The 71,301-nt window shown below is 51.6% G+C and overlaps 1 protein-coding gene across 2 annotated transcripts; it reads left to right on the top strand.

Moving 5' to 3' along the window:
• The first annotated feature begins 30,345 nt into the window (after positions 1–30,345).
• Positions 30,346–48,934, top strand: LOC112207714 (ATP-sensitive inward rectifier potassium channel 12). 2 transcript variants are annotated; one of them, XM_063799683.1, is made up of 3 exons: positions 30,346–31,899; positions 40,397–40,524; positions 47,141–48,934. In XM_063799683.1, the coding sequence occupies exon 3, from the start codon at positions 47,197–47,199 to the stop codon at positions 48,496–48,498; it is 1,302 nt and encodes a 433-aa protein (XP_063655753.1). In that variant the 5' UTR covers positions 30,346–31,899; positions 40,397–40,524; positions 47,141–47,196; the 3' UTR covers positions 48,499–48,934. The 2 variants fall into 2 exon arrangements, with proteins under 2 accessions (XP_063655753.1, XP_024209490.1); XM_024353722.3 differs by lacking the exons at positions 30,346–31,899; positions 40,397–40,524 and adding an exon at positions 43,184–44,594.
• Positions 48,935–71,301: the final 22,367 nt, after the last annotated feature.

The following is a 71,301-nucleotide window of genomic DNA, read 5'->3' as shown; positions in this document are numbered from 1 at the left end:
ATCCCTCATTAGATCCTAAGCTCCATGGAGGCAAGGAGTATACTATGTTCATTATTGTGTCCTCCATGCCAAGTTAAGTTCCTGGAACACAGTACACTCTCAATAATTTGTTGTTAAATGAATGACTGAATCTGTATTTCTTAGTATGGAAAGATGTTTGAAATATGCAATTAAGAGAAGGAGCAGATCATAAAACAGCATGCATACTGTAGTACACACTGCTAATTCCCTCCTTTCTTGATCTTCTTTGGGTGACCACATGTGCACTCTCAGTCAATAAATTATGATTGATCCAAAGTCAATCATGACAATGCTATTCTTTACTGCTAGGGATGGTCATGAGATCAGGTTCTGGCCAATCTAAACACAGATTTCCAGACCTAAAGAGAAATCCTCTGGGGGTCACCTCTGAAGTTCCTGCTTTTCTAATAAGATTACAGAAGTGACTGCTTTTGCTGGCCTTGTAAACTCATGTAGTGGTTGGAGCTGCAGTAGCCGTCTTACAGCCATGAGCTAAATTCCAATAGACTCACAAAGATGCTGGGCCTAACACTGTTGAACCAGTGAACCATAGCCAGGAACCATAGATACCCTAACTATGTAAGAAAAATGAACGTGTCTTTGTTTAAGTGACTGAACTTTCAGATTAATGCACTCCCAACAGATACAGAGCATGATCCCATATATACCTGTATGTGCAAATATGAATAGAAAAATAAAGTGATTATCTCTGTGTGGTAGGATTCTCCTTTTTTTATTTTATAAAGTTTTCCCAAAGGGCATGTAAATAATAATCAGACAAATATTTCTGTACATTCAGAAAATAAACAATGGTACTAATTTTATTTTTAAAAAATAAACAAAATATTGAGGCCCCAGAAGGTAGTTCACTACCATATGATAAGTTAATTAGCCACGACCGAGATGAACACTTGTGGGTATCCTGGAGGACAGGTTCTGCAGCAGTGAGAGGTCCCCTCCAGAACAGTATGTGGTTCCAAACTCCTGAGGGAGGCGGGGCAGACCCCAAGGAAGTAGATGAGAACCTGAGTGAGGCTCTGTGGGGAGAGAGGATGTTCCTCAGTCCTCACAAGGACATGTCAGTTTCACTTGAGATTAGGCCCCGGCCTTGGCTGGGCAGCCTGCCAGGCAGGTTCTCAGCAGCATGGGGTGATAACAGGAGGAGGGGAAGCCTGGCAAGCTGGGGCAGCTCTGGGGTTTTCAGGTGGGGCTGTCTCGGGCAGCAACTGTGTTGGCTGTAAACACAGATTTCCAGGAAGCAGAGTGTTGCAATCTCTCCCATCACAAACCTGGACCATCAGGGATGTTTCCATAGCAGCATCCATGCCAGTGAGAAATCTGGACATGATCTGTGATCCCCACTCCCACTTTTCCTTTTCTCTTAGAATGGGACAGAGCAGCCTGGAGCAGCTAGTGTCCTGTAGTGACTCCAGTTTGCTGCTCTCTTCCTTATCTTCTTCCTCCTGCCCTCTGTCTCCTCTGCATCCTTCACCTTCTACATCAGGAAGCTCAAGTCACCGGGCTGAGCCTGGGCTTCTCATCTAAATCACGGAGTGCCCATCAATGCCTCCCTTCCTCTTCCCAGGGAGCAACTTCAATCTTCCCTGCCTGCCATGGGGAGCTAGACCCTGCTCCTTATTCCCTGTGGGACCATCCACAGCCTGTATCCTCACCCCTGTAATGGGACTGCAGTCCTCCCTGCCCACCTGACAGTGCTAATTCCAGGCCAGGGGAGCTCCTGGGAAAATCACCAGTGTGGGTGACATGGTGGGTGTTTGTGTGTGTGGAGGGGTGGGGCTGCCACCTGGCCATTTACAGACCCCATCCTTCCTCTCTCCCTGTACTTGTCGCATGTCAGGAATCCCTCTCCTTTGTGCCATGAAACATAAGGCATTTTCAGATCCATCATCTCATTGAGCCTTGCATCTCCTTGGTGAAGTTGGAGTTATCGTCACCATTTTACTGATGAGTAAAATGAGGCTCAGAAACGGGAAAGTCGTTGCCAGAGTTCCGCTGTGGACTTAAAGCGGAGCTGGGATTAGGATGAGGGTTCTGTATTCCTGGCAGGGTCCTGGCCCATCTGCAGCTAAGGCCTGTCTTTCTGCTCCCATGAGGTCCCTTTTCCATTCCTTTCCTCCCCATGACAGCCACTGTCACCACCACCCAGGGTCTGTGCTCACTGTCACATCACCCCTCGCTGACCCCTGTGTCTGGGCTGGAACCCGCCGTGTCCATCAGACGGATTTTCCTCAATGGTGGTTGGACTCCAAATCCACTCTCCCCAGACTGACACAAATTGCATTACAGGGGGCCGCAACTGTAGGCGTTTCTGGTCTAGAGAGAGATGGTCCCATAGAAATGTCAACATCACTTGGTGAAGAGGAGAGTGGAAACACAGGAGAAAGTTCAGGGAGTGACGTCAGGAGGAGGTGGCCCTTGAGTTGGGTCTTGAGGGATGTGTAAGAGTTACCAAGCAAGGAACGCTGGGAAGGGCATTCCAGGAGGAAAGAGCAGCATTCTCCAAGGCTCAGACTGGTCTGGTGACTACAGGGTAGAGCTGGGTGACCTGGACCCCTTGAGACAGTGCTCCGTTTTCAGGAGGAAATCTGCAGTTCCCATACTTTGGGCTGTCTCAGAGTCCCCCAGAGATCTTGGGAAATTCCTGGGTCCAGTTCCCAGGGATTCTGGTCCGGGAAGAGGAATCTGCACTTCTCACAGGCAGGGGCTGTGACCTCACCCCACAGTTCTGATGCAGTTGGTCTCCAGATCACTCTTGGAGAAATACAAGCAGGACTGAGAGGCTTTGACCTGTGCTCCTCACCTATTCTGGGCCCTTTTCCCAACTTGACTTTGGGTAGTGGGTGAATATAGGCCCCAGGTAAACACTAGGCCCCAGGTGGACATCAGGGCTCAAGTGGACATGCAGGCTCCAGGTGTATATCAGGCCCCAGGTATATACCATTTTCCTGGTACTTATTAGTAACCAAGGGGACACTGGACTCCAGGTGTACATCAGGCTCACAGGTAGACACCCAGGCCCCATATGGACACCAGCCTACAGGTGAGCATCAGGCTGCAGGAGGATACCCAGGCCTTAGGTAGATATCAGACCCTGTAAGGACACCAGGCCTCAGGTGGACATCAGGGCCCAATTGGGGACTCAGGTTCTAGGAAGACACCCAGGCCTCAAGTAGCATCAAGGCCAAGGCGGATACTAGACTCCAGGTGGACATCAGGCCCTAGTTGGACACTAGGCCCTAGGTGGACACCTGGGACCCTGGTGACCATCAGGCCCCAGATTAACTGCAGGCCTTAGGTGAACATCTGATCCCAGTTGGATATCAGGCCCCAGGAGAACATCAGTCCCCAGGTGGATATCAGCTTCCAAGTTGACATCAGGCCACAAGTGGACACTGGACTTGAGGTGTACATCGGATCTCAGATGGACACCCAGGCCCCAGGTGTACACCAGGCTCAGGTGGAAATCAAGGCACAGGTAACACCATGCCCTAGGTGGTTACCTAGGCTTCAGGTAGACATCAGACCCCAGGTGGACACCTGGGTCTCAGGTGGTCATCAGGCCCTAGGTGGAAACTCAGGCCCAGGTGCACATCACGCTCCAAGTGGACACCCAGGCCCCATGGTGATACCCAGGTTCCAGGTGGGCACTGGGCCCCAGATGAACACCAGGCTCCGGGTGGATACCAGAACCTGGGTGGACACCCAGCTCTGAGGTGGATATCGGGCTCCAGGTGGACATCAAGCCTCGGGTAGATATCTAGTCCCCAGGTGGACATAAGGCCCCCGTTCGACACCAGACCCTGGGTGGATACCTAGGTCTCGGGTGGATGCATCTCCAGCTGAACATCAGGCTCCAGGTGGACACCCAGGCCCTAGGTGAACACCAGGTTTTAGGTGGACATTAGGCCCCAAGTGGACAACCAGGTCCCAGGTGGACACCCAGCCTTAACATGGACATCAGGCCCTAGGTAGACAGCAGGTTCAAGGTGCATATGAGGCTCCCGATAAACACCGGTCCCCAAGGAGACCCTTGTCCCCAGGTGAACACCAGCACCCAGGAAGACATCCACCTCCACCTGCACATCATTCCCCAGGTGTATACCTAGGCCCTGTGGGAGCACCAGGCCCCAAGTGAGTACATAGATCCCTGGTGGCCATTAGGCACCAGGTTGACACCCAGGGCTTAAGTGGACATGAGGCCCCAGATGAATGCTAGCCCCCAGGTGGATAAATAGGCCCCAGGCATACATCAGGTCTGAGGTCTATACTCAGTCTTCGGGTGGACACTAGGCCCCACGCAGACGCCAGACCCCAGGTGGATACCAGGCCCTATGCAGACACCAGTCTGCAGGTGGACAGCAGGCCCCAAGAAGACATTATGCCCTGGGTTGACACCTAGGCTTCAGGGCAACACTAGGCCACAAGTCCCCAGGTGGACATCAAGCCTTAGTGGAATTCCCAGTCGCCAACTGAACATCAGGCCACAGGTGGATGCCCAGGCTCTAGCTGAATACCAGGTCTCACGTGGACATTAGGTCCCAGGTGAACATCAAGCCCCAAGTGAATACCTAGGTTCCTGGTGAACATCAGGACCCAGGTGGCACTCAGGCCCTACACTCAGGCCAAAAGCAGAAATCAGAACATATGTGGACACTCAGGGCCCAGGTGGCTATCAGGCCCCAGGTTTATATCACTTTCCTGGTAGACATCAGTACCCAGGTAGATACTGGACTTCAGGTTTACATCAGGTTCCTAGGTGGACACCCAGGCCCCAGGTGGACACCAGCCTACAAGTGGACATCAGACCATAGGAGGACACCTAGGCCCCAGATAGATATCAGACTCCAGAGGAACACCCAGGCCTCAGGTGGACATCAGGTCCCAGGTTAATTCCAGGCCCCAGATGGAACTCAGGCCCCACCTGGACACAAGTCCCTAGGTAGATACACAAGCCCTGTAGGCCCTGGGGAACATCAGGCCTTAGGTGAAGTTCTAGGCTACAGGTGGACATCTTGCTCCAGTTGGACATCTGGTCCCAAGTGGACATCAGTCTCCAGGTGGACACAAAGTCCCAAGTTGGACATCCGCCACCAGGAGGACTTTAGTCCTCTGGTGAACACCAGCTCCCAGGTTGACATCAGGCTACAAGTTGACACCTAGGGCCCAGATGGACATGTAGCCCCATATGAACACTAGTCCCCAGTCAGCTGGGGCCTGGGTCCACCTGGGGCCTGATGCTTAGCTAGAGACTGGATATCCACCTGAGGCCTAGGTATCTACCCAGGGACTGGTGTCAAAGTGGGACCTGATATCCACCTGGGGACTAGGTATCCACCTGGGGCTTGATGTCCACCTCGAGCCAGATGACCTTCTGAAGTCTGATGTCCACCACAGGCCTGGGTGTCCATCTGGGGCCTGGTGTTGATTTGGATTCCAGTGTCTACCTGGAACCTGGAGCCATGTTGTCCACTTGGAGCCTGGAGTTTTCACCTGGGGCCTGGTAGACATCTGGCCCCAGTAAACATCAGCCTGGGGCCTGGTTGTCCACTTAGAGCCTGGAGTTTTCACCTAGGGCCTGAAGATCACCTGGGACCCAGGTGTCCACCTGGGACATCAGGCTCCATATGTACACCCAGGCTCCAGGGGGAAACAGGCCCCAAGAAAACTCCAGACCATATTAAACATCAAGTCTCAGGTGGATGCCCAGGCCCCATGTGTACACCAGGCCCCAGGTAGACAGTGGACGCCAGCTGAACATCAGCCCCAAGGTTGACACCCATACTACAGGTGGATATCAGGCCCCAGGTGAATACCTATGCTTCAGGTGTGCATCGGTCCCCAGGTGAACATAAGCCACAGATAGACAGCAGGCCTCAGGTGCACATCTGGCTCCAGGTAAACATCAGGCCTTAGGTGGATACCCAGTCCCCAGGTGGACATCATAGACCAGGTTGACACAAAAAAATCCCAGTGGGTATCATGTCCCAGTGGACGTCCAGGCTCCAGGTAAACACCCCAGCCCCACTGTAACCATAACCACTGTAACGAGAAATGGTAGGTCTAAGTACCAACCATCATGCTCCTTGCTCACAAAAGGATGCTTAGATATTTTATTCAAAATACAACGCCATTCATCACTCTGAGCAGCGATGTATAGAAAGGAAAAGAAAAATAAACCAGGCCTCAAGGAATCCATCCAAAATGAGGTAGATATTATAAGGGACAGAAATCCCCAAATGAAATGTCATAGTTGACATAGAATAGTCTTTAAAACCCATTAATTTTCTCGCACATTTGATACAAAGCATTATTTCCAGAGACTGAACCTAGAAAGAATTGCTTAAGACTAGGAGTCTTGTTCTGGCCTGGATCCCACACTGTTGAACATCTATACTTAGTACACCACATTATACATAGCACTGACATGACCTGTGTGCATTTGATTTTCTAATACTTGTTCATCTCTGGCATACTTTATATATATATATAACATATGTAACATACATACATACAAGTACACACACAAAAAGTATATAAGGGTAGGATAGTAAAATTGTGCAGTAACGTTTCTTGTGAAAGTGGTGGAAAGTGGATTGCGTTGGCGACATGCTGGAATGTGCTTCCATTGGCAGAAGTAAGGCTTTCAAAACTAGTCGTTTTCATTTTTCTCTAGCAACTGGGAATATTAATAATCGAAGATGTGTTGGTATAAAAATAATCATAATAATCACAATGAAGTGGTGTTAATAATTATATCACAAGATATAATAGACATTATAGATATTATAAGATGTCAAAAGAAAGAAGATGCCATAAAATCTTTGAGATGATTTATACGTTAAATGCGGCCTCCTGTGCCGCCCTGGGGCGCCACTCTCGCTGGGTTCTTGGCGGTGCTCACCCTACTCCACCTGCTCAGCCCAGGCTCCTGCGTCACCGGAGTCACGCCATGGGAGCGAGGACCTTGCTGCGGCCCTAGACAAGGACAATGAGGAGGGGGTGCACGTGGAGTCCCCGCGGATAGGCTGGACGCCGGGCAGGAGCCTTTGCGGGGGTGCACAGCCTCCTCTGGAAGCCCTGGTTGCTGCCCGGTGCCTGCTGCGCCCTGCGAGCTCCGCGGTTGTGGAGCCAGGCCTGCACTGCCTGCTCTCGGCCCCGCCTGCGGACCCACTGCCCTTTGTCTTGCCCGTGGGGCCCAGGGCCTCAGCTGGCCCGGGGTTCCTGAAGTTAGCTGACGATGGGCTGGCCTCTGGGACTGGGTCGTGGGCCTTGTGCACTGGCCGCCACGTCACCAGCGCCAGGCCTCCCCGCGGTGCTGCTGGAGATGCGGGATGCCCGGGCTCGGGCTCTGCTGGGTCCCCTGGCGCTGCGAACCCCGTCACCTTCCATCGCGGCCACCATGCTGCCCGCTGGTCAGCCCTGGTCTGCAGACTTCCTGGGACCCCTCCGGCACCAAGGAGGCATCACTCACAGCCGCTTGCGACACCGGGGCCGCCTGAACCTCCGCCAGGGCTGCGCCGCGCGAGTGGCTCCAGCCAGCCAGCCCTGGCCCATGAGCCGGACTTTCGGCTCCCCGAGATGATCGCCCTCGGCAGGGATACACGGCTATGGAGGAGGCAGCGGATACCTTCCAAAGTTTGTGGACACTCTTCTGCCACACCAAAAGTTTCACCATCAGCTGCGATGTCGACTCGGGCGCAGAGACCACTCCGGGATGTGGACCAGGCAGTGCCTTTGCTGGGCATCCGCAGTGCTGACCACCCCAAGTGCAGATCCCCACTTCGTGTTCCTCCTACTCCACATTCCACATCCAAAGTTCTCTCACCATTTCTAAGCAGGAGAAATCAAAAGAAACTGAAATCAGAAAGAGAGAGAGAGAGAGAGAGAGAGAAAGCTATGCGCAAAAAAAAAAAAAAAAAAAAAAAAGAGCAAAACCTTTTGGAAAGCATAAAACGCCCCAAAGCCAAAAACTAATTCTTATCTCTTTTAAACCTTCTGCACCTCTCCAATGATGAATGTTTTTTTTTTTAACCACTGGAAATTCATAATTATTAACTTCTCTGGCATTAATGAATAGAAATTGAATCACATGTGGAAGTATAATTTGTATTATACGAAAGCTTTTCATATTTTAAAAAATAGTTGTCCAGTTTTTCTCCATAGATTAACAATGGGAAATTTTCAACATTGCTGTGTTAATGTCTCCTGAGATAATTAGATGTGAATAATCTTTTATAAACAGAATTTCCTGGGTGGAATTTCTCATCTTCAGGAGCTCCGTAAATAACCATGTCCCAAGAGAACTGTGAATTTGGGAACTGCAAGAACTGAGTCCAAACTCGTCCAGCCTGGAAGCTTTTGGGTGATCGCTCTTGCAGGTGACTTCACTGCCTTCTGTTGAAGGGCCAGTGAGAGCCTGGGGGTTTCAACCTGCAAGAGCCTTACCATTTTAGGGTTAGCATTAACAATGAGGAAAAGGCATACTTTTTTGATATTCTCCGTATGTAATAAAATAGTTACCAAAACAAAGCAAAGTGTGAGTGGTGACTATTGAGAGGACCCTTTCTATCTTTGCTGGATTCCCAGAGATTTCTGGGTTTCTTTTCGAGTCAATAGTATTTCCATGTTAATTCTGAGCTCTTAAAACCCACAATATGAGTTGCAGCCAGTGACTAGAGTTGCAGCCAGTGACTAGAGTTGCAGCCAGTGACTAGTGTTGCAGCTTGTTAAACTGATCACTGGTGGTAGAGCCTTTTCGTTCTGCTCATTTCTTAAAAGGTCAGCTTGGTCAGAGATTAGTGCTACCCTGCCAGAAATAAGCAGTTAGGAATCAAGTAAAGGAGACAGCTAAAAGCGTAATTACTAAGTAGTGAGGTCATGGCTAGATGGTTGTTGATCTCATTTTCTCTCTGCTGCTGATTTCAAGGCTTTATACCACGTTTTGATGTAACATAGAATGTATACTCTGAAGGACAAATAGTCTGTTAGCTTCTTGGAGCTATACTCCGTTACCGGAGCAGGGGACAACAATTTGAAGGACATTACTACTTAGACAGTTTAATCTGCCTTTGGCTAGAATAAACTTCAAGTTCCAAGGGCTGGGTTCAGTTGTTATGCAAATTTAGATTGTTGCGGTAAAATTTCCAAAAAAAAAGGATAGGACTCTTTAGATGAAATAAGAATTTAACTGTATTTGAACCCTGTTGAAGGCCAGAGAAGTTTAGGCAAAATCCCACGACTGAATACTCTGTGATGAGTCCCTTTAAATTCCAACGTATAATCTATGTTGGTAAATATGATACGTGCGCTGGAAAAGGATGTGTATTCAGTAGTCATTGAGTGTCGCGTTCTGTATATGTCAGTTTATGTCAAGTTTGTTCATTGTGTTCATCAAATCTCCCTTTCTCTTATGGATTTTTTTCTGTTGGTTCCATCGGTAATTGAAAGGTATGTTAAAATCTATATTGTAGATTAGTCCATTTTTCTTTTAGTTATATCAGTTTCTGTAGTAAATAATTTGAAGGGATATTTTATATTTATACATATTTAAAATTGGCATACTTTTCTAGTGACTGACATTGTAAAATCTTTTTTATCTTAGCAATATTTCTTTGCTTAAGTCTAAACTGTCAATAATAACATAGCAACATGAGCTTTGTGCTGATTAGTGTTTGCAGGCATGTTTTCCATTGTTTTACTTCCAAATGTCTGGAGTCTTGTATTCAGATAAATTAATTAAAACATAAAAAATAAATATAATATAAAACATTAAAAAGTAAATATTCTAAAAATCCAGCCAGAGATGTTTCACTTCTAATTGAAGTGTTTAGAACCACGGCTCTCACACTGTGTGCTAAGGTGCCCTGAGATGCCGTTTAACTGACGGGGGCACCAGCAGATAGCATGTGAGTCTGTGTGTGTGTGTGTATATTCGAGATGGGGGTCTCACTCTGTCCCCCAGACTGGAGTGGAGTGTGAGGTCTAGTCTCACTGCAGCCTCTGCCTCCCTGAGTAGCTGGGACAACAGGCATGCACCACCATGCCTGGCTAAGTTTTGTAATTTTAGTAGAGACGGGGTTTTGCCATGTTGCCCAGGCTGTATATTTTCGAGGGAAACAAAGCAACATTTGCTGGAGACCTTAAGAACTACTAGCTGAGGCAGTTTATAGTTTCAAAAGTAGTTAGTTAGAAGTGCATTTCTTTACCTTTAAGGTGGGTGTTGTTAATTACCGCAAAGAAAGCAAGTATTGTGCTAAAGTCAGTGTGGAAGAGGAATAAGGTCCAGTGGTTGAGATCCAGTCTGATTTTAAGATTTGAAAAGTTGTGCTGTGTGCCAACAGGCACACACATCCCATTAGTAAGTAAATTGTGCTTTTTTAAGAAAGAAACAAAAAAACTGTTTCTACTTCCATTGTGTGTTATTTATTATATGTACTTGCAAATCCATCACCAAAATAAAAATAATGAACATATCCAGCACTCATAAAAGTTTCCCCTTGCCCTTTTATAATCCCAAACTTTCTGTATCTTCCTACCTTACCACTCTCCCTGGCAATCACCAATCTGTCACTATAAAATAGTTTGCCTTGTCTAGACATTTATATAAATGAAGTGTAGTACGGACCCTTTTTTGGAGGTGTCTGGCATCTTTCACACAGCATAATTATTTTGAGATTCAGCTATATTGCAGGCATCAAGAGGTCATTAATTTTATTACTGAGGAGTATTCTATTGTGCAGATCGATCACAACTTAATATATCCATTTGCCTGTTGATGGGTTTTTGCATTGCTTCCGGTTTTGGACTTATACAAATACATTTGCAATGAACATTCATGTACATAAGTTCTTCTAACTTTGAGTAAATATTAGGAGTGTAATAGCTAATAGGTTTAGGTTTAGTTTTAAGAGACTGTCAAAATGTTTGCCAAAATGGTTGTACCATTTTATATTTTTATCAGCAGTATATAAGAATTCCACACTCTTGCCAACACTTTGTATGGGCTTTCTTTTAAAATTTTAGACATTTTCATGTGTGTACAATATATTTTATTGTGGTTCCATAATGCCTAATAATATGTAGTATCTCTTTATATACTTACATGCCATCTGTATATATTTGGTAAAGTGTATGTTCACATTTTTTTTTGCTTCTCCCTTTTTTGTTTTTTTCTTTGCTTATTTTCTCATTATTAAATTTTAATAGTTTCTTTATATACTCTGGATTCAAATCCCTTATTAGATATGAGATTTGCCAGTATTTTCCCCTTGAGTTTTCTTTTTTGTTCTCATAACATTATCTTTCAAATAGCAGATGCTCTTAATTTTGATGGGGTCCAATTTATTAATTGTTCTTGTGCATTTGGTTTTTGGGGCTTCATCAAAGACTTTTTGATTAATTGAATATTACAAAGATTTTTTTTCTGTATTTTCATCTAAAACTTCATAGCTTTTAATACTTTATTTTATATTTAAGTCAATGATCCTATAAGTGACAGAGCTTTAACCCAAGTCGCTGTCATGCATAGCTGGACCCAGGGGCTTATATAAAATCATCAAGAAATGTTCTCCTTCTTTCTCTTGACACTTTTCCTTTTGTTTTAGCCTCACTTTTTCCTTCTGAAGATGACTCTCTTCTCTCTCTGTAGCAAGAGATAGTGCTACAAATAACCCACTTTACTTTTTCCTCACAGACCACAGTGGTAGAAAAAGCAAGAGTCCTTCCTGATGATTCCAAAAAAAAAAGTACTGAAACAGTTGCTATGATCCAAGGGTAGAGTCTTTTGCCAGAGCTGGGCATCATGATCACCTCTAGGGCTGGGGCTGGTAGGTTGGGTCAGGCCCAGTTGGTGCTCATTGAAATGGTCCCCGAAGAAAAGGGGGGCTCTCAAGAGGAGAGGTGCTGAACACTCCACCAAAAAATAGCCACTGTGTACATACCTACAATTCCTTGCCATTTTATAAGCAACTGGTTGGGTGAACAATGACTGGAAATTCAGTTGTCATTAACTTTCCTTTATAATGTCAGTAGAATGAGCCATATATTTCACATGTTGTGGGTTATGTCCATGATAGTCATTTCTGTATATTAGGTATCAATTTGGAGTATCATCTGAAGAAATATACTATTTTGTGATGTTATCCTTAAATTAATATTTTTAGGATAAAGAATTATAGGATGAAAGAAAAGTCTAGGCTAGAAATAAAAGAATAGAGAAAATGGGAGCATGGATAGCAGAAAATGGCCAAACAGGAAAAGTACTTGTGAGAGGTATTGAAGTACATAATTGATGTCACATAGACCTCCAGGAAATTACAACTACTGGCATAAGAACAAACTATCTGAATAGTCTTTGCTAATACTGAGTCTTTTCTGCTTGCGAAAGAAGTAAGAATGGTAAGGAATTGGGACACTGTTCAGACAGGCCTCAATGCATTTATTCATTTATCTGTTGAGGGGGTTTGGGGGTATTAATGAAGGATGTTAATAAATAATAATGGGCATGTTAGGTAATCATAACTGATTTGTCCATTTGGTCTGAAGAACATTTTGCCTACCTTCTTTTTTGTCGAGGGATTCATTTTTAATGTCATGTTGGATTCTATGGCTTACTAAATGTGTCATTGCCTATTTATGGATTCTGAAGAATTTTATAAAATGTATTTGCCAAACTTTTTGAAAGCTTAGAACTTCTCCAAGGAAGAAGTTCTTTAGTGCTTTAGTGCTGCCCTGACAAATATGGTAGCCACAGCCATGTGAATATTGAACATTTGAAATGTGGCTAGGCTGGACCGAGATGTGCTGTCAGGGTAAAACACACACCAGATTTTGAAGACTTAGTAGGAAATAAAATTAAACATATCTAATTAATAACTTTTATATTGGTTAGACATTGAAATAATATTTTTTATGTATTTTACATATAAAATACATTCATGTGCATGCATAATTAATATCTTCATATGAAATACTTATCAATTACAATTGGAAGAATGATGACTTTGCAGTGGAGAAATCTGGCACAAACTTGATCATGTGCCTCCTGCTGTGATGTCCTAGGAAGACCACAGCATTATTTCTGTGGTTTTCTTGTGAAAGATACATGACCTAAGTCTGGATGTGGAAACACATCAGATGGAAAAAGGTGAACACATCCTTCTTAAATGCTTATGCTCTTTAAAACTCAAAAGTTTATGAAAAATAGGGCAAAACAGAGGAACTGTTTGAAGTTGAAGGAGCTTAAGAGACATGACAATTAATGCAATGGGAAATCCTGGATTGGATCCTGGATTACAAAGTTCAAAAAAAATGTATTTAGGGCACACCTGAGAAAATTTGGATGAGATTATAGCATCTGTTGATTGGACAGTAGTGTTGGGCGAATGCTGATATCCTGATGTGGATGATTATATTCTGGTTATGAGAACTTTTCCCAGATTCCTCATGATTTGCCCAGTGGGTTCATGGACAATGTGGCGATGATAGCAGGAGAAGATGCTACATGTTTCCAATAACATGAACTTCCCTGCAGCAGTGCTGCCTACTGCTCAGATGAGTGCCCTGACTGCCGACAATGAGCAATGCTGAGACCCTGGAAAGAGGAACTACCTTGCCTAGACCAGACAGATTTCTGGTAATGTTGTAATAATATTTTTTCCCTTCCTTCATGGAAGTGGTAAAGAATTGCCCTCACTGGAATAGATGCATATCGGAATATGGACTCCACTTCATATGCTTCTCATAGCATCAAATTATTTACATTTGCTGAGTTCTTATTCTCTGCTATCATACAATTACTATTGATGATGGAGCTTATTTTACAAAAAAAGAAGTGATGCCATGGGCTTCAGCCCATATTTATTGGTCTTGTGACATCCCACATCACCCAGAGGAACATGACCTCACAAGAATCAGTCACTTCACCAACTGTGAGACCCTGAGGGGCTGGGTTTCTATCCTACAAGATGTGTTAGATGCCCTGACCCAAGATCCCTCCTACCCAGAATGCATGGTTCCATGTCGCAAGGATCATTGTGATGGTGGTGATGATGATGGTGAGGATGGTGATGGTGAAGGTGGAGGTGGTGATAATGAAGTGATAGTTATGTTGAGGATGATGAAGGTGATGATGATGGTGAGAATGGTAAAGGTGAACATGGTGATGGTGAGAATGGTGATGGTGGTGATTGTGATGGTGATGATAAGGATGGTGATGGCGAAGGTGGTGATGATAATAGTGATATTTATGGTGAGGATAATGGTGATGATGATGAGGATGATGATGGTGAGAATGGTGATAGTGATGATGATAGTGATGGTAATGGTGATAATGATGATTATGAGGATGGGGAGGGTGACAATAATTATTATGGTGAGGATGGTGATGGTGAAGGTGGTGACAACGATAGTGATAGTTATGGTGAAGATGCTGGTGTTGATGATGGTGAGAATGGCGAGGGTAAGAATGGTGATGGCGACGATGATAGTGTTCGTGATTGTAAGGATGGTGATGGCGATCATGGTGATGATGATGATAGTGCTGACTGGGCTATGAGGTAATGGAGGCAGAAAAATGGCAGTTTCTAGGAAGTATAGAGCCAGCTGGGAACTGCAAGGCAACCTTAGTGGGGGTGGAAGATGTCGGGCCCCTGCCTCATTTCTAGACATCTGGGGAAAGCTCACCCCTCACAGTAGTTCCAGGAACCCCTCCATCCAGCATTTCCTTCTCGCAATCAGCATGGAGCTTTTGGGGTGCAGAGAAGTGTCTTCTATTCACTGCACTCTGTGGGAAGGAAAAAGGGGGAGTGCTATTTTTGAACCCTGTATAATACAGTAGGGTTTCATCTCATATATTTTGGGAGGATTTTCAGCTGAAGAGAGCAAGCTTCAGAGAACTCAGGTAACTTTATCTTCAATAGCATCCAGTTGTGATTTATTGAGCAGTTACTATGTGCCAGGCAACATGTTGGGTGGTTCCTTATATGTTATCTCATGAAATCCTACAGCAACACAAGGTGACAGGCATAACTACCCCATTTTAAAAATTGTGGTAAAATAAACTAAAATTTACTGTCTAACTATGTTTAAGTTTACATTTCAGTGGCATTAAATACATTCGCAATGTTGTGCAACCAATTTCCAGAATGCTTTTCATCTTGTAAAACTACAATTCTGTAACTCATTTAAAAACAACTCCCCAATCACCACCCTCCCCAGGACCTGGTAGCCACCATTCTCCTGTCTGTCTCTATGGATTTGACTACTCTAGGTGCCTTGGAAAAGTGGAATAATACAGCATTTGTCTTTTTCGTCTGGCTTATTTTGCTCAGCCTAATGTCCTCAAGGTTCATTCTTGATGCAGCAGGTGTCAGAATCTCCTTCCTTTTCAAGGCTGAACACTATTCCACTGTATGCATAGAAAGCATTTTGTTGATCCGTCCATCCATCCATGGATACTTGGGTTGCTTCCACCTTTTGGTTATTGTGGATGATGCTGCTCTGAACATGGTTGTGCAAGTATCTCTTCCAGGCTAGCCCCATTATACAGAAGAGCATAGAGAGGTTCTGGGAGGAGGGATGACCTGCCCAGGGCCTTTGGTGAAGTCCTGGTGGAGGATCTCCCAGACCTCAAAGGCAGAGCTCCTCTCCTCACCCCACTGCCTTTCTTAGGACCTGCCTCCTGCTCCACCACACAGTGCCCACTCCCTGGTACTAGACTTGCTAAGGCCTCTTGATCCCTGAAAGTTCAGGGACAGGAACTGGTGGGCACAAGTACAGTCACTCACTTCTCTGTCCCCTACTGCAGATTCTGTGCCAAACAATACATGACAATGACCTGCTTTCCACTCTTTCACCAGATGTGGATGAGGCACCTACTGCATGCCAGGCATGTGTGGGCACTGGATGGAGACCCCTGGGAAATGAGAAGATGTGAGCTCCTCAAGGCCAGGGGCATCCCTTTCACTTGCTGCTACCCTGTGAGGGATGGAGGGGAACCCTGAGGCATTGGAGAAGTGCATGAGTGACCTAGCTCAGATGATGATATCATAGTAACCCTGTTTATTATCACCTACCATGTGCCAGGCATTGTGCGAAGTACTTTGCACACATTACCAGCTGTAAAGCTCAGAGACAACTGTAGGAGTGAATCTGTTATACCTCCCACTTTACAGGGGAGGAAACTGATGCCCAGAGAGGTAAACCAGTCTTCCCCAGGCCTTGCAGCTAGTCTCTGGGATGTGGATCCAGGTGGTCTGACTCAGAGATCCCCTCATCCTCTTGGTTTTTGCCCCTGTAGCCCTCTGGCGTGTCCCCAGGGCCCTGTACCCTTGGCCACCCCCAAGATGACCTGGACATGGGCTTCAGCAAAGGCAGCAACCCCAGCACATCTCCATTTGATAGGGAGGAACCTCAGGCCCACCACAGGAGCCCTGGGCTGCAGGTGGTGTAGGTCCTGGCTGAACCACAATGCACCCATGTTGGAGGATGCACCCTAGGATGGGCAGCAGCAGGAGGTCTCCCTGCCCAACAACCGGTAGTGGTACCTGAGAACAAAGGAGGAGAAGGAGGCTTTGGACACAGGTGTGGAGAAGCCCAAGAGGAAGAAGAAGACTTGGACTATGGGCTGCTGGATGGCCTCAAGGACCCCCTCCCAGAAAAGGAACTTTGAGATTTATACCCAGGGCTGAGATGAAAGTGCTCCCTATTTTCTATCCTGGAACTGCTGCAAACCTCGGTGTGACATCACAGGGCCTCGTTTCCCTATTTGTAAAATGGGATTTTATGGGGGTTCCAATGAGACACTGGACCGAGAGCATTTTGAGAATTGTAAAAAATGTACAGTGAGGGAATAATTATTATCAATGGACCATTGCTCTTCCAGTAGTTAGTATTCTTTAGCAAATATTTGAAGGTAAAATATGATTTGCTGAGGAGGTTTGCAGCAGCTGAGGCCCTCAAGAGTCTTTTCTGTCTCCGTTCAAAGCTGGCCTCTGACAGGGACCTTCTTGGTGCTACCCCTGTGCCCCTCATCCTTTGTGCAGGCTCCTCAGGGTTCTTATTTCTCTTGCATCTTGTGGTTCCCTAGTGGATGGCATGCTCCATCTTCACTCAGAGCTAACTGCATCTCCTCCAGGCCCATGTCCCTTGTGCAGCACCCACTGCTGCCTCACCAGGATTCAAAACCTTCTGTGACTGACCTCTGCTGACCTCCCAACTTTATCCCCCCTCATTCTTTCTGCTCCTCCAGTTCCATGCCTGTGCCCCTCAATCCTGTGGCTCACACTCTCACCCAAGCTGTTCTCCATCAGGATTTCCTTGGCTCCCCTTTCTGCTAGGCAAATTTGTGTTCATCCTTCCAAGCCCTGCACAGATGTCCTCCTCTGAAAGCTCTCCCTGAGGTCACACAGTCCAGGAACAAGGTAGTCCTTGCTCCTCTGCTGCCTCTGGGTTTTGTGCCTTTATCACTTTGGTGTGACTGCCTAACTCCTGCTGAAGGGAGGCATTTTGGCTTTACTCACCTCAGTATCTCCTGGGTCCAGCTGGGTGTCTGGCCTGGCCCAGAATTGGTGCTCATCGAGGGTGTAAAGAACTCACAAGGACCCAGGAATGTTTTGCAAATAATACCACCCTCCCACACTTCTCCAATGTTTACCTTCTAAGCTCCTTTACTCTTTGACATTCAAATTTCTAAATGGCCTGTATGTATTTACAATGCCTGGGAAAATGCCTTCAGAGGACAAACACACCCCACCGGCAGAATGTATTTGCATTGACTAGGATTATGAATGAAATTCAGCTTTCCGGCAAATGAATCATTTGGCATTGGCTGAGTATCTGCTCTGTGCCAGATACTAAGCTGTGATCTCTAGAAAGAGACATGAACTACTGACACAGTCTCTGACCCCGAAGAGCTCAGAATCCAGTGAGCTTGATTTCTTGTAAGTTAGAGACAGAGTTCAAAAGCAGAAGCTCAGGCAGGAGAAGAGAAGTAAAATGGACACACCAGAGGCAGTGACAGCCACACAGCTGTCTGGGGACACTGAGTGCAGCAACAAATAGCTTAGGCTGCCTTGGCAGCCCACGAAGGTATCACGGTTTCCTATTGCAGCATCTCAGTGTTGCTTTTGTTATGCTGATCTCTGCAAAGCCCCTCTGTGCCCCAGCCCAGGATGGTGGCAGCCATGCTGTGGATAAAAGGGCAGTAACAAGGACCACAGGCTCAGAGCTTGCACCCTGGACCGCCTGGGAATGGGAGCCCTTCACATGTTCTCTGCCTCTGTGTTCAGGTTGGGGGTCCTGGCCAAGGAAAGGAGATGACCCCCATGCTAGGTCAAAAGGACACACTCCCGGGAACAGACTATCTCTTCTTTCTGGGTAATTTCTGCCTCTGCAGTGAATGGTGAAACCAGACACATCCTCTCTGTTGGTATGACACAAAGACAGGCGTTCCTGCTCATGGGCTGAATCTTCAGATGAGGGGAGGTGTAGCACACTCCTGTGTTCTGCTGACTAAGGCAGGGGCACATGTCACCCCATCAGAATGAGTGCCAGACCAATGGCTACAATAAAATCATTTCCAATATTCAAAGGAGTCACCTTCATTCATCTACAAATACTTTTCCTTTTCTTTTCTTTCTTTTTTTTTTTTTTTTTTTTGAGATGGAGTCTTGCTCTGTTGCCTAGGCTGGAGTGCAGTGGCCTGATCTTGTCTCACCGCAATCTCTGCCTCCTGGGTTCAAGCGATTCTCCTGCCTCAGCCTCCCAAGTAGCTGGGACTATAGGCGCCCACCACCACATCTGGCTAATTTTTGTATTTTTCATAGAGACAAGGTTTCACTATATTAGCCAGGCTGGTCTTGAGTTCCTGACCTTGTGATCCGCCTGCCTTGGCCTCCTAAAGTGCTGGGATTACAGGTGTGAGCCACTGTGCCTGGCCCAAGTTTTTTTCTATAAAACCACCTATTGCACTCAGGATAGGGTAAATGATGCATCATGCCTGCTGGCAACGTGGGCCCTATCTGGAAAGCGAGTGCCCACCACCATGGCACAGTGCTGTGCAGTGCCTGTGTGGTGCTGAATCTCAGGAGCAGCTCCCATCCTGTGAACAACTACAGGGACATTAGACATAAGCAAAGACCTCTGGCGGCCACGCCAGCCAGCAAGCAGATGCTAACCCTTTCCGGGGGGTCTGCAGGGAGGTCGGGCCAGTGGAGAGGTGGCGAGACCCATGTGTGGTCCCCCAAATCCCGCCCATGTTATGCAATGGGGGCGACCACACACCCGATCTGCCTGGGAGGGTCCTGATGTGCCCACTGCCTCGCTGAGTTATGAGGGGTGCTGCCTCTCACATCTCACTGGTATCGCATTTGAAGGACAAATTATGTCTTCCCTTCCCCACCCTGTGGACCTCTGTTTCCCCATGTGCAAGTGGGGGATGATATGCTTACATGGTTATGCAGTGGGGGTATCGATGGGATCCATCTGTCAATACCCTGCATCCAGTGACCACCTGGAGCACACCTGCAGTTCGCAAGCTGGGCTTCCTGCTGCAGTGAGGGGAGCAAGCCCTGCCTGGAGCCAGGGAGTTTCTCTGAAGGAGGTGTTGGAAAGGACTTGTTCCAGAATTTGGGCTTGTATTGGGAGCTTGGCGGAGGGTTGAAAGAAGCCTTTGCTCCAGATTGGATGCTGTCAGAGGCAGGGTGGATTCTATCACCTGGCATCTTCCCCAATCTTACCTAGAAGGAAGGAAGAAGACAAGACCGAAGCTAATGCTGCAATTGACAAAGAGGTAGTGGTCATGACATAGACACAGGGGAGGGGGTGTGAGGTCATTTTTGTCCATGTTTTGCATGAGCTGAGCCATGATAGCTACCAAGTGACCTTGCTTTGTCTTGACCCATCATGGTCACAGAGCGACCCTGTCTGATGCTGACAACCTGTGCAGTTCAACAAGAGAACACCAACGCCTTGCCAGCAGTGGCTGCTGTCCTCCTGAGGCCTCGCTGCTCCTCCTCTGGGGCTGACTGCTGACCTTGGGAGGTGTGGAGTGGGAGGGGAATATGCTGTGGGGTTTTTTTTGCAGAGCAAGGGCAGGAGACTCTGATGTCTTCAGCTCTGGCCATCCTGAGTGCTGTGATCTGCTTCCCCTTCTTCCTACACCACCCCCGATCCCACCACGCTGCTGCAGTCACTGCCAACTCATAGTGCCTTCTAAGGGCCCCAGTGTCTCTGGGACACCCCCTCTCCCCTGGGAGGGAAGCAAAGTGCTCATGAAGGTCCCAGATGGAGGTGCTGAAAGAGTGTGGAGGTGCCTTCTTGAGTGTCAAAGTCTGGGATTCCAGCTTTCAGCCTCAGGCTCCAGGTGTGTGTGCCGAAGTGGAATATTCTGCTCTCATTCGCTCTCCTGCCTGGTCAGAGGAACTTGGGGAGTTTCCTCTCTAGGGGAGGGAAAGGCCCTGGAGAGGTGGCCTTGCCCTGAACTGGGAAGGGGTGGGCATGGGAAAGCAAGGGCCTGGGCTCTGCCTACTGCTTGCTGACAGCTTGAGCACAGCACTGCCTTCCCTGGGCTTCTGCCTCTTTTCTCTGTATGATTAGGTGGAGGTGGATGGGATTCTGCTTCTACTCCTAGTCCTTGGGCACCATGTCAGGTACTCACACACTTATGACCCCATCTGGTCCTTGGAACAGCACTGGGAGATGGATCTGTCAACCTCACGTTGCAAATGTTTGTTCTAAATCCCACACTCTGAAGTCAGAAAGACCTGGGTTTGCCCTCAGCCACTGACGGTTGCTTGCTATGTGACCTTGGACAAGTCGCTGCCCTTCTCTGAGCCTCGACACCCACATTTACACAGAGGAAGAATAATACCTCCCTCTTGGGCTGCTGTGAAGCAGAGCTAATGGGTACATTGCCTCCGGCACATTGCAGGTGCTCAAAGTGTTGGTCTTTCCTTCCCTTTCTAGGTCTCCATTTCCTCATCTACACAGTAGGGAGCAACTCTGTCCTGATTATAAATAAGACAATAGGTGAATGCACTCAGCAAGCCTGGGGGCAGGGATGCGTAGAGAAGCTTCTTGCAAAGGTGAAGAATGTGTGCTCTGAGCCCCGTGCTGAGAGGCAGGTGGGAGGACAGCAAGCCCAGCAACTGAGGCCTACAAAATGCCCCCTGCAGAGAGGGAGGAGGAGCAGTGTTCTAAGGCAGGTGGGAGGCAGCATCCCCAGTGCTTGCAGGAGGAGCAGGACTGCTTGTGCTTGCTCAGGTGGGTGGTAGGTTATGTTCTTAGGCATCTGCTGGGTATCAGATGCTGCACAAGCATCATCTCCGTGAATTTAATCTTTCCATCATCCCTGAGAGGTGGGCATTACAGGGGCATAGTGGGATTGAAACACAGGTCCCCTGAGCCTGTGTCTTTTCTACAAGGCAACTTAGTTCACATGTAATAATAGGACCCAAAAATACACCTGCTATGCTGTGCTCACCTGATTTCATAACATCCTTGTGACCTGCGAGGTTGGTGTACTGTCATCATTTTATGGATGAGAAAACTGAGGCTCAGAGAGGCTGAATAATTTTGCTCATCCTTCCAAAGAACTAAAGGGAAGAGAGGTGCTATAGCTGTGGGGCCTTCTATTCCTGGTAGGAAGTGTGCAGTACCCCAGGCCATTCTGACCCTAGTGCAGGCAGGAGAAAAGGCACATCAACAAATCCAGCAGCAAGCTTCCACTGAGGGCCTCCCTGGCCTTTCCTTGCACTAGTGCTGAGGGAGAAACAGCCTTGTTCCTTCACCTAACATGGCTTCGTGCCGCCCCCAGGATAAAGGTCAGGGTCCTCAGGTCTGTGTTTGAGACTCTTCATGGTCTGATCCCACCTGCATTTCCAGCCAAATCCTCCACCACAGCCCCCAGTGCAGCAGCCCTGGCCATCTGTCCCATCCCACCATCCTGCCTTGGCTCAAGCTGTTCCCTCTGTCCCATGCTATTCACACATAGAACAAGGAGAAGCTTGATATAGGCTAACCTGAAGTTTCCATTTGAGAGCACTTTCAGCTTCTGGAAACAGACATTTCACCCAAAATTCCAGATTCCCTGCTTCTCTGAAAATACATACATACATACATAAATCTGCTTTTACTCTGCACTATTCTGTTTTTTGAGACAGAGTTTCACTCTTGTTGCCCAGGCTGGAGTGCAGTGGTGTGATCTCCACTCACCGCAACCTCTGCCACCCAGGTCCAAGTAAGTCTCCTGCCTCAGCCTCCTGAGTAGCTGGGATTTACAGGCATGCACCACCATAGCTGGCTAATTTTCATGTACTTTTTTTTTAGTAGAGATGGAGTCTCACGATGTTGGTCAGGCTGGTCTCCAACTCCTGAACTCAGGTGATCCACCAGCCTCGGCCTCCCAAAGTGCTGGGATTACAGGTGTCAGTCACCTCATGTGTCCAGTCTGCACTATTTCTTAGTGTCAGACAATTTGAGACAAACAATGTCTTTCTCATTTGGACGTGACAGGGTCTAATTTTTGTATTTTTAGTATAGACCAGGTTTTTTTTTTTTTTTTTGACAGAGTTTCACTCTTGTCCCCCAGGCCAGAGGGTGCAGTGGCATGATCTCAGCTCAATGCAACCTCTGCCTCCTGGGTTCAAGTGATTCTTCTGCCTCAGCCTCCCAAGTAGCTGGGATTACAGGTGCCTGCCACCACAGCCGGCTAATTTTTTGTATTTTTAGTAGAAACAGGGTTTTACCATGTTGGGCAGACTGGTCTCGAACTCCTGACCTTAGGTGATCCACCCTCCTCAGCCTCCCAAAGTGTGGAATTACAGGCATGAGCCAGCGCCTGGCCTCACCTGGCTAATTCTTTGTATATTTGAAGAGACGGGGTTTCACCATGTTGGCCAGGATGGTCTTGATCTCCTGACTTCGTGATCTGCTGGCCTCAGCCTCCCAAAGAACTGGGATTAGAGGTGTGAGCCACTGCACCCGGCCTCAATGTAGCTTATTATCAAAGTATTTACATAGAAAAATTAATCAAAGGGCACAAGCATTTCAATACTTAGGTTAAGATGAAATCTGTGGCCGGAAGAGTGCCAGACACACATGAAATGTTTTGTGCATGAAGGAACCACAACTTAAAATGATTTTCTGTTATTCGTTTTGGTATGTTATTTTGGAAATGTGATTAATCACGTATGTCAAGGACGTTGGGAAGAATTTCCAGATAGTCTGATATGCATGACATCTTAATCATACAATATAAAGCAAGGCTATCTTAGGAAATTAGGTATCACTGCCAAGGACCTTTACATGAGAAGATAAATTAAAATTACAATTAAATTTGTAACAGTCAGATGGGCTGGCAGGCAAGTTGTGTCATTTTTTTCTCAGCATTTTTTCTTTTCCTTGATTCAATAAAACAAACTTTAAACGCCAGCTATCTGCAGAACCCTCACTAGACTATGTTTAATGATATGTGAAACACAGCCTGCACACTCACAGATCCTTGCCACGTTCCGTTCCCATCCTCTCAAAACCTGTGTTACCCTGTGGCTAGATATTTCAAGGAGATGAAAGAGAGAGACGAATGAGAACCATCTTCTTTCAGGTCGCTCTGCACTGTTCTTGCAGGTAGACAATGATCTCTCCGGTGAGGCTATTATCCTTGGCTGAGGGGTGAGGACTTAATCCTAGAAAAGAGGCCTCTCAGGGTGGGGAGGTGATTTAAATTCTTACAAGAGAGACGCAGCTCCCCACCTCATCTGGACCTTCACAAACCTAAACTGGAACCGCCAGAAAAATGACTGACAACGGGCCACACAAGCCAGGCAGAGACGCGGGGAGAGGCTGACCACAGGAAAGGTGGACGTAGAAGATACCGCCCTCTGGCGCACAGGGCACATGTGTCCCAACACACACACACACACACACACACACACACACACACACACACACACACACGGACACAGAACTAAAGAGCGAGAAAGGGGAGAGAGAAACAAGAGAGAGACATACGCACACACACAAACGCACAAAGACATACAGCAGTGGCACGGTAACAGCTACCCCCAGGCAGCCCCTGAATTTTCAGGGTTCTGCTCTCCACGACTACAACCCACTGGTGAGAGAGCAGCCCACGGGCACACAAGCAAACCTCTCCTTTTTTGAAGAGACTCACTGGCACACCGTCCGTGCAGGCCAGAGGCTGGGATCCCGCGCTGCTTCCCTGGCCCTCCGCCCGCAGTTTCTTCCTCCTGGACGACCCTCCGTGAATCCCGGCCTCCAGAGACTATCCTGTTGATGCCCTGGCCAGGACTGGTCTTAGTCCCGACTCTGACTAATCCCTCTAGTCTCAGGTACTCGGGAGGCGGAGGCAAGAGAATCACTTGAACCCGGGCGGCAGAGTTTGCAGTCAGCTGAGATCCCGCCACTGAACTCGACTGAGTGACAGAGTGAGACTCCGACTATAAAAAAAGAAAAAGAAAGAAAAGAAAAATGACCGCGGAGCGGCGGCTGCGGGGACTGGGACGGCGGCGTGTGAAGTGAAGATTGGGAGAGGGCCCTCCTCGACCCTCCCCGAATCCAGGCCTGAGGCTGGGATCTCGCGCTGCCGCCCCGGCGATCCGCCTGAGGTTTCTTCCTTCTGAGGTTTCTTCCTGGTGGTCGACCCTCCGAGAATCCCAGGCTCCGGAGACCATCCTGTTAATGCCCTGGCCAGGACTGCTCTCAGACCCGACTCTAACGCACAATGACACGGGGATCCTACTTCGCAAAGTCTCAGGGACCCATCCTCGGGCAACAGTGGCAATCACTACGACCAAAGCGGAGGTTCAGGCCTTGTGCATGCGCACTGGCGAGGCCGAATCCCCGCTTGCTCCGGAGAGTCAGGCGGCGGGTCCTTTAAAAAATGGCGGCGACGCGCGGCTGAGGGGACTGGGGCAGCGGTGGCGGCGGCAGCGCAGTCCGAGGCGGCGGGTGGGAAGAGGACTACGAGAGGGTCCTGCGGGAGGCTCAAGGGTTGGACCCATAGAGGTCCTGTCATCAGGACCTTCTTGATCGGTCTTCTGCTTCGGTTCCCGGTGGAGGAGGAGCTTCAGGGTGTGGCTGGGCTCTCTGGACTCCTCTTCAGATCTGACTATGGATCCCTCGGGGTGATCAGGAATGGGGTTACAATGCAGTGAGGCGGGAAGGGTCTCGCTGGGGCACAGAAAGATCCTAAGGGCTGCAAGGCATAGTGTCAGCTGAAAATACACTGATCCATGAGCCCACTGCCTCCCTCCTTCCTAGGTGGAGCTGTGGCCTGACTTCATCTCCAAGGTTCGGGGCTCTGGCATCCCGACACTGCTTTCCACGACATGTGCAAGGAGAGACAGAGGCGAGTCCGAGATGGAGCCAATGTGACCACACGTGGCACTAATGTTCCCCAAGAACAGATGGAGTCAGTGTGTGTCTTTGAGGCCGTATGGGGCGATGCTGAGACAGATAGTGACATCCAGGTGTATGCAGATGGGTCGCTGGGACCTCCCACACAAAGCCAAGGAAAAGCCAAGCACACTAGAAAACCTGTGAGACAGGGCCTGTTCCTGAGTCCAAGCCACATTCAGGAATGACTGCCAGAGGGGCCAAGAGGTTTCAACAAAGGACACCACACCGACATTCCGCCACCGGTAGGTACCCCTGACGCCACCTCCCCTGCACCCAGAAAAACCCAGTCCGTTTGGCTCCCTGACATCCGTGGCAGCCAAAAGATTCAGTGCTTGGAGGCACTTTCCCCAGGAGCAGAGGAACCAGATGGCCCTCAGGAATGAGAGAGGAAGGGCAGGTGGGATGCAACACTAACTTTTCTAGAAGGCAAAGGTCAGCCATGGTGGGGTTGCCTCCCGCTCTTCCTGGACTGACCACAAAGCCATCATTGGGACATGCAGACAAAGGGAGCTCCCCTGTCCAAGACAGGTATGGAAGCCCAGAACTCCAGGATCATCATACCCTATCATCCAGAAATAGGTTTGGAGAGGGAAGCAATCATAAAAGGGACCCCAGTGAAATTTCTCCCTAATGGACTGGGAAGTGTTCTTTGTTGAAGACATTGAGCCAGACTAAGAAGCCTCTAGGCTTCACAGGAACTGGGCAGACAGAGCAAGAGGGAGGACAGAGCAGAGGCCAATGCCATAGCACAATGCCACTATCACGGACATCTGGGAGAAAGTGCCAAATGGGTGACTTGGCAGGAAGGCCAGCGTTTGAGTGACAGACATGTTTGCCCCATCTTGTAGCCAGCTTCCTTCTCCGTCCCAGTGTATAGCTGTGGGTAGATTTCTCAATGAGGGCAAAGGGTGAGAGGAGTGAGAACCATCTTCTTGAAGGTCTGTGGGCACAGTCCTGCGGGTGGACAATGAGCACCTGTGAGGCCTTTGTCCTTGGCTGGGGTGCGGTCGTCTTGATCCTAGCAAGGAGGCAACACAGGATGGGAAGGGTATTAAAACTCCTGCAAGACAGGCCGGAGGCATGAAGCCCCTTCACCGAAGCACAGCCATGGAGAACTCCTGCTATGCCAAAATTCAGGGACTGGATATCAAGACAACAGTGGAAATCACTGTGACGAGACAATCAGCTAGAGCCTCGTGGAGGCACATTGGCTAGGCCGACTAAAGCTCCGGTGCTGGAAGTCAGGCTGCTGCCCCTTGAAACAATGGCTACTGCGCGGTAGCAGAGGGGCTCCTGTTGCAGCCTCGGCAGCAACTGGATCCGAGGTCCAGTTTGCGGCGGCGTGGGAGAGGGTACCGCGGGTGTCCTGTCCTAGGGCCAAACCCCCAGGAGTCCTGTCGTCAGGACCTCCTTGAGCCAACTCCCACCAAGGGAGCGGAAGCTTCGGGACGCCTGCTGGGTTCTTGGGACTCCCCTTCAGATCCAATCTGGGCCGCCTCCGAGTGAGATAGGATGGGCTCACCACATCTGGTGAGACAGGCAGGGCCTTACTGCAGCACAGAATGATCCCATGGGTCTTACGGCGTGGTGTCAGTTGAAAATTCACTGATCCATCAGCCCTCTGCCTCCCTCCTCCTTTGAAAGAGCACTGGCCTGCCCGGCTTCTAAAAGCCCTGGGGCTCCGGAAGCCCGACCGCAATTTACAGGACATGTGCAAACAGGAACAGGGGTGAACCCCAGGTGGAGACCATGCGATGACGCGTGGCACTGGCCCATCCCACAGCAGATGGCGTGAATGTGTGTAACCAGAGGAATGTGGGGCGAAGCCAAAACAAACAGTGGTGTCTAGGCATGTGCCCGGTGGAAGGGGGGAACAAGTGACATTTCCATCACAGCAATGAAAAATTAAAGAACACCTGTGAACCAGGAGGTGGGGCTTGTGACTGACCGGAGCCAAATTTTGAAATTCCTGCCAGAGGAGCAAAGAGGTTTCCGCAAAATTCAACCCACCGCCAAAGCTCCATCGCCCAGGTAGCCCTCACACAACGTACCCTGCACCAAGCCCCAGCCCCAGCACCAGCCGCAGCCCCAGACCCAGCCCCAGACCCAGCCCAGTCCCCTTCGTTCCCTGACATCCGTTACAGCTAAAAGATCCAGGGAGTCAGTCCACCCAGGAGCAGAGGAGAGGATGTCCCTTAAGAATGAGACAGGAAGTGCAGAGGAAATGCTACACCACCTGTCCTAGAAGACAAGGCCAGTCACGGTCGCCTAGCACTCATTCTAGGCAATCCACCCACCCATGAGGGGAAACACGGAGAACAAGCAGGCTTTCCTGTCTGAGACACTTATGGGAGCAAAGAGCTCAACGGTCACGAGATCTGCCCAATCAAGCGAAACAGGTTTGCAGAGAGAAGCAATCATAACAGGGATCTCCAGGAAAAGTCTGCCTGACAGACTGGGAAGTCAAGCACTGGGAAGTCCCTGACGGACAGGGAAGACATGTGGCCAGAGTGAGAGGCATCTAGGCCAGGGGAGGCAGAGCAAGAGGGAGGACAGAACAGAGGGAGGACAGAGCAAGAGGGAGGACAGAGCAGAGGCCGAAGCCCAGGCAGGATATAGCACCATGTCACTGCCACGGGCATAAGGGGAGGGGTTCCAAAAGGGTGGCTTGTCCAGAGAGGCCAGCATTCCAGTGACAGGGATTGTTGCCATCTCCCATTTCTGGCTTCCTCTTGCAGACTGTATCGTGCTGTGGCTTCATTTCCCACAGAAGAGCAGTGAAAAGATAAAATCATCTTCTCTGACGTGGGTCCGCTCCTCCCCTGCGGGACAAAGAACTCCTGTGGGGCTCTTGTACTCGGCTGCAGTGTGTTCATCTTGATACTAGAAAAGAGGCTGCTCAGGATGGGGAGGAGATTTCAATTGCTCCGGGACCGATGCATCTCCTCACGTGGGTCTGGTCTTCACACACAAAAAGCAGCTCCGCGGTGGCGAAAACGAATGACAACTGGCCTCATGAGCCAGGCAGAAACGCAGAAAGAGGCTCACCAAAGGAAGGCCGCCATGCGAGAAATCGCTTTGTGGCACACAGGGCACATTCGGCTGAAGACACACACACACACGGACACAAACACACAAACCGACAGAGAGAGGGAAAGAAACACACAGAGACTGAGAGACAGAGAGAGAAGAGAGAACGGAACACACACACACACAACCACACACAGACAGAAACACACACACAGTCATACAGCAGACGCATTGAAATACACACCACCAGGAAACCCCTGAGGCTGCGGGGTTAGGCTCTCGACGAGAACAACCCTCAGGTGAGAGAGCAGCCAAGGGGCACGCAGGCCGACCTGTCCTTGACATCACAGCGGCACGACTTTTGGGGAGACTCACCCCAACACCGTCCAGGCAGGCCTGAGGCTGGGATGCCGCGCTGCTTCCCCCGGACTCCGCCTGGGCTTTCCTCCTCCTGGTCGGCCCTTTGTGACTCCTGGCATCCGGAGACGTTGCCGTCGATCCCGTGAAGAGGTCAGGCCGGAGCCTCAGCGCCCCGACACCCAAGCACTGCCAAGGAGGGCTCCTGCTGTGCCAAGCCTCAGGGACTGGTCTCTAAGACAACCGTGGGAAGCACTGTGACAGGAGAAGCCGCTCGCGCCTCGCGCATGCGCATTGGCTGGGCCCCACTGGCGCTGCACTCCAGGTAGTCAGGCTGCGTCCACTTTAAATAACGCCACCGCTGCGCGGCGGCAAGGAGGCTCCTGCTGCAGCCGCGGCGGGGGCTGAATCCGGGGTCCAGTTTGGGGCGGCGTGGCAGAGGGGGCCGCGGGTGTCCTGTCCCAGGGCCAAACCACCAGGAGTCCTATCCTCAGGATCTCCTTGAGCCGACTTCCACCCAGGGAGGGGGAGCTTCAGGAAGCCTGCTGGGTTCTCGGGACTCCTCTTCAGATCCGATATAAACGCACTCTGAGTGAGATAGGATGGGCTCACCACATCTTGTGAGGCAGGCAGGGCCTCGCTGCAGCACAGAATGATCCCATAGGTCTCAAGGAGAAGTGTCAGGTGAAAATTCACTGATCCATCAGCCCTCTGCCTCCCTGCTCCTTTGAAAGAGCAGCGGCCTATCCCGCTTCTAAAAGCTCTGGGGCTCCGGAAGGGCGACCGCAATTTACAGGACACGGGCAAACAGGCACAAGGGCAAAACCAAGGGGGACACCATATGACCACGCGTGGCACTGGCGTATCCCACCACAGATGGTTTGCATGTGTGTCACCGGAGGCATATGGGGCGACGGCGAAACAAACGGTGGTGTCCAGGCATGCGCCGGTGGAAGGGGGGAACGAGTGACCTTTCCATCAATGCCAAGGAAAATCAAAGAACACCTGGGACACGGGGGGTCGGGGGCCTGTGCCTGACAAAAGGCACGTCTTCAAATGCCTACCAGAGGAGCAAAGAGGTTCTGCTCTCCACGCGAACGACCATGGGGTGAGAGAGCAGCCCAGGGGCACGCAGGGGGACCTGTCCTCGAGATCACGGCGGCACGATTTTGTGGGAGACTCTCGCTAAGACCGTCCGCGCAGGCCTGGGGCCGGGATGCCATGCTGCTTCCCATGGACTCCGTCTGGGGATTCCTCATCCTGGTCGGCCCTTTGCGACTCGCGGCATCCGGAGACGTTGCCGTCGACCCGGTGGAGAGGTCAGGCGGGAGCCTCAGAGCCCCGACACCCAAGCACTGCCACGGAGGGCTCCGGCTGTGCCAAGCCTCAGGGACTGGTTTCTAAGACAACCGTGGGAAGCACTGTGACCGGAGAAGCGGCTCGCGCCTCGCGCATGCGCATTGGCTGGGCCGACTGGCGCTGCGCTCCAGGCAGTCAGGCTGCGTCCCCTTTAATTAACGCCACCACTGCTAGGCGGCAGCGAGGCTCCTGCTGTAGCCGCGGCGGCAGCGGCTGGATCCAGGGTCCAGTTTGGGGCGGCATGGCAGAGGGGACTGCGGGTGTTCTGTCCCAGGGCCAAACCCCCAGGAGTCCTGTCCTCAGGAGCTCCTTGAGCCGACTTCCACCCAGGGAGGGGGAGCTTCAGGACGCCTGCTGTGTTCTCCGGACTCCCTTTCAGATCCGATTTTGGCCCCCTCCGAGTGAGATATGGTGGGCTCACCACATCTTGTGAAGCAGGCAGGATCTCGCTGCAGCACAGAATGATCCCACAGGTCTCAAGGCGTAGTGCCAGCTGAAAATTCACTGATCGATCAGCCCTCTGTTTCTCTCCTCCTTTGAAAGAGCAGTGGCCTGTCCCGTTTCTAAAAGCCCTGGGGCTCCAGAAGGCCGACTGCGCTTTACAGGACATGTGCAAACAGGAACAGGGGCGAATCCGAGGTGGAGACCATGTGACCACGCGTGGCACTGGCGTATCTCACAGGAGATGGTGTGATTGTGTGTCACCCGAGGCATACGGGGCGATGTCGAAGAAAACGGTGGTGTCCAGGCGTGGTCTGTTGGAAGGGTGGTACGAGTGACCTTTCAACCAATGTCAAGGAAAATCAAAGAACACCTGGGACCCGTGGGGTTGGTGGGGCCTGTGCCTGACCCAAGCCGCGTATTCAAATGCCTTCCAGAGTAGCAAAGAGGTTTCTGCAAAATTCGTCCCACCCCTATCCTCCACCGCCCTGGTCGCCCTGTTGCAACTTCCGCTGCACCTAGCCCCAACTCCAGCCCAAGCTCCAGTCGAGTCCCTTTGGTTCCCTGACATTGGTTTCAGCCAGAAGTTCAAGGGAGTCAATCCACCCAGGAGGAGAGGAGAGGATGTCCCTGAAGAATGAGACAGGAAGTGCAGAGGAAATGCGTCACCACCTGTCCTATAAGACAAGGGCGGTCACAGTTTCCTAGTGCTCATACTAGGCAATCCACCCACCCATGAGGGGAAACTTGGAGAAGAAGGAAGCTTCCCTGTCTGAGACAAGTGTGGAAGCCAAGAGCTCCAGGGTCATGAGACGTGCCCAATCAAGCAGAAACACATTTGGAGAGAGAAACAATCATGAGACGGATCTCCAGGAAGTGTCTCCCTGACAGACTGGGAAGTCATCTTTATTGAAGACATTTGGCCAGAGCGAGAGGCATCCAGGCCCCTGAGAAACAGGGGAGTCAGAGCAAGAGGGAGGACAGAGCAGAGGCCAGAGCCCAGGCAGGATACAGCATCGTGCCACCGCCACGGGCATAAGGGGCGGTGAATTTCTATCCCAGCTTTGCCATGGACTGGCTGCATTTCCCTAGGCACGGCACTCATCCTAACTGATCCCCAGTTTCTTGCCTCTATCAAAAGAAACTAATGTGAATGGAAGTGGCATGTGTCACAGTGATGAGTGTTCCTGATGCACAGCAGTTGCGCACTTCCAGTTTACTGGGGTTGGAAAGCGTGTGTGGCAGTAAGAGGTCCGTGCAAGGCGGTATGGGGTCAGAACAGCCTCTGTGGGGCCCCGCTCGCTACCGTCTAGCTATGGAGAGCCTGAGTCTCCTCACTCTGAAATCAGGCCATGTAGAGCCACCTGCTACCTAGTACTAGAGGGAGTGCAGGAAAAAGTGCAGCCAGTGCTTCCAGACCCTTGCATGTGGCCTGAAGGGCTCCCCACCCCACTTGGGTGGGCTGCACATGCAAAGGCCACCTGGGGGTGGGGAGCAAGCTCCTGGCCTCTGAGCAGCCTGCCCCCACCCTGTCCCCTCTCAGAGCTCATTTCCCTGCCCCTCCCTCCTGTCTCCTCACACCCTGCCTTGTATCCTGGGCCGGGGACTCTGCTCTTGTTTCCAGCCCTGTTGACCCCCAGCTGGCCTCGATTCCCTCCTCCCGGGTGGTCACACAGTCCCTCCTGTAGCCAGAATCTCCTGTGTTTCTCTGGTTTCTCCTGGAATGTCTGTCTCCCCCCATCTGTGAGGAGCCGGGCACAGGGCTGACCACCCTTTTCATGCTACACCCCGCACAGAGCCTCAAACGGGTTTGGTGCTCAGGAAAGACTTCTTTATGGAATGAACGGGGAATGAACAAGTGGCTGGATGGGTGGGCGAGGGGCCAGGCTGCCCTGTCCTTTCCCAACAAGGCCCTGGCCCTGAGCTGGCAGGTGCTCAGCCCTTCTCCCTCTGATCCAGCGTGCTGAGCTGTTCGTGTGCTAGGGATGCCTTTGACATCCTCCTTCTCAGAATAACACTTTTGAATGCAAGAGAGAACCCATATAGGGCTACAGAGGAAACCAGAAGTAAGTGTTGCAGTACTTATCAAAACATTCTTTTAAAATGTGTGATCTAGTAATTAGCATGCTGTTGCCTACGAGCGCCTTAACTAGCAAGACCTGGTGGCAGCCGTCCTACCGACTCCATGGGAGCAGGGAGGAGAGCTGTGCAGCTCTAGCGGTCTGCATTGCTATAGGGCCCGGGGTGAGCCCAGGCTCAGTGTGTCCAGCATACATTTCACAGAGAGGTTGAAGGCAGGGAAGTTGATGATTTTTCCCCCATCAAGTTCACAAAGCGCTGGCTTCTGTCCTTGGGCTCTGCGGCAGGACCTCCGGGAACCTGCTCCACTGTCTTGGGGACTGCAAAGCCTGCCCCTGCTTTGCCCGGCCCCCTTGCCTTGCCCCCAGGGTCCTTGAGCAGCCCTCCTGGGGGTCTGGGGACCTGAGCTTTAGTTTCCCAGCCATGGTAGGGGAGAAGTGGTCGGGGTCAGCTGCATCCCCAGGCCCCCACACCTGGCTGTTGTGGGTGAAATGCCCAGGCCAGGCATTGTGAGTCCCCCAGCAAGGCCATAGAGCAGAGAGGATCTCCCATCACCCCCAGGCTCAGCTGGAACTCTCCTGCCGGCCTGGCAGAAAGCTGACATTTCCTGCCCTGTGGGCCAAACTCAGAGCTCAGCAGGTGTCAGAGAGTGACAGCCATGCTTTCTTCCTGCAGGGGCCACCCTGCTGTGAGCAGTTCATAAGGGAGGAAGGGGGAGATGCCCTGTTCCCAAGCTATGGGACCTCTCATTTGACAAATGGGGAAACTGAGGCCCAGGGGGGACAGGGACGGGGTGGTCCCATGGTGAGCTGAAGCTGGAGTGGCCTTGGGTGGGCTGCAGTGCTGCCTGTCATCTTGCGATTCAGACTTTAAGGACTCTAGAGCACTCTTGGGGCACAGGGACATAATCCTAGTTCCCAATCCCTTAACTTCCCCCAGGGACCTGGTTCTGTGCTGAGGCCCCTCAACGCAGTCAGACCCAGGTTCTAACCTCAGGAGACCCTTGGCTTGGTGGACTCAGAAAGACCGGCTGCACCCAGCATGGTCTGATCCAGGACAGAGGGAAGTACAAGGGGTGGGGCTTGGAAAGGGGTGTTGAAGGATGCATAGGAGTTTGAGGGAGAATGGGGAAGAGAGGGCCTTGGGTAGTGTCTGGCATGCGGCTTCCTCTGAGCACCATCGATGAAGAGGTGCTCCCATCTGCCCAGCGTGCTGCGCGTCCTCGGCCAAGTCCCCTCCCTTTCTGAGCTGTGTGCTTCTGTCTCGCCATCCATCTGCTGTCCCTGCTTCCCTTTCCCCCATCTCCCTGGCACACTCACTTCAGCCCCGCTGCCCTCCCCTGGCCTCAGCCTCAAGGCCTTTGTGGCTACAGTTCCCACTTGAAGGAGTACCCTCTTCCCTCATTCTGTTCTCACTAGCTCTCCAGATGTCACCTACTCAGGTAGTCTTCTCTGACCTCTGGAATAGTCTCCACCCGTCTCTGGATTTACTCAAGTTCTTTTTTTTCCCTCAGCCTGTTTTTTTTGGTCTGTCTTGCCCCAGCAGCATGTGGGCCCCCAGGCGTGATGTCAGTGCATAGTAGAGGCTGGGCAGACGCTGCTGAGCGTGTGAGTCAATGCTGAGTGTGATTCTGGCAGCAGTGCCAGGCCATGGCGCGCTCACAGATCTGAACTGTAAATGGGGCCTGAGTGATAGGCTTTCTGGAAGGCCTACCCTATTTTCCTGGACTCCACATCTCTGAGGTCAGCCTTCTGCCCATGGTAGGGTGAACCCCAGAGCCCTTAGAGTCTGTCAGGCCCTCCCAGGGAAACTTCTGTACCTGAAATAAGGCCAAATTTACAAAATAAAAGAAGGAAGCTAAGAAAGCAACTGTAACGTGCTCCCCTACAGAGAGCAGACAGGTTATGGGGGGCTGAGGCCCTAATCCTGGCTGGCCCTTTGTGAAGAAATAAATGCACCCCTCAAGCTGGGGACTTCCTTGCTGGGAGCAAGGCAGGCCTGGAGGGCTCACTGAGGGGTTGGTGGCTGGATTACAGAGGGACTGAGGCAGGACACCTGGGTGCTAGGCCCAGCTCTGGCTCAGACTGGTGACCTTGGGCATGGCTCCTCTCTGCACCTCATTTCTTCCTCTCAAAGAAGCTTGGGCCACCCCACCTGGGACTTCTGTGATGCAGTGAGCAGAAGCCAAGTACTGGGTCCTAAGGGCTCAAGAAACATGCTAGGAGTACTTGCGGAGGAGCAAGGGACTTGGGGAAATGTTGGAAGACTTCATGAAGGAGGCATCCTTTGAGCTTGGAGGATGCATTGCATTCTGAGAGGCAGAGAAAGGCATTTCATGGTGAGGGGCCAGCTCCGGCTGAGGCTCTGAGGTGTGGGACATTCCAGAGACATTGGAAGCCCAACCCTAGCTCTCTGCTCATTCCTACTGTGTCCTTTTTTCTTATTGATTCAGAAGAACTCTTTATATATTAAGCACATGGGTCCTTTTTAAACAAACACATTATTTTTCTTTTATTTTACTTATGATTGGTTTTGACATCATACATATTTTTATGTTGGCAAATTTCCCAGCCTTTCCTTTGGTGGTCTTTCTGGTCCCAGGATGCTTCTTGTGTCCTTACCTTGGGTCCTTGCTCTCCTGTGCACATGCTGGCTGCTCAGGACGTGTCTGAGACTCCAATTAAGTTGAAGCTGGAAAATTTACAGCTGTATGAAAATCAGAAGCCAGGGTGCCTTTGCTGACCTGTGCCTCCCGCTGGGGTTCCTGCGCATCATTCCTTCTTGCCTGGAGTGGGGTCCAGCTGAGGCCCTAAAGGGGCCTGTGACTCTCTGCAGGGTGAGACAGAGGCTCATAGCTGTGATGAAGGGAGAGGGTGGGGGGACAGGGAGTTCCCAGCTGGCCAGTCACCATGTGTTCACTCATGGAAACTCCATTGCAACCTCATGAGATAGGTGCTATGATTAGTTCCATTTTATAGGTGAGAAAACTGCGGTTCAGAGAGGTTATGTGGCTTGCCCAAGGCCACACAGGAAGGGAGGGATACACGATTTGAATTCATGCCTTGTTGCCCCAGAACTCTTATAGTTTCAAGCTCTCTTATGGCCCTTGGGCTCCCCATTGCCTTTGGGATCAAGTCTAGGCTCATTAATATGACATCTGAGGTCCCCTGGGGTGATGCCTCAGCCTCTGTGCCTGCACACGCTGAGCTTCCCTGATATGATGGTGGCAATGCTGTGCCCATCTCGTCACACTTTCCCCACAAACCCCGAATAGTTTAGATCCTGGAATGGAGGGCTGGCAGGGCTTCTGTGGAGTAGCTGGGCCAGCCCCCTGGTTTGCACACAGTCAGGGTGGGTCTTGCCCAAGGCCCAGTGCCTAGAGAGTGAAGCTGGAATCTGCACCAAGACTGCAGGACTCTGGTGCTCTTAGCTGTGTCACTGTGCTATGGTTAGTCTCAGGCGGGGTTGTCTCCCCTGCTGCTCGCTGCTGCCTCCCCACTGACAGATACTCCTCTAGGAAGCACCCCTCCTGCCACTGGGTTAGACACCTCCCCTGGGCTCCTGAGGGCCCAGCGACTTATGACTGCTGACTTCTCACCATCTGCCCTGTGAGGCAGGGTGCCCCATGAAGGCAGGCTCCCAATGCTTCCTCTTCAAGTCCTCGGTGCCCAGTGAGGACTTGAAGAGGGAGACCCAGAGAGGGACAGAGCCCTGCCCCAGGTCACACAGCAAGTTGGGGCAGAACCAGGAGTCCTAGAAGGGCCCCAAGACCCTCCAGGTCTCCCCTGTTCGTAGGACTTAATGGAGCCCAGGGATGGGGCACTGTGCGATGGCCACCCCAGCAGAGGGCACTACTGCAGGGCCTCTGTTCTCTGCTTCTCCCAGGGGCCTGGGGCCAAGGACACCCTCTCTCCCTCCTGCCCCCACCCTCTGTGAAGAAGGATGTTCTCAACATAAAAATACCATCAGAAACATTCCCTGGTGTTTGGTGTGACTGTCGTCCACCCTGTGGGGCCAGAATCTTCTGACCTGGCCTCACCTCAGGGCTTAAGGGTGGACATTTGCCTTTTCTGGCCGCTTGGTGCAGCCTCTTTCTGGGGTCCATATGTCCAGCCCCCATCTTTATGCCACAGAATGTGAGGGGTCAATGTCACTCAAGGTTCCTGCAGCTTCCACTTTCTGAGCATCGTCTGTGGGCCGGGTGCATCCCGAGCATGGAACAGCGAGGCAGATCCTGCCCTTGTGCATTTTGTGGCTTCTTGCGGGCCAGGGGGGCTTCTGAGGACATCCAGCAGGCCACAGGGAGGCTTGGGCACAGCCAGCTTTCCATCCTGTTGGGAAGCCTTTTTCTGCTTTCAGTGCCCACGTGGTGTCAGGAACGCCCATCACAGTGAATGCCTGCAGGACCCACACTGCTGCATAGTCTCTGTGGGACAGATACTGATGCCAGGGCTTGGCTTACCCTCGTGACAGTCTCCCGAGGTGTGTGGGGTCTCCTCATTTTGCAGATGGGGAGTTTCAGGCCCCAGTGAGCTGGGGGGCTGCCAGGCCTCTCCAGGGAGGGTGACGGCTGCCACCTCCCAGAGACCCGCTGGGGTGAGGCCCAGTGCCTGGACTGCAGCTTCGTCACCACCTTCAATTTCATGGCACACCCTCTGAGAGGCCTGGCAGGTGTCACCAGCCTCATTTTTCAGGGGAAGCTGAGCCTCAGGAAGGGGAAGTGCCTTGCCCTGTTCCGTGGGGGATTTCAGCCCCAGCCTCAGCCCAGGCCCTGCCTTCCTCTGCGGGACGCTGTGGGCCAGCCCGGCCTGTTGGCCCTCAGTCGTGGTCATGGGGAAGCACTGCCCCTGCAGCCCACCTCCCCATCCAGGATTGTGACCATAACCCCGGGAAGCATTTGTGAGACTTGGCAGGGTGAGCTCACATGGCAACTGCTGTGGCCCCTGCAGGTGGCGGGAGCTCTGGCCAGGGCATCCGGAAGGCTGGCTCCTGTTTGCAGGGTCCTGCCCTGCCCTGTGACTTCAGGAAAGTCGCTTCTCTGCTGTACGTCTCAGTACCCCTGTGTAGAGTAGAGCTAATTTTGCCTTCCTCCTAGATAAGAACATATCCAGCTGGATTTGTGGTCTGGGGAATGCCCCTTTCAGGTAGTAGGGCGTGAGGGACGAGGTTGGGAGAGCCTGGTGCAAGCCAGGTGACCAGCAGGATGTGGATAGATGCTGCTGCCCACACTTCTGGCCCCCACCTCTGCTTGGCTTCCCATGGCCCTGTGGCAATATCCGACCTTCGCTGCTCAGAGTTCCAGCTCCAGGTGACTGGGCAGGTGACTTAGCTTCTCTCAGCCTCAGTTTTCCTATCTGTCCAGAGGGGAGAATTGTCCCTCCTCCAAGGCAGGGCTGTGAGCATCGGGATGACTGCAGCCAGCTGCCAAGCACGCAGGGCTTGCACAGTGTTGGCCCACTCGGGGAAGGGCGTGGACCCAAGTCCCTGCCGTGGAGGTCCCTAGCTGTGTGATGTTGGCTTGTGACAGAACCTCTCTGAACCTCTGCAGCTCATCCACCTGTCCATCCATCCACCCATCCATCTCTGAACCTCTGTGTCCCCATCAGTTTTGAGGGTGGAATGGCGAGAGAGGCAAAGTGTAGGCCTGTGGCTTCTGCTCCCAGAATGATGAGGGATGGGGAAGAAGGGGCTGGGGATTGGGGGACTTGGAGGGTGAAGAGGGACTGAAGGGCCACTAGAGACCAGGCAGGCCATCCCATTTCAGAACAAGCTGAGAGAGGGGAAGTGACTTACTCAAGGTCACACAGCTTATGAGGGGCAGAGCTGGGATTTGAATCTAGGTCTGTGTGCCTCTAAACCACTGTCACCTGTCCCAGGAGGCTGATGAGGTGGGGGTGACTCACCAACAGTTGCCTTAATTCCAGCCAGAAAAACCAGTGTGACAAACCAGCCTTGGCTGTAACCTTGGAAAGGGCAGGCCCCATGAACTCCCTGGCTGGGAGGTGCGGAGGTGAGAAGCATGTCAGGTGGCTCACCGTGGAGATCCTCAGAGCCCCTTCCCACCAACCTCTTCTCTGATTCTCACAGCACACTGGATAGGAAGACAGGGGGACCCCTTTGACAGGTGGGGAAATTGCATCTTTGGGATTGCAGGGACCATGTAGGATGTATGTGTACCCCAGGCAAATCTCTGGCAAATTACTGATGTGTGCCCATCCATGTAGTTAGCCATGTGCCCACCTGCTCATCCATCTAGTCATCTATCCTACTTGCCCAAACACCCTATCCATCCATCTACCCACTCATCACCCACCCTCACACCCATCCACCCATCCATCTATCCATCTACCCACCCATCCACCCACCCATCCATTCACCCATCTATCCATCCATCCACCCTTCCATCCCTCTATCCATTCATTTCTCTACCCACACATACACTCATCCACCTGTCCATCTATCCACCCATCCACTCATTCACTCCACCCATCCATCACCCAACATTCCATCCATCCATCCATCCGTGCACCCGTCACCCATTCATCCATTAATCTGTTCATCCACCCACTCAACCATATACCCACCCATCCACCCAGCCATCCCTCTATCCATTCACTTCTTCACTCACCCATCCACTCATTCACTCACCCATCCATCCACCCAATCATCTGCCCATCCATCCATCCCGTTCGTCTATCCATCCATCCACCCACCCATTACCCATCCATCCACCTATCCATCCATCCATCCACCCATTCACCCATCTATCCCTCCATTCATTCATCTACCCATCCACTCAGTCACCCACCCATCTACCCTTCTGTTCATCCATCCATCCAATCATCTACTTTCACACTTATCCATCCATCTATCCAACCATCCATCCATCCATCCATTCATCCATCCATCCATCTTTCCATCCTATTATCCATTCATCCACTCATCCATTCACCCATTCATCCACTCATCCATCCTCTCCTCCATACAGCCATCCACCCTCACACCCAACCACTCATTCACCCATCCATCCATCCACCCACCCATGTATTCATTCATCCATCTACCCACTCATCCATTTAACCATCCACCTACCCATTCATCCCTGCATTCATTTATCCACCCACCCATCCATCATCGATCCATCCATCCATCCATCCATCCATCCATCCATCCACCCATTCATGCATCCACCCACCCAGCTATTCACAACTGGCTCCAAGGTTGGCATTGGGAAGGCTCTGCAGGTGGTGGCTGGGAGTACAGGCTGAGGGCCTGAATTCCTTTGTGACAGTGGGAGAATTACCACATGAACTACTTCTCTGGAATAGTAACAACAATAGTTCCAACCTTGTGGAATTGTGAGGATTATGTGAGATGATGTATGTAAAATGCCTACTATAGTGTCTGGCATGCAATAGGCACTCAATAATTGTCAGCGGTCATTTTTCTCTGACACTCCATCTTGTTCTGCTCTTCTCTGGTTCTGGATGGTTGCTATGCTGTGAAGGTGTGGGGCATCAAAGGTGCAGGCCAGAGGCCCTTCCATCTCCTGTGGGGCCCTGGGGAAGTGAGCAGAAATGTGGGTTCATGTGGTTATGTCTTACTTGTGAGCCCCTCTGAGAAGAGCAGCACCGCCTGCATTAACTTGGCTTTACTCTTTAAACTTTAGGATGTTCCAGTGACTGGATCCTTTCCAGCTGGTGCCTGGGAAATGGCGGCCACTACTAATTCAGCCTTGAAGACAGTACCGTGCCCACTTAGCACCATTACGTAGAAGACAGAACTCAAGAGATAAGAGTGAAGTCATTGACATGCTCTTGTGCATCTAGGCATTCCTTCCACCAGACTCTCATCTGTACATCCTTCACCCCTCCACCCACCATGCCATCCTTTCATCACCCATTCCCCCACCCATTAATCTGCTCAGCCTTCCATCCACCCACCCATGCCTCCACCCCTCCATCCATCCCCTCGCCCATGCCATCCGTTCCTCACCCATTCCCCCACCCATTCATCTGCTCAACCATCCATCCACCCATCCTTCCACCCACCTAGCCAGTCCATCTATCTGGTCACCCCTATCATCCACCCACCCATCTGTCAACCCGATTTATCCATCCATCTGCCCGACCACCCACCTGTTGATTCAATCACCGTTCCACCCATCTCCTCATCCATCCCATTCAGCTGCTTAGTCCTTCACCCTTCATCTGGCTGGGGCGCATTTCCTGGGTGCCCCTCTTTGCTAGTACCTGCATCAGCCTCTCTAGGCCTCTGAGCTTGGTCAGAGATGGGGCCTGGGCAAGATCAACTCTCACACAATATGGGAAGTAGCTTCTGGCCTGAATGGGAAAAGCCCAGTGCTAGAGGATCCTAAAGGGGGCCAGGGGAGGAGGAGGAGGTGGAGGAGGCAGAGGAGAAGGCAGCTCAGTATTGTGGGGCAGAAGGAGGAGGAGGAAGAGCAGGAGGAGACTTGGTGTGGGGCATCCAGGAGGGGAGGCCAGGGTTCAAGAGCCTTTGCCATGGAGAGGCTACTGGAGACCCTATGAGGAAGGCCCAGGAGACAAAGGTTCCAGCGCAAGTAGTTTCCTGGGAGGTGATCCCAGGAAATAAGGAAATGAGGTGAGAAAGAGAAGGAAGTGATAAAGGGCATGTCGTTGATACAGTTACTGCTGGGGCACTGGAGCTGACTCCTGCTGGGGAGGCCAGGGAAGAAGTGCCCCTCCCAGGGGCAGCTTGCTGGGGCCCAGCCACCTGCGCCCATCAGTCACTGACTGAAAGCTGTCCTGGCAGCATCAGCTCCTCAGCCTGCCCTCTGAATGGCAGAGCATGCCCACGGCTAGAGAGAGCTTTTGGGCAGAGAGACACTGGTTCGTGTAGGAATTGAGACAGGTGGGCCTGAGGTGGTAAGGGCCTAGGATATCAGTGGGGCACCCACCACCCCATGCCCTGCACACAGTGATGTGTTGCTGCTGCCTCTCTCCTCGGGCCTAGCCTGCATTTGGCATAGGAAGCCATCATGGCATTGGACCCAAATGTTTGAGGGCCATGGGTTAGCTTGGTGGACAGAGGCCAGGTGAGTCTCTGGTGGGGAAGTTTGGCCTGGAAAGGGGATTGGTGTAAGAGGTCATCATCTTCTTCCCAGATTATGAGACATAGCAATGCCACCCCCCACTCTCCCTCTCCCCTCCACACCAGCCTGGGTTCTCCCCCATCCAGCCAAGCTTCCTCACTGCCCCAGGGTGCCCAGCACGTCTTTGCCTCCCACTCCTGGCTCTGGCAGTGTCCCCCAGCAGTGCCCCTCCTGGCTGCCTGTGCCCAGCCTAGCCTTGATGTGGTCCTACACCCTGGGCAGGGCCTGCCATGAGGGAGAGCCCCTAACCCTGCAGCCAGCCCTGCCCCTCACACCCTAAGTGATGGAGCAAGGGCACCACTGGCTCAGAGCCTCAGTCTCCCCATCTGCAAAGGAAGGGCTGGGCTTTCCAGGCCCCAGTGCTGCATCTGATGAATGGTGCCTGGATTAGGAAAGATTCTGAGCTGCCCCGGATGCAGTGGATGAAGCTCTGTGGCTGAGGAATGGTGCTTGCCTGGGCGAGGCTGGAGCAGGCACCTTGGGCGGGGAAGCGTGTGCCAGCCTTCCCTGCATTGAGTGATCTCCCAGGGGTCTTCCAATGGTGAGGCTTGATCATGAGGTAGAGTGCCCCATCTCCGAATGAGGGTGAGTGGCCGTGGGTTGGAGTGCTGGTGAGGGCCCTTGAACCTGTGCTTTTGAGTGCCGATTTGCGGCAGTCTACATCTCATCACCACCTGGGATTGCAGGGGCTTGGGACCAAAAGGATTGCAGTGCCACGCACACAGTCAGGCCTCAGGTCTTGGTGTTGTGGGGCACTGGTTTCACCCCTACAGCCCAGCCTGGAAGCTTCACTCCTGAAAGGCTGTGTAACCCTCACAGTGACTCAATCTTCCTAGGCTTCCGTCTGCTCATCTGGAAAATGGGGATAATAATCACAGTGTGATGGAAGGGATTAAATGAATCAGTTTATTAAAGCTCTTAGAAGAGCACGTGGCAGGTAGTAAGCACTTCATAGATACTGAGTGCTGTGTTCGTGCCTCGTGAGGTGCCCCAGCTAGCTGAACAGTCTCTGCATGAGGGATGGGGGCTGTTGGCACCTCCCCCTCCGAGTCCCTATGTCTTACCCTGGGTGATGCAGGCCCCTGCACTCTCCTTTCCAGTCAGTGCTTTCTTGGTGTCTGGGAATGTGGGTCCAGGCCTTGCCCTGGGCTCCTCCCAGATGTCACCGAAACCTGAGAAGCCCAGGGCCTCAGGGCAGTGGGCATGGGGCATCCAGTTCCATCCAGAAGCACCTCCCGGTGACTCCTGGACCCCACCCTTAGGTCACGTGGCAGCTGCCGTCTGGCATCCTCTCTAAAAGCTCCCAGCCCAGGCCCTGGTCTGTTCTTCAAGTGGACTGGTCGCTGGGAGGCTGCGTCTGTAGGCACTGTGGCCAGCAGGAAAGCAGGGATCTCCGGGGGTCTGCCGGGCCCGCGCTCTCTCCCCACTGCCTGCTCTCTCCCTGCTGGGTTTGCTTCACTGCCCCTTGGTGTTGAAACCGCCTTGTCTAGCTCAGGTAGTGTACCCCAGCGCCCCTCTCCCATTCCCCTCCCGGCGACCCTGGGACCCTGGCAGGCCAACCTGGGTGTCTGCGGAAAACGGTCCTAACTTTAGTAGTGAGCACCTTGTCTTGGCCCTTGAATTGCTTTGTGACCTGGGACAAGTCTCTTTTTCTTTTTGGACTTGGTTCTTCCATCTGTGAAATGGGGAGCCAGCCTTCTTGCTTGCTAAGGCCTCTTCCAGCAAAACAGTTTCTCTGATTTCATGTCTTGTCTGATTTCACTGTATGCACCCCATTGAGCAGGAGCCAAAAAGGCCTGTGTGTCCCTGGTGGAGGATATTGTCCTATATTTCTTAAATTGCGACCTTGAAGGCCGCATGGTTGTGTAACTTCTTGCCACACCTGTGTTTATGCAGGAGTGTTCTTGAGACATTGTCTAGCTTGTGATGCTAGGGTTTCTATGCCAGGGTCCCCTTCTGGGTCTGTCTTTGGGGTGCTGTATTCACCAAGTGCCCAGTGAGGGAGCTCCCAGCACCCCTGGGGAGGGTCTCTCTCTCTCTCTCTCACACACACACATGCACACATGGCAGAGCAGGGCTGTGTGAGGCTGAGGACTGACATTCTGGGCTCCAACTCTCTCTTCTGCTCAGTTTCCAGGGGTCCTGAGACAGGTGTCTTTGTCAGTTTTTGGCTCTGAGAAATGAGGGAGTGGGGCATGAACTTGACCTTGTTGATGCTCTCTGGGTGGTAAAACCACGCAGAGAGGAACGTCAACAGAAGTGGGGGTTTCCAAGCCTGTATGACACCATCTGGGCAGGTCTGGGGTGCCCAGCCCTGGCAGAGATGCCAGGAGCTGTGGCAGCACCCTCACCAGTCTGGTAGCTGGCCAGTTTCGAGGCCGCCAGCTGCTGGGAACACATGCAGACCGGGCTCTCTGGCCTTTAATTCTTGTGATTCTGTTCCTTGCAGGCTTTGAGCTGCTCGGAGCAGGGGCTGGAGCAGCCATGACCCGCTGGAAGTCCCTCAAGGCCCCTGGGCCACACAAATCCAGCCCCTGTCAGCTGGTGGCCTCACGCAGGCGTCTGAGTTCCCCGGCCCTGGCTGCTTCCTTCTGGAGGGTCCAGGAATCTGGGGCTGAGCCCCCTTCCCAGCACAGCCTCAGGGGTCCCCCCTGCCGCCGGCTCCCTACCTCCAGGCCCAGGCAGAAGCAGTGTCCACCATTCCGGCCCTGCGTCCCAGCTCCTCAGCGTCATGGTGAGGTGGTCAGCCGCAGCGGTGTTGGGGGGGGGACGGCAGAGTAAGGAAAGGCATCCCTGCAGAGCTTGGGGTCCCATGGTGGGGGACGGCGCTAGAGGTGGTTTAAAACTCAACTCTCCTGCTTAATGGCTGTGTGGCCTGGGGGAAGTCACTTAACTTTTCTGAACCTGGATGGTGGCTGCACCCCCGGGTTGTTGAGAGGATGATGTGAGGGCAGCTGTTGATGGATCTGTCCCCCAAGGCGCCCAGGACCCTGCCTGCTCTCCCTGTGTCTCTCAGGCGGCAGTTGCTGTGTGCTGCTCGGACTGGCCGGCTCGGGGCTGAGCAACCAGGCAGCCCCTGGGAGTGTTCCACAGCCTGGCCGGGCAGGCGGCTCCCCCATCACCTGTTGCTCAGGTGTTTGGAGCAGAGCTCAGAGGCTGCACCCGCTCCAAGGCCCAGACTAGTGTGGACGTGGCCAGAAGCTGGGTCACATAGACCGGGGCTGAATCCTGGCATTGCTGCCTCCTGCCTATGGGACTGGGACAAGTCCATTCTGGCTTCTGGGCCTCCAGGTCCTTGTTTGTAAAGCAGGGTGGCCCACCCCTCCCTGGAGGGCTTGAGAGGCCTGCAGAAGGCTGTGTGCAGCGCCTGGTCCACAGTGGTGCCAGCCCCCCAGGATGTTCTCTTGGGGCCTCAGTGTCTTCGTAACTGAGTAACGTGGCTGCAGGTGTGCTAAGGGACAAGGCTTTGTCTAGCTCTGAGGTTATGGTGTGACTGGACTGGGACTGGGGGTGCTGGGTCCCTGTGGGCGGGGAGGGGTGGGCCTGTCCAGCTCCTCCATGCGGGGCTAATGCTGGAAGGCCCAGGTCTCCCTGCTTCCAGCCTAGCCCAGCTGAGGCAGGCTGCCATCCAGATGTGGCTGTGGGCCAGGCGGTGCCATAGCCCCTAGCTTGCAGATGCCCTAGCCTGTCACTGACAGGCCAGTGTGGGGCCTTTAGTGGGGGCAGCACAGCCTGTGTGTCCCGGGGGTGGGCACGTCAGTGGCTGAGAGCAGGCTTTGTTCTGGCTGGCATGGATGCCCTGCTGCGGGGCCTGTCTTGGGGTGCCTGAATGTGCAGTAGGCTGGCCTGGAGCCAGGTGCTGCCTGCAGTGAGCTGAGGGTGGTGCTGGGAACAGGTGGTGCCAGGGTAGCAGCCTTGCAATCTTCCTTAGAGATGCGGGAAGCAGGGGCTGGGGAGGGCCCTCGGCTGAGGTCAGCCAGGGAGCTGCCCGTGTCTGGGTGCCAGATCTTACCCTCTTTGGCACTGCTGGTGACCAAGAAGCTGCAAGCATGGCATGTGGGTGGACACTGTAGAATGGGGCATGTGGGTGTCAGGAGGGTGGTGGGACCCAGCTTGGGGTGTTCGAAGTGGGTGGCGACAGGGGTGGCAGGCCGCATTCTAGGCCCTGGGAAGGACAACAAGAAGCAAAAGAGAAAACGTCTCACGCCTGTAATCCCAGCACTTCAGGAGGCCGAGGCAGGTGGATCACCTGAGGTCAAGAGTTTGAGACCAGCCTGGCCAACATGGTGAAACCCCGTCTCTACTTAAAATACAAAAGTTAGCTGGATGTGGTGGCGGGCACCTATAATCCCAGCTGCTCAGGAAGCTGAGGCAGGAGAATCGCTTGGACCCAGGAGGCGGAGATGGCAGTGAGCTGAAATCGCGCCATTGCATTCCAGCCGAGGTGACGAGAGGAAGATTCTGTCTAAAAAAGAAAAAAAAAGAAAAAAGAAAAGAAAAAAAGAAAATGTGCTACCCTTAGGGAGTGGTGGTCTCAGGGCGGGGTTGATGGTTGAGTGCCCCTGGCTACGTTGTTATTGCTGCCGCCATTTTGCCCTTAGAAAGGGCAGTGCTGTGGATATAGCAGGGATGGGACATGGGTCTTCCTGGGGCACAAGGAGGCCTCTGGTGCCAAGGTGGCGAGGCAGTGGCAGGATGTCTTGCGGGAGGGTGTCCAGGGTGGGTTTGAGGGACAGCCTGGGGCCAGGGGCTGTGACCGGAAGGGGAGTCCGCTGGAGGAGGCTGGGAGGTGAGGTCCGAGGGGTCAGGAGCTTCCCTGTGCAGGTCCTGCATGTCCTCGGGGGCCTCTGACATTGAGCAGGGGAGGGATAGGCACCGACTCAGCTTCCACAGGCCCTCTGTGGCTGCCATGGAGACTGGGGGGCCATCGGCAGAGGCAGAGAGGCTGGCAAGTTGTGCCCCGAACTGGCTGGGCAGGCACTGTTAGATTCAGGCCTTGAGGGTGGGAGAAGGGATCGGATCCTAAATAGACTCTTCAGAGCCCTCAGTGTGGGAGTGAGGTGTGGGGCTGAGGTTTTTGGCTGGAGCTGCTGGGGGCCTGAGGGGGGTGGCCACTCGCACTGGGAAGGCGGAGTGGGAGCTGGCTTAGGCAAGACCAGAGCACGATCGTGGGTCAATCAGGGTGGAAGCGTCCTCCAGTCACGTCTGGGGGCCCTGGGATGGGGGTAGAGGAGCCTGGAGCCACCAGCCCAGCCAGACATGCTGTCGTCTCTGTTGCAGGAGCCGCCCTGCCTGGAGCTAGCCTGGGGGCGAGCCAGGGTCCCCCAACCCCCGGGATGACCGCGGCCAGCCGGGCCAACCCCTATAGCATCGTGTTATCGGAGAACGACGGGCTGCACCTGGTCATCATGTCGGGCGCCAACGGCTTTGGCAACGGCAAGGTGCACACGCGGCGCAGGTGCCGCAACCGCTTCGTCAAGAAGAATGGCCAGTGCAACATTGAGTTCGCCAACATGGACGAGAAGCCACAGCGCTACCTGGCTGACATGTTCACCACCTGTGTGGACATCCGCTGGCGGTACATGCTGCTCATCTTCTCGCTGGCCTTCCTTGCCTCCTGGCTGCTGTTCGGCGTCATCTTCTGGGTCATCGCGGTGGCACACGGTGACCTGGAGCCGGCTGAGGGCCGTGGCCGCACACCCTGTGTGATGCAGGTGCACGGCTTCATGGCGGCCTTCCTCTTCTCCATCGAGACGCAGACCACCATCGGCTACGGGCTGCGCTGTGTGACGGAGGAGTGCCCGGTGGCCGTCTTCATGGTGGTGGCCCAGTCCATCGTGGGCTGCATCATCGACTCCTTCATGATTGGTGCCATCATGGCCAAGATGGCAAGGCCCAAGAAGCGGGCACACACGCTGCTGTTCAGCCACAACGCCGTGGTGGCCCTGCGTGACGGCAAGCTCTGCCTCATGTGGCGTGTGGGTAACCTGCGCAAGAGCCACATTGTGGAGGCCCATGTGCGCGCGCAGCTCATCAAGCCGCGGGTCACCGAGGAGGGCGAGTACATCCCGCTGGACCAGATCGACATCGATGTGGGCTTCGACAAGGGCCTGGACCGCATCTTTCTGGTGTCGCCCATCACCATCCTGCATGAGATTGATGAGGCCAGCCCGCTCTTCGGCATCAGCCGGCAGGACCTGGAGACGGACGACTTTGAGATCGTGGTCATCCTGGAAGGCATGGTGGAGGCCACAGCCATGACCACCCAGGCCCGCAGCTCCTACCTGGCCAATGAGATCCTGTGGGGTCACCGCTTTGAGCCCGTGCTCTTCGAGGAGAAGAACCAGTACAAGATTGACTACTCGCACTTCCACAAGACCTATGAGGTGCCCTCTACGCCCCGCTGCAGCGCGAAGGATCTGGTGGAGAACAAGTTCCTGCTGCCCAGCGCCAACTCCTTCTGCTACGAGAACGAGCTGGCCTTCCTGAGCCATGACGAGGAGGATGAGGCGGACGGAGACCAGGACGGCCGAAGCCGGGACGGCCTCAGCCCCCAGGCCAGGCATGACTTTGACAGACTCCAGGCTGGCGGCGGGGTCCTGGAGCAGCGGCCCTACAGACGGGGGTCAGAGATCTGAGCCAACCTTGGCCGACATGCAGCATCCACCCCAGGCCGGGGAGAAGCCCTGCGGTCACTCAGGGGCCCCGGGTTTGAGCAGAACGGGCCCAGTGCCCTGGGTTGCAGACTCAGTAGCGTTTTAGTCATTTTATGTTTCTTTGCAACGGCCTCAGAAGGTTGGCCGGAGAGGGGGCAGCCAGAGCGGCAGCCCCCGGCCTCAGAGGCTATCACAGGCTCAGGGCAAAGAAGTGGCCTCCTGGGGGGCCAGGCCACGAGGGCCAGGGCTTCTGCCTGAAGATGGAGCTGCAGCCTGCGGGGAAGCAGCTCAGTTCGATGGTGGGCCCAGCCTCTGCTGTCCAAGGCTGGCTAGCTGCGGTGCTCCTTGCTGGTTTTTACCTTGGGGAGAAACACCGGGTTTCAGCTTTCTCGAACTTAGCTTGGGTGAGATTGTTTACAAAAAAAAAAAAAAAAAATTACCATGCAATTGAAAAAAATTATTTTAATTCATAGGGGGCAAAAAGAACAGTTAGAATTCCATGGGTCTGCCGGGATGCAGCAGCTGGCTGGAGGCTCTAGAGGGTTCCCCGAGGTGGGACTGGCCTCTCCCCGTGTGTGTGGGCACTGCAGTCCCTGGGCAAGCAGGGTGCTCTGGGGCCGCACTTTGTTGAGCTCACGAGCCAGCTAGGCTCTGTTTGTGATAGAAAAATCAAGACCATGTTAATGATCATAATAAAAGCTTTCTGCTGTCTTTGGGGTGCTGGGTGGGTCTGGGAAGAAACTGGTTTGAGGTTTTAGAGTTTGCCTTTGTACCTTAGAGATGTGTCTCAGGGCCAGGCATGGGACCTGCCATCGAGGGTTCCTCCTCCCACCCTCGATTTTCCTGTTTTGCTTCTCTCTCCATTTCTGTCCAGGCCTCCGCCCAATTCCACAGTGAGGGGTGGTTAGGAGCCATAGGCCGGGATGGCTCCTTGGGAAGGGAAGTCAGGATCCCAGGCTAGGAGGAAGCTGGCAGCCCCGTCCCCACTGGGCCCACAGTGTGAGTCGTGCGTTAGAGACTCCGTGTTGTCCTGTTCTTTCTGGGCTCGCTCATCTCCCCGCAACCCTGTCCCACCCCACCTTGCCCATACCTCCACTGCTGAAGTTCCTCCAGCCCCTCTGTCTGCCTTGTGAAGGTGGCAGGGGCCAGGTCTGCCTGACATAGGACCACATCCTGTCCCTCCCTCACCTGGAGCAGCACAGCGGAGTTCAGGCAGGGCACAGCCAGGCCCTGGTCGGTGCTGAATGGCAGAGGAAAGATCTTAGGAAAGGAGAGGAATCACCACCCCCTCCTGCCAACTGGGATGACCGGAGGTGAGCGTGTGCGTCCGGCTCGTGTGTAGGAGGCTGTGTGTGTGCCCATGTGAAACCATGTACTTGAGTGTGTGTCTGTGTGCAGCCTATGCCTGCTGCTCAGAGCACGGTGGCCACCCCCTGAGCCTCTGCTGGTGGTGTGCTGCCCGGTCCCCACCCAGAGGGTCCTGGGGGGTGGGGAGGAGCCACCGTTGGGAGGCCCCTGTATAGGGTGTCTGCCCTGCGTGAGGTCATAGAATGTCAAATTATTTTAAATGGTGAAACTGGAGAATTTTCATGTTAGTTTCAATACATAGCAGTATCTAAAGACGTAGGCGATGAGACTAGACCACATTAAATGCATTTTGATCTCTTTGAGGTCCCCTGTGTCGAGATGTGTTTTCTGAAGGTCCCCTCCATGGCTCCACAGCGTGCTGGGCGTCAGCCCGGCTTCCTCAGCCTCCGCCTTGGGTGGAGGTTTTCTGGGGCTCATGGGTGAGGGTGGGGCATGGTGGCAGCTGTTGGGAGACGGAACAGAACTCGGCCTCCTCGCAGCTCCCAGTGGTCTCCAGCAAGCACACAGGGCTTGTCCCATGATGTCACCTCTCCCAGGTGGCAGGGCCGAGCCTCCTGCCTTCCCTTCCTTCTGCAAGGATGTACTGGGTGCCTGCTGTTGCAGCAGCACCCTCCGCAGCTGGGGGAGGCTGACCTGAGACAGGCAACTCCTTTCCCAGGAGGGGAAGCCCTGCTCCAGCTTGTAGCAGGCAGGGGCTGAGGAAGAGTTTCAGAGCGTGCCAGTGTCTCCACTGAGGTGACGAGACAAGCCTGGAGTGGGGTGAGGGAACACACACGGCCCAATTTTGGGAAACTAGACTTTCATCTGTACCTTGAGGCTCAGCCCCAGATCTCCAAGGTCTTCAGCAGGGACTTGTGGGGAGAGAATTCCTTCCCTTCCCAAACTATGTGAGTGGAGAGTTCTCCACTCCTCTGCATCAGCAAAGGACTCAGGGCACCCTCTTTCTGCAGGATTTTGATGATGATTCCAGACAACCCCGGATAAGAATCCCCTGCCCAAGTCATTCCTGGGTGATGGTGCCGTGCATGGCAGAATGTGGAGCAGGGGCTTGGGTGCCAGGGCCTAGGGGGTCATGAAGGCTTCCCAGTGGGAGCTCCCTTGGGTTGGACTTGGGGTGACCCGGGGACCCTGGAGGTGGCTTGGTTTGGTGGGGACCTCCTTTCTGACTCTGGGGCCCTCCTGGGACCCCAGTAGCAGGATCTAAGCCAACTGGGGCCAAAACACGGTGGCATCTGTCTCCACTCCACTCAAGCCCTCCGGGCCATTCCCATGGCACTGACTGATAGGCATGAGGCCCTGGCCCCAGTTGGTGCTCAACAAATGCTTGTCATAGAGTCTCCAGGTGCACTGTCCTGGCTGTACTAATGCCGCAAAGGGCCCTGGGTCAGAATGCAGGCCACTCATTTGCTGGGGGACCTCCTGTGAATTCCTTTCCCCCTCCAGCCTCGGTCTCCTGATCTGCAAAAAGGGAGTGTTCATAAGAATGGCCAGCTCACAGGTTTGTTGGAAAGGAGGAGAAAGAACCCTGACATAGTGAGTGCTTCTCAGTGCCTGCCTTCTGCTAAGTCAGATTGCACTGGCACTGCCCGCCCTCCTGAGGGGCATGCGGAGGTGCTGCTCTGGCTCAAGGTCACAGCAAGGAACACATAGCCCAGGCCTAACCCCAGGTCTGCGTGACTTCCATGCACTTCCCTGCCTCTCCAGGGATGATGTGAGCCCAACCCAGAATCTGCTTTAAAACAGGTAGAGCTGGGATGGGGGTGGAGAGCTTGTGAGTGTTCACTGAGCGCCTGCGAGCTTGAAGTTTGAGGTCTGTCAGGCCCCGCCCTTGATCTTGGGCTGGCCCGTGTCAGCAGGCCTCAGAGGCACTGCTAACCTATTTTAGAGGAGGTTGGTCGAGGGAAGCTAAGGGACTTGCTCGAGGCCCCCACAGGGTAGTTCCTCAAGCTGGGATCTAAGCCAGGCCCTGGACCCTTCAGTCAGTTGACCCAGATGCTGCCACCCTGCTGGTCACTGGACACCTCAGGGCCTCTGCCTGCTGGTGATCAGGGCTGGGCAGCGGTCTCTGCCAGTGGAGGGATGCCCCAGCTGGGGCTTGCCCTGGACTCATCTCCACTTTGCCCTTCCTAAAACCGGTCTGCAGGGAGGACCCCCACAACTCGGGAGGAATCACAGCCCAGATCAGAGCTGCCTGTGTGCTCCCCAACAGCAGTGGGGGCCCCCAAGGACACATCGGACCCCCTTCAGCCCACTCTCCACCCAGCACCAGAGTGGTCTTCTTACAACCAGAATCAGGCCTTGCAGCCCCCTGCCTGAAACCCTCCCTGGCTTCTCCTTAACACTGGCAATAAAACCCCAGCTGCTCCCTGCCCGCTTCACCTCTGCAAGCCCGCCCTGTGCAGCGCAACCTTCCCTGCTCTCCCTCCCGCTCCTGCCCTTCTGCTGCAGGCATCCTGTCCCTTGAGTTCCTTGACATTCCACATGTCCCCCCACCCCAGGACCTTTGCGCGTGCCTTCCCTCTGCCTGACACTTTCCCCTCAGGTCTTAGCAGACCCAGCTCCTCAATTTTCGAGTCTAGGCCTTCCCAGACCCAGTGTGAGGGATGGCAGATGCTTCCTCTGGAGGCAGCCGTCACCCCCAGGCTTGCAGTCTGCTGTCCTCACCAGGCTGTGAGCTCTGTGGGGCAGGGACTGCCGTCTCGGTCCCCGCTGGTGCCCAGTGCCAGGAGCAGGGCATGGAGGAGCTCCATGTGTGCTTGGATGGGGGGTGTGGGCCCTGCAGGCGTCTCTCCCACACAGAGGGCTCTACAGGTCTTGCCACCTGAGGCCCCCTTTTCGCTGACCCAGCCAGGATGGGGCCCAGCCACCAGCCACACCCAGGGGAGAGCAGCCCAGCCTGGGGTAACTGGAACCGGGAACCAGGAACAGAGCGGACAAGGGCTTTTGTGCTGAAGGCGATTTGAGCCCAAGGAAGGCTCTGGGTACTCCACCCGCTTTCCTTCTCGGTGCTGCCAAGAAAACATAGAAGGCGGCTCCCCTTTCACCCACAGCTGGACTGGGACCTGGATGGCCTGGCTTCTGGACTCTGCCCTTAAGTGTTTATGACTGGCCAACTCTGGGCCTCAGTTTCCTTCTATGGAACAAGAACTCCATTCATTCCTTCAACAAGTATTTATGAGCTGCCATTGTGAGCATCAGGGGCCAGGTGGGAAGGAAGCCAGGCCCAGCAGATGGTGAACAAGAGTCTGGGCCTGAGTCCTCTACAAGTGGGGATTCTGGTGCAGGGGAAGGATAGGGGAGAGGGGAGCAGCCTAGGCAGGAAGGAGCTGAGGAGGGATGTGGGTGCCACTGGAGCCCATCACTGTCTGGCACTCCTAGGGGTGTGAAGAGGGGCAAGGGGTTGTCCTCCTTAGGTGAGGGGGGCGGGGCTGCGGTGGCGGCTGTTGCGCTCATCGGTCAGTCCTTGCCTGCAGCCACCCTGGGAGAGGAGGTGGCTCCTATGGATCCAGGACTATTCTCCAGAGGAGGGTAGCGGGGAGATGGGCACTCCTCCCAGGAACCGGATCTGAGTGGCCCCAACCATGTCCACTGCAGCAAGGAGCTACAGAGCAGCGTGGTCCCGGGATCCAGCGGGACACATCCAGGGGCTGCGTCCGGAGGCACGGAGGCCTGGCTGGAGGGACCGGGGACCTCCCAAAGGAAGTGACACTTCCTCTGGGATCTGTGGGATGAGTGGGTGTTTGCCAGGCACACAGGGAAGTGCTTCCCAGGGAGAGGGACAGGCACAACCAAAGGCCTTGCAGTGGGAGACAGCAGAAGGAAGATGCTTGGCTGGGGTGGGTGGGTCACCGAGAGCCCAAGGATCCTGTGCAGGGCCCAGCTTCAGTCTTGTTCCCAGCTCCTCCCTGGCCTCCACCATAGCCGCAGCGTGGCTGCATTGCCCACCCCAGAATGTCAGCCCTTGGGAGCAGGACTTTTTTGTTCTGCTTTGTTCATAGCTGGGTCCCAGCCCCCAGAACTGCAAGCACTGGCTCCCAGTAGGCTCTCAGTAAATCCTTAGCTGCTTCAAGATGTAAAAGGACCTTCAAGCCAGAGTTGGTGCAGTGTGGGCTTGTCCCTGGGGTGCCTGGGACCCTGCTGCAGGGCAGGGTAGGGTGGTAACCACCAGTGACCAGGAGCAGGAAGGGATAGGGTCCACAAGGGGTCCCAGGGGCTCCTCTGCACAGCTAATGCCAGAGGTGCTGGGGGGTGGGCCACACAAGCAATCCCAGCCTCAAATTAGGGACCCACCAACCAGGATCCACTGTGCTGTCAGAATAACATTTCGAAAGGCAAAAAATAAAACACATTGAGTTTCAAAGGAAATCTGTTTTATTGAAATGCAGTTATCAAAATATGAACAGATACATTGGTGGTATACCAATGGCTCTATTTCCTCACGGACCTGCTCATGGCCTCTGCCTCCCTGGCTGGTGAGCACAGCCCCTCCCAAGGGGGCCAGCAATGTCACAGGGCATGGGAATGCCTCCTGATCTGTGGGCGACAGGATAGTAGGCACTGGGCACTGCTCACCCTTGTCTGTCAAGGAAGAAATTGCAAAACTTCTCTGAGAGTGAGATGAAGTTGAGATTGAATGCTTCTCATTTCCCAGTGCACGTGCCCTGAGGCTTATCCCCAGACCCTGAGGGAGTTCAGGCCACAGGGGCTGGGCTGGGCCAGGGTAATTTCTTGAACCCAGTGCTGAATCTCAGAGTCAGAGCACTCCTGCCTGCCCCAACCCCCAGCCCCCAAGTCTGCTCAACCTGAGTGAGGATGGGGTGCTCCCTACGGAACACCAGGACAGTTCAAGGGTCTTCGCCCTGCACTTGTTTGGAGGCTGCAATGGTGGGTCATGACTTTCACTTCATGGCTGTTAGAGGGCACTCCCTTTGCACTTAGCCCAGAAGCCATAAACACTATGAATGCCATGGACAAGTGAATAGCAGGGAATGAAAGCTAGGGGTTCTCTTGGGCATGACCCTATGCCAGTCCTGGAGCCACCCAGAGAGGACATCTGAGGACTCTGAAGACCTTGGCTGTACTAACTTCTCTGTGCCTGTTCTCTCCTCTGTAAAATGGGGCTGATGATCATAAAGCCACAGGTAAGAAGTAGGCAACCGCCTGTGGCAGCACCCGGCACAGGGGCACTGCCTGAGCACCAGCTTTCCTGTCTTGCTGCCGTGATCTAGGGGTACAAGAATCCCAGGTGGGGCAACCCTGGACTGGTGCTCTGTGGCTGGAGGAGAAAGGGAAGGCCAGTGGGGCTGGGCCAGTTAGAGCCAGGGAGGAGGAAGAGGCTGGGGCTGGGGCTGGGATCTGCTGACTCCAAGTGTGATGGGAGCAAGAAAGATCCCTGACATGTTTGACTTTTCAGGATCATTCCTGTTGCCATGTAGGAAGCAGGCCAGGGAGGACGGCCCTGGGACTAGGGTAGGAGGCTGAGTGTGCAGCCCAAGAAGGGGCCCGAGGAAACATTGCGGCATCCAGGCTGGTCTGTGGACTTGGGTGGGAGCAGCCAGGCAGATGGGGAGGACTAGGGAGGAGAAGCTTGCGGAGAGTGATGGCCTCTCTGGATGCTTTAAAATGCAAACAAAGGCACAGCCACTTTGGAGGTTGGTTTGAAGTTTCTTGATAAAGTTAAACGTACACTTGTCAAATGGTCCTGCCATTTGTTAACTAGGTACTACTGAAGAGAAATGAGACTCATGTTCACACAAAAACTTGTAAGTGGATGTTTATAGCAGTGTTACTAGTAATCACCCAAACAAGGAAGTGGCCCACATGTGCCTCACCTGGTGAGGGGACAAGCAAGCCGTGGCCCACCCCGAGATGGAAGCGTCCCGAGCAGAGAGAAGGGAGGATATTGACACGTGGCACCACAAATGTGTCCCAAAGGAAGCGGCTGAGTGGAAGGAGCCAGGCCCCGCCACTTCCTGCTGTGGGTCCCACACGTGTCCATGGAAGCTGTGAACGGAGTAGGGGATGGAGAACACATCCGTAGCTGCCAGGGGCTGAGGGTGGAGGCGTGGTTACCACGAGGGACAGGAGGCAGTTTTGGGGCTTGGTGTCTTGATCATGGCTACACGGATATGTGCACTTTGTCAAAACTCACAGGAGGGTGCGCAGCAAAGGATGAGTATAGGTACATTACACCTTAAATTTTTTTTAAAGTGGGGAAAGAAAAAGAAGTTGCCACAAAAACCTTGTATGTTGAGCCATCAGCCTGTCTGGATTTCAGACACATTGGAGGAGAGGTCGGGTCTGTAGTTTGAGACTGGGGAGCCATCAGCTGTGGACGGAGTCAAGTGACTGAGAGATTAAAGACACCAGACACCTAGACACTGAGGATGTGGCAAGGGGAGGTTGGGAGAGGGCGCAGGGGTGGAAGGCACTGGGAATGACAGAGGCAAATTGGCAGGATGATTGACACACAGATAAAAAGAGACGGTTAGATGAGCAGAAAGTCAGGCAAAGAGACAGACGTGGACTAACAGACAGGCAGAAAGTGGAGACAGAGACAAATATCCACTAACCGAGCAACAGGTAGACAGAAAGATGCTGTAAAGATAGAAACTTGTGTAAGTAGATGGATGGAGCTAAGGGTAGCTCTCAGGTGGACACAGACAGAAATGCAGACAGATGTCTTGGCTTACGAGTGCATGAACAGCCTGCCCTGATTTTCTGGGGCATTCTTCTAGATCTTGGATCTATGGCGTTGGCATTGACTTACGTCCTCTTTGGAGTCAGAGACGACTCCTCTCCCTCAGTGCCCTGCTCCACACTTCCCTTCAGCTGGGCCGGCCACTGCTGCACAAGTGGCTGCAGAAATCCCTCCTGGCAGGGACTAAGGCAGGCAGGCTGGGCTGCTGTGCACCCCAGGCCATTTTCTGAGTTGGGAAAAGGGTGCTGTCCAGGTGGTGTGGGCCGTGTAAAGGCAGTAAAGGGTTTCAAGAGGCCTGTCAGTGCATATCATCTGGAGTAGGGTGTGTGCTGGGGAACGGGGAGGAGGAGGACAGAGAAAACAGGAAACTTTGAGCTTGCCTGAGGAAGACCATCCACATGGATTATGAAGGATGGCTCATATTGACTGTATTTTCATTCAAATGTGCAAAACTAATTACTGAATTTTTTTACTGACCGGAAATAACTCCTGACTTACAGAATATTTTTATTTCCTAGTTATACTTTACCCTGAGTTACAAAGCAGGCGCATCCGTAGTGATTCTGCACCCCACGCCCTCACCAGCCCCTGGAAGACACTGGCTGGCCCTTGGCTGAAATGACCCAAATCAAAAGCGCCTGCCTTTCTGCTAATGGGCGTTGGGGAGATTGACCAGCAAAGAGCTATGGACAAGAAGCAGGACTGTACATTTAAAGAGGACAAAAATCAGAGCCCAGTCCCAGGCCTGGGCAGCTCCCGTCAGCGTCCCATCCCCCTTGCTCTGAACCAGCTGTGGCCCGCACTTTTTCCCATGGTCATGCCTGGGAAATGAAGGTGCAGGGACATGCAGGCGAGCTGGGGCGTGGAGTCACATCTGTTTCCAGAACATTCATGCTAAGGGAGGAACAGGGTCCGCATTGGAGAATATGGGGCCGGTGGCTGGAAAAAGGGAAGCTAGAGCCACTTTTATTGTTTCCTGGGGTAACAGAAAACTTGGAGCCACAAGTGAGTCCCGGGAGAGTTTGGGTTAACTGGCCCCGAAGCCATCCTGTGTCATGTGTGTATGTGTGTGTGTGTATGTGTGTTCCACTATGTGTTTTTCCCTGTGTGGCCTCTGTGTGTGTGTGTTTGCCTGAACTGGTTTCAGCGGTGAAAATCCTGGTGCTGACATGGACAGAATCCATGAAAGCATTTCGAGTCCTAAGTCAGCTGACCTATGTTGGGATGTGGCACATGTTGCATCGTCTGCCTTTGAAAAGGGATTTTCTGCGAGGGCTTGCAATGAAGGCACTCTGCTCAGAAAATGGCGGCAGGAAGTCATGCCCCCAAAAGGAGCCATCAGTGAATCCCACTGTTAATTGTAAGTCTTAGATTCTGGGCTCAATATTGCCATTTTCATGATGTTCAAGTGATATAAAGGGCCAAACAATGTGAATCTCAAAACTAATGTGGGAATAGAATACTTCCTGCTTTTTGACTGTTTAAGCGCATACATCAACCTTTCCATATTTTTATTTATTTTGTTGTTGCTTGTTTTGGGTTTAAGGGGAAACTTTCATGATAATTGTACCCTGAAGCCATTTTCCTGGAATGTGTCTAGGCAAGGGATTCCAACTGGAACCCGTGGAGGCCAGGAAAACACTAGTCATCAGGATGTATTGCTTCATCTGGGGAACACCGTAAGGGACTCAACTCCAGGCACTGGTGTCTGGCTCTTGTGCATTTGCTAAATTGACATGACTCCAGGATCTGTAGCAGGCCCACACATCCTTGATGAATACAGTGAAGTCTTGTTTTTACCAGCACTCAGTTGGCCAAATATCTTTTCCAGCAATGAGATATCAGAGGACACAGTGAAGTTATTCAAATTAGGGTGGAAAAATCACCAAAATTCACTTAAAATCATGCTTATTGGAAGTCCCAGTGGGGTCAGGTTAGGTAGTAAATAACAATACAGAATGAATATTTTAACGAGATTCCAATTTTAAGCTTGTCTTTTTTCCTTAATGTTTCATTATTTACTCATTGTACATTCACAGAAATACATTTACTAAGCAAAGAGAATGACATTTGGAAGATAAGTGATTAAATAGTGTCTAAACTAGCTGCAACAACTGACACCACCACCAGTAACATGGGCTGTTCATTGAACTCTGGCAACAATTAAACATCTATTCATCAGTATCTAAGATACAAAAATAAAACTTTCATCTCTAAAATAGTAAGGTATATGTTCAAACAATGCATCCTTAATTTTTTTTAGAGACAGGGTCTCGCTGTGTTGCTCAGGCAGGTCTTGAACTCCTGGCCTCAAGCAATTCTCCCACCTAGGCCTCCCAAAGTGCTGGGATTATAGGCGTGAGCCACCACGCCTGGCCATCCTTAATTTTTAAGACTCCAAATTAAGTTGGAATAGACTGATATATCTAAATCAGATGAAGCATGTTTCCCTTTAAACGAGGGAACTTACAAAACAGAAGTATTTTTGTTACATGAGCTAAGAGGCCATAAAGCCTTATTTGACAGTGTGCTACGTACCCGCGATGGCAGCATGAAGACAAAAACAGGAGGAATCAAAGCAATTGTACTGTGCAGATAGCATGGTTCTTTAGGGTCAAAGGAAGGCTTCCTTTGTGCTCTATTAATGAAGCATAGTATTCATGATGCGTGAGCGTGGAATGAAATCCCAATGTCCTTTGGCACAGAACCACACTCATTTCATGAAGTGTTCATGAACTGTTGATGGCTGCTTTTACAAAACCATGGCAGAATTGAGTAGTTGTGACAGAGACCATATGGCCTACAAAGCCTAAAATATTTAATATCTCACCATTTATACAAAAAGTTTGGAGATCTCTGATGTAAGCTCCAAGAAGCAGCCAACTTTGTCTGTTTTGTGCACAGACATTCTAGCTCATAAGGAAGGCACTTTTCGAATTTGTCTGTAATGGATGAATGGACAGACAGATGGGTGGATGGACACACAGATGGATGGACTGTTCCCACACAGTGTTGGAGTTGACCAATGGTCAGACCATGTATTTATGGCAGCAGAATCTACAACCTCATGGGAGCTTATCCCACAGGTTTCAGCCACTTACTGTGAAGCAGGCTTAGAAAAGACCAAGAGTGGGGCTCTCCCAGGAAGAAGTGATAGATGGGGAGCAGGTGGTGCTGATGGAAGGGGCTGAGTGGGGTCCGTGGAGGCCACCATGGGTGAGGAGGACGTGGAGGCTACAGGCGCTGATGGACAGGGGAAAGTTGGCATTAGATGCCAGCCTGCATGACCCGAGAATGCAGAGCAGCTCCCGTGATGAGGCTGTACCCAAACTCCACTTTCTAAATTGCATTTTCTGTCCCTTTCATCCGAATCATCCCTCACCTATCAAAGGACTTTTCCACCCCTGGCTCCTCCTGTGCTCGCCCACCAAATGCAAGGGAGCTGTTTTCCTCATGCTATGGGCTGTGTCCCCGCAATTCATATGTTGAAGCCCTAACCCTGGTGCCTCAGAATGTGACTGCATTTGAAGATGGGATCTTTAAAGAGGTAATTAAAGTGGAGTCAGGTGATGAGGGTGGCCCTAATTCAATCGGACTGATGTCCTTATAAGAAGAGATTAGAATGAAGGTGTGCACAGAGGGTCAACCATGTGAGGACACAGGGAGAAGATGGCCATCTACAAGCCAAGGAAAAGCCTGAGGTGACACCGTTTCCCAGGATCCCCGTGGCAGACTGATTGCATTTGATCATTTCCAGGATGAAGAGGGCAGCAAGATGTTCTCCCTGGAAGAGGCACTTACTCTGAATATGGGCTTATCTTCTCTGCCCGCAATCCTCCCATGGAAGTATGATCTGTTAACCACAGACCTTTTCACCATCATGGTGTCCCACTCAGAATTGCTCTGACTCAGGAAGCTACTTTATATCAAAGGAATGTGGCAACGGGTCAGTGCTTGTGGAATTCAGTGATGCTGCCTTGTTCCCTGCCTTCCAAAAGCAGCTGATCTGGGAGAATAGTGGAATGGAGATTTTTCTCTCTGAGGCAAAGGAAAAAAAAAAAGAAGTTTACTTGATTATGACTTTCTCTCAATAGAAACACCATATTGCCAAATGCTGCAGACACTAATACGAATGGATGACAAGGCAGCAGTCCTTGCCAGCACACTCAAGCAGGGTCAGAGAAGACACATTGCACTGGGTGGAATCACGGCCCCTGAATTATCCAGGCCCTCACCCCTGGAACCTAGGACAGTTCCCTGACACAGAGAAAGGATCTTTGCAGATGTGATTTAAATTAAGGTCTTGAGAAGTGGGGGATTATGATAGATGACCCAGGTGGTCCTAAATGCAATCACATGTGTCTTTATCAGAGGGAGGCAGAGGGAGATTTTACTACAGACAGAAGAGGAGGTGGCCATGTGACCACAGAGGCAGAGGGTGGAGGTGGCCAGCAGCCACTAGAAACTGGAGGAGGCGAGGACTGGGGTCTCCCGGAGCCTGCGGAGGGAGCGCGGCCCTGCTGACACCTTGATTCCGGCCCAGTGAGGCAGGTTTAGGACTCCTGGCCTCTGAACTGTGACAGAATAAATATTTGTTGTCTTCAGCCACCAAGTTTGTGCTAATTTGTTACAGCAGCCACAGGAAATGAATATATCCATGCCAAAATTAATACATGCATTCCATTTTATATTCTTTTCCAACCTTAAAATAAAACCAACAAGTGCTTCCAGATTTTCTTTTATAATTCTCTTTGTGCATTCAGCTCAGTAAATGTTCAAAAGGGTAATACGTTTATAAAATGTGATGCCAAATTGCATAAAATTGACCAGACTAAAGGGGAAAATTTACCATTTTATGAAATAAAATATAATTTACAGATCAGCAGCATTAATTTATATCATGTCCTGCTTTGGGCTTCCAAATTCTGTTGGCAATTTTACCCTGGAAAAATATCATGAACCAAATAGGAAAACTGGTATTCTAAATACACTTCCTTCATGTGACACATTTCTTGTGTGTGGATGTAATGAGAATTCAAAAAAAGAAAAAAAAGACGTGTTTTTATTCCTCCCTTTATTGCCAAAATTTAAGCAGTAAAAACAGGCACCAAAGGAATGAGTTAAGATAGATTTAGAAGAGGACAAGTGGAAGCCAGGCAGGGCAGAATTCTAAGATGAGGGTCCAGATCCTCACCCTCCTCCTTAGCGGTGGCCCTGGGATGTGATGCGATGTCACTCCTCTGATTATGGCACATTACATGGCAAAGACGATTTCCGCAGATGCAGAGATACAGGCTCTTCTCCTGATGGTCTTCAAGGGGAAAAAGCCATGTTGTGGAGACAGCCATCTGGCAGGAAATGGATAGGCTTTAATCCTTCTTTAAATGTTTGGTAGCATTCAATAGGGGAGAATGCTGTAGTTTGCATGTTTGACCCCTTAAAAATCTCACGTTGAGATTTATCCCCAGTGTTGGCGATGGGGCCTAATGGGAGGTATTTGGGTTATGGGGGTGGATTCCTCATGAATAGATTAATGCTTTCCCTCAGGGTGAGTGAGCTCTTGTTCTACTAGTTCCTGGGAGAGCTGGTTGTTAAAAAGAGCCTGGCACCTCCTCCCTCTCTCTCTTGCCTCCTGTCTCGCCCTGTGACCTCTGTGCACACTGGCTCCCCTTCCCCTTCTGCCACGAGTGGAAGCTCCTTGAGGCCTCACCAGAAGCAGATGTTGGTGCCATGCTTCCTATACAGGCTGCAGAACTGTGAGCCAAACAAATCTCCTTTCTTTATAAATTACCTAGCCTCAGGGATTCCTTTATAGCAACACGTAACAGACTAAGGCATTTGCTGTTTTGTATAAATGGAATCACACAACATGTGGCCTTTTGTGACTATCTTGTTTCACTTAGCATCATTTTTTCAGCATTCATCCATGTGGTTGTGTGTATCAGGACTTCATTCTTTTTATGGCTGAATAACAATCCATTGTATGTATACACCACATTTGATGCACTCCCCACTCCTTCATCTGTTGCTGGACGCTTGGGTTGTTTACCCCTTTTGGCTGTTATGAATAATACGGCTATTAACACTGGCATGCAAGTATCTGTTTGAGTCCCTATTTTCAATGCTTTCGGGATTATATCTAGGCATGGAAATGCAGGGCCGTATGGTAATTCTATGTTTAACTTTTTGAGGAAACTCCATGCCGTTTGCCACAGCGGCTGCACCATTTTCCATTCCCACCAGCAATATACAAGAGTTCCAATTTCTCCACATCCTTGTCAACACTTGTTATTTTCCATTAAAAACATTACAGGCATCCTAGTAGGTATGAAGTGCTATCTCATTATGGTTTTGAGTTTCATTTCCCCAGTGACAAATGATGTGAGAATCTGGTGGCCCAGTGGGCTTGGAGATTCACTGGGCTGGATGGTGGGAAGGGTTCACCTGCCTCCTTCGTGCCCTCCCAGAGCTCAGGATGCTTTGTGATGTGGGCCTAAACTCTAGTCAGGAGAGCACATTCTCTGCTCAGGTGCCTGAGGTGGCTGTGAGCTTCAGATGATGAAGAATTTTGTTTGGTTTCTTCTGCATTTTAATGAGCCCTGGAACTTTGGTTCCATTTTTTCATTTGTATGGAGTTGGGATCATCTTTCTGCCATCTGACTGCATTCGGTGGTGTCCACATTTGCCAGTTTGGAAAAAACATGTACCCAAATCAGGTAATGAAACCCAAGGGCTGCCCACTGAAGCAGTAGGCTTTCATCTTCCCTTCCCAACTCCCATTTTTCTAAATCTATTATTGGGATGGAAAGACCTAGGGATGGGGACTCTTGGGAGATTTAAACATCAGTAGTCTAGAATAGGTTGGGCAGGGCAGAGGCTGAGCAGGGCAGTAGTCTAGAATAGGTTGAGCAGGGACCCCCTGCTAGGCATGGGGCAGGCTTCCAGGGCTAAGCCCCACACTGCAGTGCAGGTTGTGGACCAGCTTCCCTGCCCCCTGCCACCTGCCCAATGCAGGAGTCTCTGGGCCATGCCATTCCCTTTTGGTGGGCTGGGCTGGATAGTGCTGCTGGCCTCTGGCAGGCTGGTGGGACCCACAGGAGCTGTCTCAGGGGCTGGACCCTGCAGAATGCAGCCTGCATGTGCCTGAACAACTGAGATTCCATGCCCCACAATTTAGAAATCCATGTAGAAAAGAATTCTTTATTTGAGATTGGTGGAGAAGGATCAGAAGACCATATTTTAAAAATCAATGTATATATATGTATGTATGTATTTATTTTTTATTTAGTTTTGCACCTACACTATACACAGGATCAATCAATTTTAAAAATGAATAACATGGAAATGAGACAGATCTCAATGAAACCCATGTAAGATTATTGATCACATGATTGTTAATCACGCTCTCTCAGCATCTCAAACTCACCAAAATGGACCTGCCTCCTGGATTCCGTGGTGAACAGGTTGTGAGAGTGTCCCTTCTGGTTCTGCTCACAGGCTACAGAGGGCAGCAAACAGGACGAGAATCTGTCATCGACTCAAGAGCAGCCAGAGACCCTTAGCAGTGGAGGGAGAAATAGGTGTACGGGACTCAAGACCCCTCGCCCAGGAAGATGAGCAGGTCCTGCACCCCAGTTCCTGCCATGGGGTCCAATAAGAGGAACTTAGTGTCAGTGATTTCTTCTTCTGAAGAGAGGGAAGGGTAAACCTAGCCATGGCATGAAGCCTTGGGCAGAGCCCAGGCCCACTGAGCAGCAGAGCCATCTCTTTGGTAAAGGGCATATGGACACCCAGAGACAAGTGAGCCATTGCCTGGAGCCTCCAGAGGATGGCAGGCTCGTGCCTGGAGCCAACACAAGGAAAAGAAGTCCACCCAAGAGGGTGCTCAAGGCCCAGGCAGAGCCACCCTGTGATTGCAGGGCACCCACCTCCCCGAGCACAGCAGAGGGCAGAGGGCTGCAGCTCTGTGCGCCTGAGTGTCAGAGAGCTCCACACAATAAGAAGGTCACAGGCAGTGTCCAAGAAACCAAGCAACCTTGCAGTCACCCACTCCCAGGCTTCTAGGGAATGTTTTCCCAGCCAGATCCTGACAGCCCGGACCAGAGCAGCAGGGCCATGGGCTATGCTCACACATGGCAGCTTCCTTGAGTCACCCAGAAAGTCCTCCTCCATCCTCAATCCCAGCAACATGATGGCCTTACTTCCCACTACCAGCCACGCTGAATCTTCCTGAATGGATGCATTTATTTACCAAGGAAGGACAGTGTTTTTTCCTCTCTGTGCTGAGTTTGGGGGAAGTTTAGAGTATCCCAGGAACTGGGGCTGAGGGAAAAGTTTGGCTTCAGCTCTTTCAGAGAGCCGGCTTGGACTTCTGGAAACTGACCAGCAGCTGGCAGGAGGTTTGAAGCCATGTGGGACACCCATGGTCATCCCAGGTTTCTTCACTTGTTTCTGTGAATACTGCCTTTAGAAAACCAATACAAAAAACAACAAACAAACAAACAAACAAAAAAAACAAAAAACAAACCCAAGCACTCAGGGACTTAGAAAGTGAGAAGACTCATCAAAGAACAAGCGTCAGGACCTGGTCTTGTCAGTCCTTCCGTGCCCTCGTTCTACTGAACTGCATAGCCACCAGGGTGCCGGGGCTGCACGGGAACCAGACAGTCACAGTTCTACTGTTCAGTCTCCAGGGCAAAAAGAGACCAGAACTTTACATATCCTGAACATGGAACTAAGATTTGGGAGTCTTGAGGCTCTAAGTTCAGAAGGGTGAGGAACAATGGCCATGACTGAATATTTGGGAGGAGAACTGCTTTCACGTGTTCCCAGAGGTCCCATCCACCCCAGTTGGAAGCTGGGGACACCAGCACTGCTCCCCGACTCTTAGCTTAGCCTCAGCTGACCCCGAGCTTCCCCTGCCCCTCCCTGTATGGGAACCCAGCACTCCTGGCCCAGCCGGTGTCTTGACAGTGGGGAGGGAGGCTGAGGGGCAGGCAGGAAGGGCAGAGCCCTGGCACACCTGGCAGTGGAAGGAGAAGCTGTTACCAGGCAGGGCAAAGAGCACAGGGAGCCCCACAGGTCTTCAAGTAGCACTCGCTTGCTCTCCAGCCACTGGAAGGAGCTGGTGCCATGCTAGAGACATGGAAATTAACTCACAGCCCACCACCTTCCCCCCACCACAAGACAGCCCCGCCTGAAAGTAGGCATACTTACCTTAAAAAAAAGCTCATATGGACAGGCAAAGAAACTGGCAAAGCTAATGCAATTTTGAAAAACAAGGCCAGGGGAGGTGGCTCATGCCTGTTATCCCAGCACTTTGGAAGGGTGAGGTGGACAGATCACTTGAGGCCAGCTATTGGAGACTGGCCTGGCCAACGTGGTGAAGCCCTGTCTCTACTAAAAACACAAAAATTAGCTGGGCCTGGTGGCACACACCTGTAATCCCAGCTACCCGGGAGGCTGAATCGCTTGACCCCAGGAGGCGGAGATTGCAGTGAGCCAAGATTATGTGCTGCAGCCTGAGCAACAGAGCGTGACTCTGACTCAAAAAAGAAAAAAAAAGAAAAAAAGAAAAAAAAGAAAGAAAACAAGAACAAAGTTGCCCCTATTTCAACACTTTTAACACCGTGAATAAAGACTGTGCCCATAGGCAGAGGGAGAGACACTTCGATCAACAGGACAGAATGGAGACCCAAATTAAAGTGCCCAAGTGATTTTTGACAAATGTGCTCAAGCAATTCATGGGGGGAAAGGTGGCCTCTCTGTCACATGGAAGTAGGGAAATCGCACATCACAGGCACAGCAAGCAGGCAGGCAGAGAGAGAGCTCTTGACCTAGACTCTGAAGCCTCACCGTGTACAAACATTCACTCGAGGTGGATCACACACTTCAATGTGAAATGCAAAACTGGAAAACTTTAGGGAAAATGATTCTAAGGGAAAAGTTAGATACCTAGGGCTAGGTAAAGATCTTTGAAGGCTTGACCGCAAAAACACGATCTGTAAAGAGAAGTGGATAAATTGGAAGTCATCAAAATAACTCATGCTCTATGAAAGACCCTCGTAAGAGGATGAAATGACTAAACACAGACTGGGAGTCTGATCCAGGACTCACATCCAGAACATATAAAGAACCCTCAAAACTCTTCAATAACTTGATTGGGCCATGATCAGCCTCCTGGCCTCCCCTCCCTGCCTAGAAGTTCCCAGGCTCCTGGGCGCCCTCTTGGAATTAGAGAATCTTTCGGGGTCCCTGGAGTGACTTTCTTTCTTGCATGTATGACAGGAAGGGGAACCCAGGCAGGAATTTACAGACACTGTACTCATCCTAATGGAATGGGCATCTATTGCATGAGACACATCACAAGCCATTGCCCAACAGCAGAGAGACTATGGCAAGGACAAGAGGGACATGCTGCATGGGGCAGGTTGCAGGCCAGAGTGCAGCCATGCTCCGGGGCCTCCCGGGGAGATGGGGTGCACGTCCAGGTGGGGAAGCGGGCTTTCAGGACAAGAGGAGGGATGGCTTTCCAGGGCTGGGGCCAATTCCTTCCTCATCTTCCATCTCTCAATTCCACATTCTTCCTCGTCACTCACTACAGTCATGGGGGCTGAATTTCTGAATTCCTAAGACTCCCCTCTCCTGGGGAACTGGTGGCTGTCCTGCCCACCTCTCGGATGGCTCCTCCCATCCCTGGCCACATCCACCCCTGGATGCTTCTTGCCCTCACACAGTCCCACAGCCAGCCCCACAACTGAGTGCCCACAGTGTTTAGAATCCTGCAGCCGCTGGCCCCAGGCTTTGACTCCATGGGCTGAGGCCTTTAAGGACATCGACAGGACCGAGCCAAAGGAGCGCCGCCCACCCAGCCAGAGAACACTGATGCAGGGAGATGGAAATAGGATTTAGTTACTGAGACCTTGTTTACACAAAAATATTCTAAGAGAACTCATAGATGGGAGGGAGTAAACCAGTCTCTGTGGCCCATGGAGAGAGGCTCGGGACAAATGGGGTCGTGGAGAGGAGCCGGGAGCAGAGGATGAAAAGCAGGAAGTTTCAATGTATGTGGTTTAAATGGCCTGGCTCAGCAGGACCCCAGGGGTTCCAAGTCCACTCCTGGTGGGGCCCTGAATAACTCATCTCTGCAGGCAGCAGGGAGCCACTGCAGGTGTGGGAGGGAGGGAGGGTCATAATGAATAGCGGGTTTGAAAGATTCCTAGGGCATTTTCTTCCTAATCTCATGATGGGGTTAGGTAAGCAGCCTTGGCCTCAACCCCGCTCCTGCTGCTGCGTCTGACCTCAGATTCTGCCTCTGGGTCTCCAGGCAGAGGTGTTGCTGCCCCGGAGAGGGTGCTTGACCTTCCAAGGGTTCCCACTGCTCAGAGGCACACAATTTAGCATGTAATTAGAGCATCGAACAGGGAATACTGTGCTAGTCCCTAGGAAACATTTCCTCTGGGCACAGTCCGCTGGATATGCTGCAATTGCACCCAATGGCCCACCCACAGGCTTTGATATCACAGATCCATTTTAGACCCTTTCTCACAAAGGAATGGAAAGAAAAGAAAGTTGAATGCAAATTAAGTACACTCTGTCACAGCCTCGCTATCAGGGTTTCCTGGATCTACAGCATATAAACCTTTCAAACATCACACTGACTACAAAGCAGTCATCGGAATGATCCTTTTGCCAAATATTCAAAGAAAAGAAGCGCAAAGCATTTACAAAGGTTCCAGAGGGTGCAAAGAAAGCCTTTCTATTGCTAGGCATAAAGCTATCACAAAGCAACAGGGCTGTGAGGGTCCCCAGAACAAATTAGTACATACAAAAAGACTAAGTTGCTCTCTTCCACTGGAGCTAGGAACACCTTGAAAAAAATGAACTGGGGTTGAAGGCAGCTGACTCAATTACATATATCTATATCTATACACACACACACACACACACACACACACGCACACACATATTTTGCCAGATCTAAAATATACTACAAAGTGTCTCTACTAAAGCCATAATATACAGCACAGCAATAGACCAGCTGACCCATGAAGACTACAAAGCCTGGAAATATCCCAGCTATGTGTGGGAATTTGATATATGATAAAGGCATCATGTCAAATCACTGAGGAAAAGACGGACTTTTAAATAAATGGTGCTGGGAAAACTAGATGGCCATCCTGAAAACAATGAGATTGGGTACACATCTCACATGTCACACAAGATCAAACTCCAATCGACTGGAGATTTAAATGTGGAAACTGAAACCATGTAAGAACCAGAAGTGAACATGAGTAATTCTATGAAAACCTGGGTGTAGAGAAGGCTTTTATCATTATGCTTCAAAGAATCTGATGCACTCACAGAATGAACTAGCAAATTAATACATAAATATTAAATGAAACCTTTTTACATGGCCAAAAACACCATAAATGACAGCAAAATACAAGTAAAAAATTGGGAGACAATGTTTGCAGCAGATAGAAGGTTAATCTAGCTAATATTTGAAAAGTCTTGAAATTGACAGAATAAAAAGAAAAATGAAAATACAAATGGTCCTTAAAGCATCTCTTTGAATATTTGCAGCTCAGATGCAGAGACCCTAGGGAATCCTGCTGTTGGCCACCTGCAGGAGGAAACGAAAATGAGACTGCTCAGGACTGCGGGGTGACCCCTACAGTTCTCCCTGGACATGGCCTGTTCAGACTCAAACCCAACCCACACCCCAGGTGTGTAGAAGAAGCCTGGTGAGGGCAGGAGGGAGCAGTGAGGGTCCACAGAACCTTCAAGTCCACCAGATGTGGCCCACCCTGAGGGCCAGGATCCCAACCTAGGCACTTGGTGGCTGAGGAAACCATGGTGGGTGTTTGGATGATTCTGCCTGGGCCTGTGTCCAAGGATGCAAATGACTACCCTCAGTGATTCAGCCAAGGCCAGGGAGGCCTCGCCTTGGTCGGGGAGCAGCAGGTGGCAAATTGGAGTCCTGGCTGGGCAAACAGGAGCCTTGGCTGAGTTAGTGTGACCCAGGATGAGTCAAGGCTGAATGAGTTGGGTGTCCAATCCGCTTGCTGGTGGGTGGGGGTCACGTCCCCTCAACTGGAAACAGGGTGGGCTCTGAGACAGCTGTGCCCACTGAAGGGCAGGGAAAGATTCACCTGCTGGTTCTGGCCCAGGACTGAGGACACTGGCACCTTTCCCTGCCTGTCTCTTGGGGCTTTCTTTTCATGATCCCTGAGCCTCCATGGAAGAAGTCCAACCACCTGAGACCAGCAGGCTGGAGGCCAGGTGCAGGTTCTCTGGAAGCAACCCTTCCAAGGCACGAGTGTGGCCATCCAAGTCTGAAACCAGCCCAGACACCACTGAAAACCATCATGCGTCCCTGGTGGAGACCACATGGAGCAGAAGAATCTTACAGGAAGGAATTGGGATTCCTAGAAGTATTCTTGGTATGACGGTCATACAAGTCCATAGAAAGACACACAGGTATTATAATGGTTGAGTTTGTTCCATGGAAACAGTGGGACTAATTATAAATCTCATTAAAGGATATGAGCGAAGACTGAGGACCAAACTCCTGTATAGGTTAAGTGTGTGTACATAGATCTTCTATTTACTTAGAACTCTTCAGGAAATTTGCATGAGAAATGGCCAATGACTAACTCTTGGAATGAGAGCCAGAGGTGATGAATGGCATTTTATTTTGATTTTACACACTTTTCACTGTATGATCATTTTATACTAAATATGCATAATACAAATAAAATCTTCTGATAATTAGTCACATAAATATGAGATTCACAATATGAGAGATAAAAACATCTAAAAACAAAAGAGACCCAGGAAATTGCATCATATGTGATCCAATCCTATCACTTTAAAATTATCCAAAGGAATTATGCACATTTGTTAAGATTTTAAATAATGTGATTCTTCTCAGTTCTCTATAAGTGTGACGAATTGGAAGTATGAAGTTGATCTCACACTGAATCTTGTATAAAAACAATGAACTCTAATGCAATGATTTTTATATTAAATTTACTTACATAGTTAAACATATCAAGGAATTAAAGGGAGGAGTATTGTCATCTGGAATCAGAAGAGCTCACAGCCATCTCCACTGTTGATTGAAGATTTGAGTGAGGGGTCTTAGAGACTGAGTCAGTGGGCTGGGGTCTAGGCTTCACTCCTTTTTGGATCAGGTAACTTTAACTTTGTGTCTATTTCATTGTTTATTTAGCACTGCTGGTACAAACACAGAAGAGCAATTGATCCTCACTGGTGTTCTTCAGGGACAGCTGGTGGTAGGTGAGGGTGAGCTGGGAGGAAGGTGGCATTTTGGGAGAGAAAGAGTGTCCACTCCCCAAGCAGTTTGATTTTCTGGGGCTGTCCCTTTGACACCAAAGATGAGCCCTTACTGTTCTTTTCTATTTCTCTAAGCTCCCTCTGAGAATCACAGGTTAAGAATTTTTTTTGTACTAGTACTAATTATAATAAACTTTTGATTTTACTGCCAATTAAAAAAATTATATTTCATTTTTCTCCATTCACAGGAGCAAATCTGTGAACAGATGTGTTGCCTGTATTGAATATGCTCTTGTTCTATGTATTCTGCTTTCATGAATCTAGTTACGCAGTATTTAATTTTTACCCTTTATTGATTACAAATACCATTTCAAGGAAAGCACAGTTTTTTGAGTCTTGAAGGAGAAAAGGGCTTT

Source organism: Pan troglodytes, chromosome 19, assembly GCF_028858775.2.
Source record: "Pan troglodytes isolate AG18354 chromosome 19, NHGRI_mPanTro3-v2.0_pri, whole genome shotgun sequence".
Taxonomy (NCBI): Eukaryota; Metazoa; Chordata; class Mammalia; order Primates; family Hominidae; genus Pan; species Pan troglodytes.
Note: the sequence above shows the minus strand (reverse complement) of the source record. Positions and strands in the feature narration are given on the sequence as shown.

Coding starts and splice junctions, on each gene's coding strand:
- LOC112207714 (XM_024353722.3), top strand. CDS start 44,345: ATGACCCGCTGGAAGTCCCTCAAGGCCCCTGGGCCACACAAATCCAGC. Junction 44,595..47,140: donor CCCAGCTCCTCAGCGTCATG/GTGAGGTGGTCA, acceptor TCTCTGTTGCAG/GAGCCGCCCTGCCTGGAGCT.